We start from the raw sequence: 72,089 nt of genomic DNA on the forward strand, positions 1-72,089 counted from the left end.
AGGGTTGCATTTTAAACTTTTCAAAATCTAGGGTTTGAAATTTAAGTTGTCTAAATTAAAACTTTTAATCACAAATATAAATTTCAAAACTTTAGGGTAGGTTTTAAACATTTAAAAAACATAGAGGATCAAATAACAAATAATTCCAATTAACAATTAATATTCTAATTATCTTTATTTGATTTATCTTGATTTCTTTGAAGATAATTACCAAAATAATTAATTATTATCATATAAGGAAATTAAATATTTTATTAGATGATAAATATCTTTAATTAGATCAAGATAACAGTTATATTTATCAAAAAATCGGATTTACATTGATCTAATATGATTAAGGTAAGTTTCCATAAGATAATTATGAAAAAATCCCGAATCTGGCCATTCCTGACGCCTGGACTCGCCGAGTCACAAGGGAACTCGACGAGTCAGGCCTACTCGACGAGTCCACCTTGGAACTCGACGAGTCAGTGACTCAAAACCCAAAAAATCGAATTTTGCAAGTTTGTTTCAGTTAATCAAGCAACAATTTAAAGAAAACCAAGCTAGGCTCTGATACCACTGATGGGTTTTAGCCATAAGAACTTTCCTATGTGCGCATGCAAAACCCTAATGCTTGGATCTAGGCTTTCTAATAAACATGCTTTTGAATCCAAGACTTCTAATGGCTAATTAGGTTAAACAACAATATTAAAACAGATCTAGAATCATACCTTTGAATCCCTTGTTGATCTTGTTTGTCTTGGAGCTTCTAGAGTCACAAATGTCACTCCTCTAATGGCTTACAAACACCAATAGCAAGCAAGATGATTTAGGAGAGAGGAGAGGGGAGGAAATCGACCAGAGGTTCCTTGCTTAAGGTTGTGTGTCGAATTCCCTCACCCATAGGGGCTATTTATACTATTAGACTCCTTAAGGGTTTCACCCTAAACCCTAATTGGATAATCTTCTCTTAAGGCTATCCAAATCCATTCCATAGATAACCCTATGGACGATTTGAGCTATCCTAAAGCTCTTAGAATCCGTCCAAGGTATATCCTAATGGATTTACAGTCTAAAGTCTAACTATCAAACAATTGACAGTTTATACCCTCTTATTTAATTAATCTCTTTAAGTCACCAAATTAATACCAATCAATTTATGACTTATATTAATCAAATAGCCAAATATTATTTTATAATATTTACTCTCTCTTAACAAATCATCCTTCAAGTTGCTATGGTGAAGGCAACCCAAAAGGACCATGCACAACCAAATATAGTTATAGCCTTAGACACTATTCCAACAAATATACCATCGAACTTGTTGTTTGTGTTCACCATAACCCTTTGACCGGCTATCACAGGTCAAAAGCCGGTCAAAAGGGCTATGGTAAACACCAACAACAAGTTCGATGGTATATTGAATACAAAAAAAAGAAAATTGACCAAATGAGTACAAACGCAAAAGTTAATTATCCTCAAGAGTCATTTTCCCGTTTAAAAATTCATAAGTTTCATCCATCTATATGGTTTTATGAATATTAGAGTTTTGGTCTCCTTCATATAAAAATACTAACTTATTTTTATTTTTTCTTTTAAAAATTTATTATTTTATTTTATTTTTCTTTATTTTAATAACATTTATATAAATTTATTTTTATTTTTCAAATTATATATATATATATATATATATATATATATATATATATATATATATATATTCAAATAAAAATATTTTTAAATTGTAAACAATTAAGAATAAATTTGAACAACTAATTTCTTACAGTGATACTTTCTCATCTTTTCACTCTCTCTCTCTCTCTCTCTTTATATATATATATATATATATATATATATATATATATATATATATATATATATATATATATATATATATATCATTTAGAAGGTAAACCTAGACCACCATCATGCTTAACAGACCATTGTTGGAATCACCGTAACACCACTAAAACCACCGTAATGTCGTCAGAATTACTCGACGGTTGCCCCTCTATTTCCTTGGGATTTGGTTGTTCCCTACCTCCATCCACCTCCGGCCATATGTGACCATATCCTCTACCTCTCGTTTCCCGAACCATCAACAAATCTCGTTTCACCCCGCCACAAGATCTGGTTCACTAGATTTGAAGTAGAATGCATGAAACATCTTAAAAATACAGTCTAAATTTTTCATTTTTAACCATTACTAAAAACCATATGTATCATTCATCATATAAAAATCATAAGTTGTGTATCTCAAAAATATCATAACATCTATCAATATAGCAAAATCATATGTCAAATTATTAGAGTAAGTCATCCCATGATGAATGTTGTGGTGTGTTGTAACATCCCATTATTTTCTTGTAAAAAGTCAAAAAAAGTCAAACTTGGTCAAACTAAAGTCAACACAAATTTTATTCTATCTTTAATAAGGTAAGAGTAATGTATTTATGGGTTTAATTATAATATTCAAAGTATTGTTATGTTAAGAAGCGTATGGCTTGAAATCCGAGAAGTCTCGTATGCATTTTCTTCTTTTCCTTCGGACCGTACACCAACCTTGGAGCGGGAACACTTTGGTCTGCAAAAGGTTCACGACCGTAAACTCCTTGGACCGTGAACCCTCGCAGTCGTGATTAACTTTGGACCGCAATCTCACAAACCGCCATAGGGCTGCAAACAAGGTTCACGGTCGTAAACCTCTCAGACCGTGAACCCTCGCATATATATTCATTTCAGCCGATTTTTCCTTACTTTTTACACATTCAAACACAATTCCAAACTATTTTCTCTCAAGTATCATCAGTCAAGAACACGAAGAACAACCTCTCTCCTCAAGAACATGTTATAATCATCCCTTCTCATCATATTCAAGCAATAATTACTAGTTCTTCACAAGATCTAATAGGTATCATTTCTTGATCTTGTTAACACTTCAAGAACATCTTTCAATCTTCTTATATTAGATTGAAACCCGTTAATTTCATCTATTTTTCACGAATAACACGAAGAAAAAGCACCTGAAAACCTTTGAATCTTCTTAGATGAGAAAGTTATACTTACATGAACACCATATCAACTTCTTTTTTAGCTCAAGAACTTCTGGCCGTAAACACCTTCAGGGCCGTTATACTTACCTGAAAACCTTTGAATTTTCTTTCTTACAGTGATACTTTCTCATCAAAGTTATACTTACCTGAAAACCTTTGGAGTGTTAGAAGCTCAAGAACTTCTGGCCGTAAACACCTTCAGGGCCGTGAACCCTTCATATGCTTAGGCCATGAACACCATATCAACTTCTTTTTTAGCTTCTAACACTCCAATTTGTAAGTTATACTTACAAATTACCCCGATTTTCAATCATTCCTATGATTATATTTGCTAATTAGTTGCATATATACTATACAAATTGCTATATAGGGCTTGTTTTGCTACAAGATTTCACTCGTGTGTCTAGACATCCTATATCAATTCATCATTTAAATTACCCTCCAAAGGTAAGTTCATACCCTCATAATTTCATAGTTTTTAACTTTCAAAATTGGTTTAAGAGCCTAAGTGGTTGTCTTTTGAATCTATTTGACCAGACTATCATTGTTCACGAACAACTTAGTGTTCATCTACATTTCTGAGTCTACCAGATAATTTTTTTTTTCATATATACCACTATCGTCCTCTTAAATTTTAAAACTTAACAATGACCAATAAGAATCACTTCTTAAATTTTAAAAGTTGTTCATATGTATTTATGGGTTAGCCTACACAAGCCCTATTACTAGTGATTAATGAATATGATCACTAGAAGATAAGAAAGGAACTTTTTTTTTTTAAATTTCTTGGTCAGGAAGAACTCATCAATGCTCCCGTTTGAACAGTGACAAGAGATGTAGCGGCTCAACTTCTTGGTCAGGAAGAACTCATCAATGCTCCACTTATAGTTCTTGATATTGAGAAGATGCATGTATATGATCTTTCCTTCTCAGATATTACTTTGCCATCCTTCGTCATATGTTCCAACACATAAAGTTATGCGAAAAATGCCAAGAAGATATGGGATACCCTCAAAGATTTATTCGAAGGATTTGAAAATATCAAGGAGAAGAGATTAACATTTGTTGCCAATGACTATGAAACCTTCACAACTCTTCCAGGAGAGTTTGTTCTTGTTGCATCCAACAAATTTTCCTTTTTCATGCACAATCATACTACTCATGGAGTTTCTAGAACTCCCATAGAGCATAACCTTAAGTTCATTAATAGTCTGGACAAAGGTTGGGATAACGTCAAATCATGTTTACAAAGAAATGTTATTGAAAAGGTTCTCTTTTTCAACTTTTTTATGAACTTCAAGGTCATGAATCAAATGTTGAACTAACTCTGAGAGAAATCTTAGGTGGTCCACTTGGACTTATCAATTCGAGAAGTTATGTCCTACCAAACTCTTTTCCTATGGAACCACATCCGTAGGAGTCCTATGTTATGACTCCAGATGAATCCTTCAATCATGATGTTTTTGATGAACAAGCATTTCACCATGAGTTTGCCATGCTAACCATGAAGTACAACCAATGCGCCCACCCATGATTGAATAACCAAAATCCAAAACCGTATCAGAGCAACAACCAAAAACCGACGTACCAAGCTCCTCACCAATCTAACCACCAATAATATCCTAAACCATCCAACACTTATCAAAACCCTACTCCTTATCAACCAAAACTTCTGACAAACCAATCTTTGGATTCCCAAACCCACCTAACTCTCCAACAGCCAAACTAGAAATCACCTGCCATAAATATGGTCTTGGAAATCACTTTGCTAAGTATTGTTAATCCGACAGACCTATGAAACTAAAGATAAAAGACTCATCTTACTATGTAAGAAGGACTACAAAACTATATGAAAGTGAGAACGGTTTTGTGGTCACTATGTCAAGGCATATTGAAGGATACATGTCTTTTGGGGATGAGAAAAAAGTGGTGGTGAAAGGAATACGTGCCTTATACCAAGGGCGAGTATTGAGTGTGACTTCAAATACTGCTCATTTGGATTGGATGATGATGATGATGATAGTGATGCTAGAAACCTTATCGAGTGTAAATACCGCTCCATGGCTTCCAATGACCCATATGGTCGCCACATTATCCAACAGGTACGTCACATAATCTCTTTACATAATTTCTATTTAAAATTTTGTAAGCCATACTTAACTAAAATTGACTCGGATTTAGAATAAGCCCTTAAAGCCTATCAATCCGTAGTAGATGGCTGGCATGAGATCTACAATGATTAACCCGACTTAGATTACATCACAAAGACATGAAGTGTAAGATTGATTCCTTAGAGAGAGATGTAACGACCAAAAATTTGAGCCAATTTAAAACATTTTATTTCATTCAAAAACCATTAATTTCATACATCTTAATTTCAAAATAGTTTAAACATCAGAGTATCCCCCAGAATCATATCACATGAATCATAAAACATGAGAAGCGGTACGATCACGCCTTCGCCTTGCCACAATCTCCTGAAGTACCTGAAACAATACACTGAACTGTAAGCCCGAAAGCTTAGTGAGGTTCTGTTTGATAGTTGCTGACTGAGAAAGACCTGAGTGAGAAATGTCTGTCTGAGTAAGAAATCCTGACTGGGTAAAAAACCATATTGTTTGATTGTATATCTGACTGAATATGCTAACTGATAAAAAATGACCATTTTACCCTTCTACTATATACAATGATAGATGAAGTTGCTGAAGAATTATAAAAAGATACAATATGTGAATTATACACAAATTCTTTTAAAAATCTAAATATAAAATATAAAAGGCATCATTGTTTTTATAAAGTTATATGGTATGTAATTTCAAATAGAAAAATGGAATTTTAAGTACAACAAAAGGAATAAAAATTTACATGGTATGTAGAAATACAATTGGTTTTCGTTGAGCATTTAATCAAACACATGGTATGCATTTCAACAAACAATACATTGAGATGATTAAAGATAAAAGATAAAAGAAATTAATGTATAATAAATCAACTAATGTGAACCTTTACGTGCATATTGAAATAAAGTCAAACAATAGTTTTTGATTGAAATTTATGAGGAATAATCAAAGCACATAGGACCTCTTATCACTTCGTCATTTACCATGTCCTATAAAAAGCACATGAATTGATTTCATAATCACATAATCCAATTCGGCATGTCAATTTTGACTTTTTATTTGACTTTTGGATTTCAAGATCAGAACTTCAAGGCTTTCAATCAGGCGATGCAATAGCAAAATAAACATTCAAGAGCAAACAAACAACAAAAATTGGAACTTAACCATTCAGATTTTGAAAAATCAAGAGCATAAATCGGACCATTCAACAGCAAATTTAAACAGCAAAAATGGGAACATTCAAGCGTACTTGATGAGACGAGGAAGGAGCTTCGATTGGTGGGTGGAAGAGGAAGAATGGAGTTGACGATGCTTGCTGGTTGGGGAGAAGAATGGAGCCGCTGAAATAGGATTCATCAGGAGGCGCTAGAAGAGATACGTTAGGGAAGGGTATTATTGGAACCTTTCTCAGTCAGCTTGTTTTTCACTTCTTTCCCATTCAGATATTCCTTTGCGAGACAGATGCACAAAACGTGATTATCAAACACTTATAGTTGACCGAGTCAGCCAAAAAGGTCTGACTCGACTCGGTCAGACGACGGTCAGACGATTCTCAAACACGACCTGAGTTACCCCCAACATGCTAACCACATACAACCATAATCATAACATATTGTTTCACAATACAGAACAACCATGCCTCTCAAGTCTGCAGCGTGACTGGTCTACCCTCAACATGCCTTCAGTTCACCTGGTCCACTCTCTGAGTCTATAGTATGACTGGACCACCCGCACCGGGCCTTCAGTCTATCTGGATCTATCTGAGCCTTCGATATGACTGGACCACCATACGGGCCTATAATCTATCCGGGCCGATCGTAAGGTATGTTGGCCTTCAACACAAAGTAGGACCGCCTCAACCCAACATCAAGCAAATAACCATGTGTACATATAACAGGAAATCACATAACAATCCATAGGCAAACAAATCGATCTAATAGATCATAAAGCATAGCATCATCCTTACCAGGATATCGACCGAACCGGTCACTAACATAGCATCATCCTATATACCAGGATACTGACCTAAACCAGGTTACTGACATAATACTATCCCAATTACCAGGATGCCGACCTAACAGATCAATAAGCACATCAACAATACAAGTACAAATATCAGATATAACTATCTCACAGATCATCGATCATAGCAATCTCTCATGACCAAGGCATCGACCTAACCAGGTCACTAACATACCAATCCTAACGGATCACATGAGCATAACAACATACTGTCTATTCTTAATCCAATCTAACAGAACATAACCACATGTAGCATACTGTAACCAAGATAACAACTAAAAGGGTCGGCCTTGGTGCCTTAGACCCTATTAATATAGTGAGGATAACTCACCTGCAACTACTGACTGAAAAGATAAGACCAAGCTGCTCCGATCACCAACATGATCGCCGCCACTGGACACTACCAAAGAACCAATTCCATAAATACCAATATTACCAAAGTACCCTTGGAAGTCAAACTGGTCAACTCTTGGTCAAAGTCAAAGTCCTTAGCCAAAGTCAACCTTCTTGGGTGACTCAACTCTCCGAGTCACCCCAGTGACTCGTCGAGTTCCCATACCCAGAAAACTCTCATAACGCAACCTAACTCGCTGATTCGCCCCAAGACTCGCCGAGTCCAACGACCTCTGAGTCCCATCTTTTTTGGCTCACTGAGTCGCCAACCGACTCACTTAATCCAAGGCTTTAACCAAAAGAGTTTGGGGTTCTACGACCTAACTCGCCGAGTCCAAAAACAGACTCGCCGAGTTGTTCTTCCAACTCGCCGAGTCCAAGCTCATCATCATACTCCTCGCCGAGTCACCCATGCGACTCGCCAAGTTACTACGCGACTCAAAGTCTGATCCTTAGCCTGATTCGCCGAGTCATCTCCCAGACTCGCCGAGTCCATTCGAGTGTTCCCATAATCTCGAGTCACAGAGCTACTCCTTTGCTCCAAACAATAGATCTGGGTTTCCAGAGTCCAGTAGCAACATAAAGTTGCTACCTTTACGTGCTTCTTGTCCCATAATACCAAAAACCAAGCTAAAATGGAACTTAACTCATGGGGAATGGCTTTTGCATAGCAACCAAAAGGGCTTTCTGCATTTTTGATCCAAGTAGAGCTCAGATCTGGAGTTTCAACTCCAGATCTAACTTATGCACCAAGATCTTAACATATCATCTCCAAACAAACCCTAAACTTCCATGAAAAGTGGATCTAGAAAGGAGAAAGCCAAGGATAACGATTCATTACCTCCAAAACAACCTCCTACTGGAAAGTAAACTGAATCTCCACAAATCTCCTTGACCCAAGCTTCTTGATCTTCAAGATCTCTTCACAAAACACTTAACAATGCTCCAATTTGCTTCCAATGGCTTTCACTCACGATTATAGTGCTTTCGGATCTCACAGGGGGCTAAGGGAGTTGAGGGGAGGAAATTAAGTCCTTTAAATAGGGTGCAACCTCGAATATTAGGGTTTTTCCTCGTCCAACACTGACTCGTCGAGTCTAGCTACCGACTCGGCGAGTCAGACCACATAACCACGTGTCCGGCACCCGCTTTGACTCGACGAGTCCAGAGACCTACTCGACGAGACCCTTCTTTATTTTCACCTAGCACCCTTCAACTTCTTGCTTTCAAACCTGGGATGTTACAAGAGAAATTGTAATATCTAAGGATGAATGTATCATTTCTAATTACAAATGTAAAATTTCAATTAAAGAACAAATTATGTTAGTAGCCATCATATTAGATTAAATGTTGTTATTGACAATTTGCACAACACTATAGATACGATTGAGTTGAATGGCCATTTAATTCATAACTTTTGATATCCTTGGTCTATAATTTCTGGTCTTGGATCTAAGATCCATAATTCTAATAAGGATCTTTAGAATCTTTCTCATATGAGTGATATTCCACTTCACACATACCCCGAGTCTACGATTTCTTTTATTTCGACTATTGTAAAAGGAACTGAGACCATTAAGTCCCTAGGCCCTGTGTGGAATGTTGGGTTTTAAGGATCCTTAGACAACATTAATGGATAGAGGAAGCAACAATTCTTAATCCTCATAATTCCCAAAAATTGGATCTATGAACAACCTATCTATTGCAACTTAATTATGCAAGAATACATACCTTTTATAGTCATCGAAACCTTCATAGATCCTTGATTGATTGATGAGTGCTAAGAGTCCAACATAGAACTCCTCTTTTGTAGTCACACCCAAGGCATTAAGAACAACAACATTTGACAGTAACCGATGCATCGAACACATTGAACGAGGACACCAAAAACCAGAGCTTATAGAGTCATGGTAATACATATGGATGACATATGGGTCATGGGTGTCATGCTAACACCCATGGATGACATATGGGTCATGGATCATGTGGTATGGTAATACCCATGTATGACGACATATGGGTCATGGTTCATCTGGTAGTTGCTTTTAGTGTCATGGTAACACCCATGGATGATATATGGGTCATGGATCATGCATTAGTTGCTTATAGTGTCATGGTAATACCCACAAATGACATATGGGTCATGAGTGTCATGGTAACACCCATGGATAACATATTGGTCATGTGTGTCATGCTAACACCCATGGATGACATATGTATCATTGGTCATGTTTTTAAAAAGGCACAAATTTAATGGACCGATTTTGTTTTCAAAGAAATTTCAGTTTTTTAGTTAATAGTATTGACAAAAATACCCTTACCATATACATATGAAGCTTTGTATGTATAAGGGAAATTAGGTCAATTCACATTCTAAACACTTAGGCACCATAATTTGGAGTCAGAGTCGTCCCGTCGTTTCAGTTTTTCGGTGATAGATCAACTAAAATCCATTCCCAAGCATCAAAATTCTGACATGGTGATCAATAAACCCTAAAATCATTGTGCTTGCATTATCTGTATTACACTCGAAGCACTTCAACATCATGGCAACGAGTTCTTCATCAGCAAGAATGCGAACAGGACAACAAGGAACAACGATTATTGCTCTTCCATCGCAAATGATCGAAAAAATAGTAACTATGGTTGGGGGAAAATCACCAATCGATACTTTTAAGTGCCAGTTAGTGTAAGTTTCGTGAACAATACTTCTATTATATGTCACACCTCTGTCCAAGGCAGAACATGTCGGGAGTGCGACTAAGTTCATGTATTACAGATAAACTGAATATATAACACAAGTACAACGATGAACAAAACAACATTTGTATTCCATCATTAAGTTTGACTACAATGTTATTACAGATAATAATAGTACAGTAGTTGCCTTAAACAAGTAAGCAGATAACAAAAACTAGATTGCTAGGTCGTCTGTAATCCATGGCTAGTCTTTTTTCTGAATGCTTGTCTAATGATCTCCTGAGAATACATTTAATATAATCCAAAAGTATCGCCTTTGTTGTAAGTAAAAATGTGTTTTAAAATATTTGTTAAAGATAGAAATATCAACTGTTGTTTCTAGATAATGACATTTAGCTAAAGTTTATAGTGACAAAGTTGTGTGCGTAATGGATAAACAGACATACTAATATATGGATAAAGTTATCCGCCAAGGTTGTACTTAACAACCGCATGATACGGATAAACGGATGAATAGCAAGTATATTTCATACGTGTAAACGTAAAAGTGTATGATACTTGTTTAAATAGTTGATAAAACTTAGGGTAGTGTACACAAGCACATATAAGGCCCTAAGATATAAGTTCTATAATTTATATAAATATATAAACTTATATATTTTTTTGTGTATGTATGAGGTATATTGAAACTACCAAGTTGATAACCATCTATACAGTCATAACACATTTGTAGTCGAAATGTATATGTTAGATCAAACTACAATCCATTCCCATGCAAGCATCAAACTTCTGACATGGTGATCAATAAACCCTAAAATCGTTGTTCTTGCATTATATGTATTACACTCGAAGCAGTTGAACATCATGGCAACTAGTTCTTCATCAGCAATAATGCAAACAAGACAACAAGGAACAACGATTACTGCCCTGTCATCGCAAATGATCGAAAAAATAGTAACTATGGTTGGGGGAAAATCACCAATTGATGCTTTTAAGTGCCAGTTAGTGTAAGTTTCGTGTACAATACTTCTATTATATGTCACACCCTTGGACAAGGCGGAACATGCCGGAAGTGCAACTAAGTTTAACGATCACAGATAAACTGAATATATAACACAAGCACAACGATTAAAAAAAGGGAATTTGTATTCCATCGTTAAGTTTGAATACAATTTTATTACAGATAATAATAGTACAGTAGTTACCTTAAATAGGTAAGAAAATAAAAAAAAAAAACTAGATAGCTAGGTCGTCTATAATCCATGACCAGTCTTCTGTCTGAACGTTTGTCTAATGATCTCTTGAGAATACATGAAAGTGTGAGGGTCAACACAAAGGTTGGTGAGTGTCTCAGGTTTTCTAAAATAGTGATACTTTTAATATAATCCAAAAAGTATTGCCTTTGTTGTAAGTAAAACTGTGTTTGGAAATATTTGATAAAGATAGAAATATAAATTGTTGTTTCTAGATAATGAAATATGGTTAAAGTTTATAGTGACAAAGTTGTGCAGATAACGGATAAACAGACATACATATATATATATATATATATATATATATATATATATATATATATATATATATATAAAGTTATTTGCCTAGGTTGTACTTAACAAACACAGATACGGATAAACGGATGAATAACAAGTATATTTGATAAGCGTAAACGCAAAAATGTATGATACTTGTTTAAACAGTTGATAAAACTTAGGGTAGTGTACACCAGCACATATAAGAGCCTAAGATACAACTTCTATAACCTGTATAAATATATAAACTTATATATTTTTGTGTATGTATGAGGTATATTGAAATTACCAAGTTGATAACAGTCTATGCATTCATAGCACATTTGTAGTCGAAATGTATATGTTATTTTTATTAGTTGTATAATTTTAACAACATAACATATGTAAATATTGATGTTTAAAATGATTTTGTTTACTTATAACGTATAAGTATTTAAAAAAAAAAAACCAGTGACCTCCTTGACGTTCTTCAGGCATCGTACGATTACAAAATTTGTCACCCCAGGCGTGCCCGCCTAACTGTAGCTAACAGTTCAGGTGTGGGATTGTCGTTCCCGAATAGATCTATCCACAAATTTCACGCTCTCCCTCCAGGAGACTCTGATTATACTACCGGAGAGGATTTATTGGTACCCGAGGGGCATAACGAAGATAAGTCTCACAAGCTTGTATTAACTAGTTTACGTGTTGTTCGGTCGTTCTCGAGTTCGAAATCGTTTGTAACGGTGCAAAGTATGAATAATTATACACAAAATAATTATTAAGTAAAATACTCAAATTTCGTATTCGTAGTAATGGATAAACTAAATCTGTCATAGTTTATATGTTTGACTTTGCATGGAGTTTGAATATGTAAGACTGGTAATGAAAATCCCAAACTATACCTATTATAGTTTGAATGGTTTGTTACGTTCGTGTAAGGTTTTGAAACTATGAAATTATGATTTGAAAATATTCCTTATGCTCAACATAATATAAAAGGGATAATTGTATCTAAACGTTCGATAGAAAACTGTTGTAATTGCATCAGTTTTTATGAAAACCTTTATGTTTAGCTTGTATTCCCCTCCCCTGAAAACATGAAAAATTCGGAAAAGTGTAGGGGTATGAACTCACAGTTGGTTGGATGCAGAGGACTGAACGGGACGATTCTTGGGTTGCTGAATGTTGCACTTAACGGAAATCCTAGTATTAAATGAATACATATGCATATTTAAATTAGCGATTTCGTTAGACAAGTGTTAGATAAACACTTGGTTTTGGTTAAGGAATGTCATCGGGAATTGGTTGGATCAAGGAAAAGACTTTTTCCCATGAATGAGTTGTTTACGGCCGTAAAGGGAGTTTACGACCGTGAACTGGGTTTGCGGTCCATGGGTTTACGGCCCATGGATTTGCGGTCTAAGAGTTTATGGCCCAAGGGTTTACGGTCGTAAACACTGGACGAGATGTGTGATTTTAAGTGTTTCAAGGTCCTTTCGAGCCTCTTGGAATTATTCTAAGTCTTGTACAAAGCTCAAAGTAGGGTTTAAAGGCCAATATTCAACCTAAAATGGAGTTTACGACCTTTGATGGGTGTACGGCCGTAAACTCATTCTGAGTTCATGATTTGGGTCGATTCTAGGTCAAAAATCAGTGGTTTCCAATAAACATCAAGGATGGAGGATAGTTACTTACTAAAAGAGGCTTGGAATGAGGTTTTTAGCCTCCACACACTAGTGTGTGTTCTTGGTGTGAGAGAATATCTAGCAAAGATGAGATTTCATGGAATGAAAACATGGATTCATCACTTAGAAGGGATTAAAACACAAGGAAGGGGATGAATCACTTACCTTCTTGATGGTTCTGGATCAAAACCCGGAATTGTAGAGAGAGATTAGAGAGAGAAAGCTTCTTAGAGGGTGAAAATGGCTGAAATGGAGGCCACTCAACCCTTATATAGGGTGAGTTTACGGCCAGGGGTGGGGGGTCCGCCAGGCACCAACCGCAAACAGAGTTTACGGTCGTACACGAGTTTACGGTCGTAAACTCGCCTTCGCCGTGAACTCGTGGATTTTCGAGGGAATCGAGGGTTTTTCGCGTGATTTTTCCTTTTCCGACACGTATGAAATTATGACAATAACCCTAATTGATTTACTTAACCCAAGAAGCTGACGGAAAATTTAATAAAAATTAAATTTTATTAATAGAAGTGGGTTACAGTAACGGAATAAATTTCGGGATGTCAAACCAAATTCCCCGTACCATGAGTAGAAGAGTGATAAATAATATTTTTGTGTGATTTATATTGCATAAAGATGATGATGTTGTTTGTATGAACAAAGTGTGTCAATATCACTCACCTTAATGTACGATTGGCGATTGGTTTTCAAGAATGGATGCAAGAAAATAGAGATGTATTGTCGTGAACGCGATATTCCGTGATAATTTAGTTTCATAATGAAATAATATCATAAATTAATATGTGGAAATGATTGGGTATTTTAGACTAAGTATAATGACTTATCAATTTTCCAAGTTTTATTATTTTAAAATTTATTTAAATAATTATTTAGATAAATTTTATCTAAAAACTTATTTTAATAAATTCCAAAATTTGTAAATAAATCCAAAATTAATTTATTTTCAAATATAATAAATATTTTGAAAAAAATTTAATAATCCGATGTTTTATTTAGTGTAAAATAGATAATTAACGACATGATTTTTCAAACCAAAATTTTCATTTTTAATATTAATAAAACACATGTCTCAACATTAATTCTCAAAAATCAACACAAGTTTTCAAAATAATTGTTCAAATCCAGTATCCACAAAGATAATTCCAAATCCTGAGTGTGTGTACGATCACGCTGGTGCCATCCTGCGATCCTCCGGGGTACTTGAAACACATAACACGGTAAGCACGAGTGCTTAGCGAGTTCCCCAAAATACCACATACAACAATTTACCACTCGAGGCTATACTATGTACGACCCTCTAATCAATGTGTCTCAGCGGGATCCTCCAGTCGTGTAGCTCGTTGGACACTCTGGTCCAGTTTAGCTCGTTGGACCCTCCGGTCCGGTCTGGTTGAGGACCCTCTGGTCTCGTAAATCGTTGGACCCTCCGGTACCATCAGAATAACACATAGCATACATAATCACAAAACACATAATCTCAAGCAAACACGTATGACCTTCCGGTCCACACATAGATACCACCCTAGGTAATGTATAGTGAGAAGACTCACCTCGGTAAACTTGAATGATCTTGAACTCAAACCACTAATCTAGCCTCCGCCTAATCATATATAGAAATTATCTCTAATTAATAATGGCTCTCAAAGGCTAGACTAATCCCTTCCTATGCTTTCTTAGAAGGGTAAAAGACCATTTTACCCCTACAATTGTCCAAAAGTCCACTTGTTGACTTAACCCTAAAAGTCAACGAAAGTCAACCTTAAGGAGTACGCATTGCGTACCAGATCCCTACGCTAGGCGTATTAGACCACTATGCTGATAACAAGCTGATTGCACCCTACGCCTCGCGTACTGGGGTTTACGCTCAACGTACGTCCTAGTTTCACTATTATCTCATTTATGTTCTTAATTAGTTAAAACCTCGACTCAAAATACAGATCTGGACCCCTACAGCCTCCTAATCCATAAAGTCGAGGACTTTATGCCTTTGCATGGCTGTAAAGATCACCATCAACCAAAACACACCACTTTCTTCACTCAAGAGCACATATCTCATGTATGGCTCACTCCTAAAATCCAAGGTCGAATTTTTATGGATCTATAAGGATAGATCAAGGTCTATGGAGCTCCCTTTGCTCATAAAGTCTGCACCTTTGGGACATAAACCCTAGAAATGGCCCATAATCCACAAATCAAAAAGGCTGAGAAAGCTTTAAGCTTTTTACCTCCAACTGATGCTCTAACCTCTACAAAGATCAGATCCAAGGATTATACTCCACTCTAGCTTGTTTTATGTCACCTTCTTCTCTTCAAAGGCACACAAGAACACTATCAAGCTCAAACACACACACACACAAAAGATCTAGAACGAGGGTTTGGCACACTTAGGGTTTTGCTTTCTGGAAATGGTGGCTAAAAGTGAGGCCAAACCATTCCTTATATAAGGCTCACCCCCACAATTAGGGTTTCCATCTGGACCTAGTACGCCCAACTGACACTATGGTACGCGCATCGTACTGGGTAGACTCCACGTCAAGAACACGCTCATGAGTACACGCAACGTACTCTCCCTTACACCTAGTGTACTCAAAAGCCAAACCCTTCCTTTAAGGACTAATTGTGATAACTTGGGGAAATAAAAAGGATCAAAGGAATATACCTGAATTTCGGGATGTTACAATTCTCCCCCACTAGAATCTGAGTTCTCCCTTGAAGTGTTGCTCCACAAATAACTTGGGGTACTGCTCCCGTATCTCCGGCTCTGGTTCCCAAGTCAAATCAGACCCCCTTCCGGTGCTGCCACTGGACCTAAACCAGAGGCACTTCCTTGTTCCTCAGAAACTTCACCTCCGATCTAGGATCGCGATCGGTCTCTAGATGTAATTCAGGCTCGCATCCATCTGAATGTCCTCTAATGGTACTACCGCCATCTCATCAACCACACACTTCCGCAACTGGGACACGTGGAAGATGCTACGGATCTGGCTCAACTCCTCAGGTAGCTCCAGCTGGTGTGCAACCGTGTCAACCCTGGAAATCACCCTGAAAGGTCCAATATATTGAGGCCCCAACTTGCCCTGTTTCCTAAACCAGATCACTCCTTTCCATGGGGAAACTTTCAGAAGCACAAAGTCTCCAACCTGGAACTCAAGCTCGGATCGTTGCCTATCCGTGTAGCTCTTCTGACGACTCTGAGCCGTTTGCAACCTCTGTCTGACCTGCTAAATCTGCTCGGTCGTCTTCGACACAATCTCAGTGCTACCCATAACTCTCTTCCCTACCTCTCCCTAGGAGATGGGAGTGCAACACCTCCTCCCATAAAGAAGATCAAAAGGAGGCATACCGATGCTTGAGTGGTGGCTGTTGTTATAGGAAAACTCAGCCAAAGGTAGGTATGAGTCCCAACTCCCACCGAAATCCATAACGCATGCCTGAAGCATGACCTCGAGTGTCTGGATCGTCCGTTCACTCTGTTCGTCTGTCTGCGAGTGGTAGGCGGTACTAAAATGCAATCGCGCTCCCAACTCCTCATGGAACATCTTCCAGAATCTGGAAGTAAAAAGCACATCCGGATCCGAAACTATGGATGTCGGCACTCCATGCCGGGCTACCACCTCTCGCACATAAATCTCTTCCAGCCTCTCAGCAGAAGAGCTCTCAGTGATAGCAAGGAAGTGAGAAATCTTTGTTAATCGATCTACAATCACCCAGATCGTGTCAACCCTACGCACCGTCCTCGAAAATTTGGTGATAAAGTCCATCATGATTTGCTCCTAATTCCACTGGGGAATCTACAAAGGCTGCAATGGACCATGAGGATGCTGGTGCTCTGGCTTGACCCGGTGGCAGGTTAGACACCTCTCTACTACCCACACTACATCATTCTTCATACAGGGCCGCCAATAGTCTCTCTTTAGATCCAAATACATCTTAGTGGCCCTGGGATGGACTGAAAATCTCGATCTATGCGCCTCCTCCATCAAAGTACTATGAGCTTCGCCCATATAAGGCACCCAAATCTAACCTCAAAAGGTCATAAGCCCCCAACTATCCACCACAAACTCGGATACCTGGCCGATCACCCGCTCCTTTTTGCGGTTCTCTGGTCTCACGGCCTCTGCCTGGGCCTTTCGTATGATATCCAACACTGGAGTCATCACTCTCATCCTCATGCATATATCCCGAATCGGGGCACTCTTCGACTTGCGGGTCAGGGCATCAACTACCACGTTAGCCTTGCTCGGGTGATACAAAATCTCATAATTGTAATCTTTTACCACGTCCAACCATTTCCTCTGCCGCATATTTAGGTTAGGCTGATCCATCAGATACCTAAAGCTCTTGTGGTCCGTGTAGATGGTTCACTGAACCCCATACAAGTAATAGCGCCAGATCTTGAGAGGGAGCACCACTATCCCCAACTTTAAATCGTGGGTAGGATACCTCATCTCATTAGGCTTCAGCTACCTCGATGCATATGCTATCACATGCCCCCTCTGGATAAGCAATACACCTAACCCTGATATATATATGCATCACAATAGACCACAAAGTCCTCCATTCCCTCAGGAATAGCTAACACTGGAGCTTCGCACAACCTCTGGTGAAGAGTCTCAAATGAGGTCTGCTGATTGGGACCCCAAACAAAATTAACACCCTTCCGGGTTAACTTGGTGAGAGGAACAAAAATCTTGGAAAAATCTCTGATAAAACTCCGATGGTAGCCAGCTAACCCCAGAAAACTCCTGATCTTAGTGGGGGATCTCACACCTCCCAACTCATAACCGCCTCAATCTTGTCCGGTTCGATCAAAATCCTATTCTGATTAACGAGGTGTCCCAAAAATTGGACCTCTCGTAACCAGAAATCACACTTGGAGAATTTGGCATAAAGCCTCTCCGATCTCAATACTTCAAGAACCTCTCTCAAATGCTCCTCATGCTGCTCTCTAGACTTGAATACACCAAAATATCGTCAATGAACACGATCACTGAACATAGGTCTGCATACTCGGTTCATGAGATCCATGAATGCTGCCAGTGCATTGGTGAGCCCGAAAGGCATCACCACGAACTCGTAATCCTCATAATGAGTTCTAAATGCTCACTTCTGAATATCCTCCTCACGAACCCTCATCTGATGATACCCAGACCTCAAATCAATCTTGGAAAACCAAGATGCACCCTGCAACTGATCGAATAGGTCGTCGATCCTTGGGAGTGGATAACGGTTATTGACCGTTAGCTTGTTCAACTCCCGGTAATCAATACACATCCGATGCCTACCATCCTTTTTCTTGACAAAAAGGATTGGTGCTCCCCACGGCGAGCTACTCAGCCGAATAAATCCCTTTCCCAACAACTCTTGAAGCTGTGAGAATAACTCCTGCGTTTCTGGAGGCGCAAGGCGATAGGGTGTCTTGGCGATAGGTGCCGCCCCTGGAAGCAAATCAATGTGAAACTCTACCTGCCTCTCGGGAGGCACACCCGGTAACCCCTCGGGGAAAACATACGAAAACTCGCTAACCACCGGAATGTCAGTGACAATACTCGATCCCTCCATAACATCCTCCGACACATACGCTAGAAAACCCATGCAACCCTGCTGCATGCTCTGCCTCGCCCGTGCAGCCGAACAAAATGCTGACCCATATCGGGTACCCTCGCCGAATACCATAAGTACTCCCCCACTAGGGTTTCAGATGGTCACCAGTTGATGCTCATAGTCGATCATGGCTTCGAATCGGCTCAACCAGTCCATGCCCACGATGACACAGAGATCCCCCATCGCGATAGGCACCAAATCTATCGGAAACTCGACTCCAAAAATCTAAAGCACACATCCCCGAATCACATCAGTCGCAAAGACAACATGCTCAGCAGCTATGGAGACTGTCAGAGTTCAAATCAAGGCCTCACGTCGGCTACTGATGTGACGACTAAATGCTAGCGATATGAAAGATCGACTTGCACCCGAGTCAAACAACACTAAAGCAGGTACAAAACTCACAATAAAGGTACCTAAGCATACCACATATAAGCATTATATATATATATATATATATATATATATATATATATATAAGAATAAGTAAAAGATCACATACCAGCCACAACATCAGGTGTTGCGCGGACCTCCTCCGCTGTCAACTGGAAGGATCTGTCGCGAGCCTTCGGTGCCTCAGCCTTCACTGGCCGCCCCTATGAAGCTCGAGTAGTAGAAGTCGTAAATCCTTGCACTGATCCCTGAAGTAACTGCGGGCACTCGGCCTTCGATGGCTAGTCTGGTTGCAATTAAAGCAAACTGAAAATCCCTTGGGGAAATCCCTCGTGATATGCCCTTCCTTCCTGCATTTGTAACACACCCCTGATCTGTAAGATCCATCATGGATCTTGCTGCACTTCCCACAAGTGGGACCCTTCTGACCTCCCGATCTCGCATCAATGGGTTTTGCCCGCTTGGCTGCCGATTGAGATTGTGTCGACCGCCTGTCCCTCCTCTGAGACTCTGCCTCCTCCCTGGTCTGAGTCTCCAGCTCAATCTCCCTCTTCCGAGCATTTTCCTGGAGCTCAGAAAATGTTCGGTATGTTGAGTTCTCCACGAACTCATGAATGTCTCTCCTCAAAATACTCATATATTGGCTCATACGTGCCTACTCTGTAGACACGTGCTCAGGGAAAAACAACATCCTCTCATGAAACATTCGGGTGATCGTAGTCACAGACTCAGTCCCCTGCTTGAGGGATAAGAACTCCTGGGCCATCAGTTCCCTCTCCACTGGGGGATCGTACTCAACTCGAAACATGGTGGTGAACCTCTCCCAAGTCACCACGGTAAGCTCTGTAGTAGAAAAGTCAGCTGTCACAAACTTCCACCAATCCTTCGCTCCCAAGCGAAGCTGGTTCAGCGTGAACTGTACTCTCAGATGCTTCGGACAAGAACACGTGTAGAAGCATCCCTCAATATCATAAATCTATCTCATCGCTGCTATCGGATCCTGAGTCCCATCAAAATCTAGTGGCTTCATGTTGCTGAACTCCCGGTATAGCAACGAGTCACCCCCTTGTGGCCTAGCAGCAGCAACGGTTGCGGTGGCCGCAGCAACAACAACATCGGTAAGAGCAGCGTACCGCTCATCAAATGTCTCAATCAACGAGGTCTTAATAGACTCAAACATCTCTGTTATCTCAGCTCAAATGGCTGCAGCCACCTCATCGTGAATCATTCTACGAATCTCATCATCGCTAACACTAATGCTCCCTGGAGTGTGGTGCGTACCCACCATGATGCCTATAAAACACAACACAAAAGAAATTAGAAACTCGCTCGAGTATCCTCGCACTCGACCACTCAACCCTAGTTGTTCCTTAGCACCCTAAGGATTCTTACTTGGGCTGCTTACTGACCCGGTGTTTCCAGTAGTACGGGCCCTATACTACCCTCCACACCACATCAACATTCACCCCAAGTCCTCCTCCTAGGATCCCAGATCGCAAGTACTCTATATCTTGCTGAATGCAGGCTACCCTTCAGTAGACCTCTCATAAGCTCCTCTCTGCTACCTACTCACACTCGAAGTACTTCACAATAGCAGTAATTCCTAGGCTAAGGCATCACAAATCAGGCCACTCTAGTCCTAAATATGAATACTATCCTACTCTAGCTTGCATAACACATCTCATAATATCTCATTGCACATAATGTAAGGGTATTTTGGGAAATCACCGTTCAGGCACTAGCTGATTGTACACACTGCTCTTTTCAGCGCTTTTGAATCTTTTACTCTTTTTAGAAAAATCATTTATTTTGAAAACTTTTCTCAAATCCTCAGTTTGAGTTCAGATATGCCCGAAGGTGTATCCGAATCCCTCAAACCAAGGCTCTGATACCAACTTGTAACGACATTATTTTTCAAACCAAAATTTTCATTATTAATAGTAATAAAACACATGTCTCAACATTAATTCTCAAAAATCAATACAAGTTTTCAAAATATTTGTTCAAATCCAGGATCCACAAACATAACTCCAAATCCCGAGTGTGTATACAATCACACCGGTGCCTTTCCACGATCCTCCGGGGCTACCTGAAACACATAACACATAACACGGTAAGCACGAATGCTTAGTGAGTTCCCCAAAATACCACATACAACAATTTGCCACTCGAGGCTATACTCTGTACGATCCTTTGGTCAATGTGTCTCGGCAGGACCCTCTAGTCCCATAGCTTGTTGGACCCTCTGGTCCGGTCTAGCTCGTAGGACCCTCCGATCCAATCTGATTGAGGACCTTCTGGCCTCGTAAATCATTGGACCCTCCGGTCCCGTCAGAATAGCACATAGCATATATAATCACAAAACACATAATCTCAAGCAAACACGTATGACCTTCCGATCCACACATAGATACCACCCTAGGTAATGTATAGTGAGAAGACTCACCTCGGTAAATTTGAATGGCCTCGAACTCAAAACACTTATCTAGCCTCCGAATAATCATATATAAATATCATCTCTAATTAATAATGGCTCTCAAAGGCTAGACTAATCCCTTCCTATGCTTTCTCAGAAGGGTAAAAGACCATTTTACCCCCTCCAATGGTCCATAAGTCCACTTGTTGACTTAACCCTAAAAGTCAACCTTACGGAGTACGTGGCGCGTACCAGATCCTTACGCTAGGCGTACTTGACCACTACTATGATAACGGGCTGATTGCACCCTACGCCACACGTACTGGGATAACGGGCTGATTGCACCCTACACCCTGTGTACTCAACCTAATACACTGATAACGGGGTGATTGCACCCTACCCCCCACGTACTCGGCCTAGTACGCCCAGCATACTGGGTAGACTCCACGTCAAGAACACGCTCATGAGTACGTGCAACGTACTCTCCCTTATGCCCAGCGTACTCAAAAGCCAAACCCTTCCTTCAAGGACTATTTATGACAACTTGGGGAAAGAAAAGGGATCAAAGGAATATACCTGAATTCCGGGATGTTACAATAAATAAAATATATAAATTTTTTTTATAAATAAATTTATATTAAAATCTGGTTAACTTGGAAGTTTTTTTCCAAATTTGGGGGGGGGGGGGGGGGGGGAGGGGGGGGGTTGCATATTGAACATTTTAATTGAAGTTTCATTGGTTTAGGACTAGATTTGAAGACAATTTTTGAGAGGGAGGGACTAATGATGGACAAATTCAAAGTTGAGGGGTCATATCTATCTAAATTACATTATAGTTTGATCAAAAACATGAATCAGGAGGAGGTTATCCTCCTGATCCCGTTTCCAGTTGACGACGAAGACAAAAAAAGAAACAAAAAAATCTTTTCGATGGTCCCTGTGATTCTCGGCGATACACAACGATTCAAGAGAGGCAGAATGGACTTACAAGGGATGCAGTAGCAATTTAGGGGAGGTGGTGGCCAGCGCTGCAACAGAGGAGTGACGGAGGTGGCAGGAGGCCACACCGGTGGTCTTCTGCCATCTGTTTCTTGCTCGTAATGGTGGGTTTCAATGAATGGGAAGTGGAGAGACTCTTGGGGACTGAATTCAGGAGCAAACACAGGTTGGAGTTGGGGTTTCCTGGTGGTGGCAGTGGGTTATGAAATGGTGGCAGTGGGGTAGTCGTAGGTGGTTGCTGCCCTATTTTCTCCTTTCTTTTTGCATAAAACTCGATGGGTGAGAGGCTGAGAAGGTGTAAGGGAGGTGTTTGATGGTTTTGGTGGTGGTTTTTGGTGGTTTAGGGTGATATAAGCAGGAAAATTTTCAAAAAATTTTCCACTGCGGCCGGAAAAATTAGGGGTTGTCGGTGCCACCGTGGACCACGCCTAAGTCCGCCCCTGGATATAAGGTGATGGTAGTGGGTGTTCTTGGTGGTAAACTAGGAAAGAGATGGAGGGTGGTTTTAGAGAGAGATAGTGATCTTTAGAGATAGAGAAGAGAAGCTGAAGGTGGACGTGTGATTTTAGAGGTGATATGAGCTTCCTTTTATAGCCAAGAATGCACACATACAAGCTTTGAAGTGCCATGCTTCTGTTAGATATGAAAGCCAAAGGAAATAGAATGTGTTTGTTTAATACTCAGTTATCACGACAGAAAAAAGAGAGATAAGAAAAATGACTTTTCTAACTATGCATTGGAAGAAAACACAGAAAAAGAAAACTGTGATTACTTTATTCATTAACTCTAAAGGTTTTAAATAGCCTGCCTACAACGTGCAACACAAAAGTAGGAATAAAAAACTCCTATTTTTACTACATCTAAAGATCAACTCTCTAACGTATACCTTCTTGCAAATCAGTCAAAGGAGCATACCAATTCTAAACTAATAAAATCAATAACTAAAGACATAAAACTTCAACTAAATATTCTTTATTCCAATACCCAAGTGCATGTCACATGAATATGGTAAATGAGCAAATTAATTCCAACAATCACCCACTTAATTGGCTATTTACCAATTCTATTCACAATAATGCCGGTTCGTTTTCGATCAAATTAGCTTCTTCTTTCTCCCACATAGGACATTCATTATTGAAGTGACCAAGTTCACCACACTTGTAACATTTCACGTGGCTTTTATCCCGGTAACACTCATTGCCATCTCAACCATTCACGGACCCACGACCTCTTCCCCGGCCACATCCAAAGCCATTCCGACTTGAGCCTCCGTTACCACAATGCTTACATACGTGCGTTTTTTCTTCACTAGCCAAAAGTAAACCGCCTTGAATGCCTTCAGTTTTCTCCGTCCCTTTTAAACGCTCCTCGTAAGCCTTTAGTCTTCCAACAGCTTCATCAAAAAGCATTGACTCCAAATCAAAACATTGCTCGATTGAAGCCACAATTTGGAGAAATGACTTAGGCATTGAATCAAGAAATCTTTTCACCAAATCAACTTCTTCAAGCTCGTAACCTAGAGATCTTGCTTTTGAGGCTAGACCGGTCAATTTTGACACAAACTCATCCACTGTTTCGCCATCATTCATACGCAAGCTTTCAAGCTCCCTCTTCAATGCTGCAAGCAAGCAACTCTCACCCGATTCACACCCAAATAGCGAGTCTTCAATCCATCCTACACCTGTTTTGGATCGGTGTAATCAGCCATTTGCAAGACCATGTCTTCTGATATAGCTTAAAACAAGAAAGCAAGAGCTTGTTTCTTCTTCTTTGGATCCGAATCTCCATGCAATTGTCTCGGTTCCACTGTTTCCCATATACCATGAGCATCCATAATTGATTTGATTCTGACTGCCCACACAGGATAATTCGTCGAGGTCGAGACCGGAACTTGGTATGACATCGAACTTCCTTCTCTAGGTACCAAGGCCATTTTTTTACTGTGAGTTGTAACAGCACCAACCTTTTCCGATCAAATACGTCTTAAGACTCCTCTTCCACCGGTCAAGAAAACCAAACGACTGTTTCTTCTGTTTTCTTTACCCGCAAACAAGCCACACCAAAAACCCCACCCGTTCTGATTTTTTCTGCTTGTCTTTCTGCTTCTGGTTAGGCTTCTAGAACAGATTTGATCAAGGAAGGATGTTGCACCTTCTTTTTTTCTTTTTTTTTTTTTTGCAATCAAGAACCACTCAAACCCTCAACCGAGCCTGGGGCTCTGATACCAAATGTTAGATATGAAAGCCAAAGGAAATAGAATGTGTTTGTTTAATACTCAGGTATCACGACAGAAAGAAGAGGGAGATAAGAAAAAAGACTGTTCTAACTATGCATTGGAAGAAAACTGAGAAAAAGAAAACTGTGATTACTTTATTCATTAACTCTAAAGGCTTTAAATAGCCTACTGACTACAACATGCAACAATAAAAGACTCCTATTTTTACTACACCTAAAGACCCACTCTCTAACGTATACCTCCTTGCAAATCGGTCAAAGGAGTATACCAATTCTAAACTAATAAAATCAATAACTAAAGACATAAAACTTAAACTAAATATTCTTTATTCCAATACCCAAGTGCATGTCACGTGAATATGGTAAATGAGCCAATTAATTCCAACAGCTTCCAACTTATTTTTGTACCTTTTGGAGAAGCTTGTACATAAAAAAGAAGAGGGGATGAAGAAAACATGGGGAAGAAGCACAAGGCAAAGAAAATCTGATTATTTTTTAGCTTCTAGAACCATATGTGGATTCCACATGGGGTTATACCGCCATTAAATACCCAAAAACACACAAAACCGGGTGCGTCGGAATCCGAAAGTCAAGATTTTTTTTTGAAAATACCGTTAGATAGAGTTTAATTCAAGGATTTCGGAACATCAAAAAGATTAATTTTTGGCGTTATGTAACCCCGGGAAATTACGTTTGAGGTTTCGCGTCTAAACGGCTCGCGGTGTCCGTTTGCATGACTTTTGTAAATAATTTTGTTAAAAATATTTCGAGTGTGAAATTAAATAACATACTATAGTTTGATTCCAAAAAAGTTCTCAAAAATTCCACCGGCAATGCGTAGGTGTCTCATCGAATTAATTCGGTTTTACGTGATTAAAGAAAAATAATGTTTTACTATTTGTTTTCTTAAAACCGTCGTATCTTTTGAATACAAACTTCGTTTTGGACGTTCTTTATATTTTTTAAAATAGGGGAATATGTAATATAATATTTTAACGTTTGTTTTGCTCAAAACTGCTTAATGCAAAATTTCAGTTTTTCAAACGCATTAATTAGCATTGCGGTTTAAGCGGTTTGATTGGGTTTACAGTTTAAACATTTGGAAGTAAGGTATCATCTGACATCATATAATAATTGAAATAAATTTATTTATTTTATTTTAGATGCACTAAAACTCAATAAGTCATATTATCACGAGATTCACAGTAAAACGGATGGTTATAATTTTTGCCCTAAAGTCTTGGATGTCACATTATATTTGTATATGTAGTTTATTTTGTGTTTAATAGATGAATTTTGTTAATTTGTAAATTATACTTGCAAAATCTTTAGTGATTTTGCAACATCAAAAGCAATATATAAAACCATGGACACATATCAATTAAGGTTTTGTTCATTTAGTGTTGATATGGATGAAGTCATGTGTAGATGTAGAAACTTGAACAACCCACTTATACTCATCAAAAATGGAATTATACTCTTTTTTATGCATTCTATTAATTACACATGCAATTTGTTTTCTGTATTTGTATTTGTTTATATTAAAATTGTATGATTACTTAATGTATTTTTTCAGGCGAAGTATTTTTTCTTAGGAGAAGATGAAGCAGGGAAACAGTTGCTTCAAGATGCAGCCGATAAGGGGAAGTTGGATGCAATATTCATTTTGGGAATGCTGCTGATAGCCTGTGACAACCCGATATTTCGAGACTATATAATGTAAAACCAATCAAATTTAGGTCAAAATATAACTTTCCTAAAATCTTATTTCGGTTAAATAAAGTAGTAGGAATCGTATCAAGGTTTTCGTACATATAAAGAACCCTAAAATCCGAGTTATAACGAAGAAGTTATGACCAACCGAAGATTCTCGGCAAAACCGGCAACACCGATTAAACGAAAATCGCGAAGTTTCAATACAATAGTTTTTAGCCTTAATTATCTAAATTAAAGTTATAGATAACCTCAAACCGTGAGCGTACATAAAAAGAACGTCCAAATCTGACTTCGTATGAGAAAGTTATGATTTTTCCAAGATTCGGGTATAGCAGTAGACAGCTAAAAACTCGAAATAGAGCTCAAGATACTTTTGACCAAAACAACCTAAATGAGAATCTAAGGTCTCAACATTAGTAGCGCAACGATGAAAAGTCTGACGAAAACGGACATCGGATGAAGAAGTTATGGATTTCTAACGGAATTATCGCGTCCCGGCCCGTTAAAAATAAATAATTAAAAATAAAGTCAGAATTTGCCAATGAAGTCTAAACGAGAGTTGTAGATCATGTTTTTAGCTACGCGTGCATATAAAGAACGTCAAAAACGGAGCTCGTACGCGAAAGTTATGGATTTTACAAGTTCGAGGTCTGAAATCCGAGGCTGTCAGGCTTGCCACGACGTGGCACAAGCTTGCCGCGACCCGGCAAGTGACTGAGGGCGTCCAATCAATGGAAGAGGATAAGCTTGACTCCCCACGACGTGGCCATCACTTTCCACGACGTGGCACACCCCAGAAACACCCCTATAAGTAGATTTCAAGGGTTCCGAGCTCCATTGCTCAATTCCTTTTCTTTCTCGCGCCGAAACTCTGCGTTTAAGCCCCCGAGACCCTCCCGAAGCCCCGGTTTTCACCTTCAAGTCCCGAAGGAAGGTTTTGTGTTCCTGAGATTCCCGAGATTCCCAAGAATCTCGAGATATTCCGCGTTTTCAACTCTTCCTGTCGAAGTTCTGCTCGATTCTTCTCTCGACTACTTCAAATCAACCACTTCAATCAAGTGAGTTCATACCCCTTTCAAACACACTTTAAATACATTTTAAATGCTTTTATACTCTTTTAGGGGGGGAATACGAGTAAACATACGGTTATTATCGTGTATTTTATAAAGTTTCACTTCACTTGTTTTATCGAATAAATCACTTGGAACTCATTACTATTATGGAAAACTCTTGTCATACTTTGTGTGCATTAGACATTATACAAAGTATATAATGATTTCAAAGTAACTTTCATTGTTAAGTCGTTTTATACATTCTAAAAACTTATGATTTTGCTTTGTCAAACATTGTGAAAAAGGATAAGCTTTGCATAGAAAACTATCACTTTAATACGGGCTTAGTTGAGAATCCATGAGACGTGTATATCTTCAAATGTTACTTTTCTTTATTAGAAAGTAATGCTGCAAGTCCTGTCTATAACCAGAGTCTCCCGTTCGGAGAACGTGTCAAATGTGTATAGATCTATACGGGAAGTCATGATACCGCGCCCTGACTGTTAGCTACAGTCCGTCTTTTGGGGTGACAGTTGTCATAACGCTGCGACGCCTGAAGAACGTTGTTACAGGCATATTATGTTTAGTATGGTTATAAAACTCATCGGATATACAATTATTATGGTATTATGCTTTTATGAACGAGTAGCTATTAAAACTATTCTTCCTCTAACAAATGCGATCTTCGTATAGTTTTATTATATAAAACTATGACACAACTTTTGAGAACGTCGGTTTCTTGCGATTTTCGGTCTTAGAGACTGCCATTTATGTTAGGAAAACAAGGGTTTCTCCTGCATACAAACCAAACAACTAATAGGAAAATAAGGGATTTTCCTGGTGCATTTATTTACAACTTATAGTACGAACATTCATATGCATTTCATACTTTTATAAGAAAATAAGGGTTTTTCTTGGAAAACACAACAACTCGTATCTCAACCATTAGGGAAAATATGGGATTTTCTGGATCTAATACATTCACTTTCAACACAACAAATCACAACTCTTTACATTTGAAATGCTGCGTTTTCTGGAAAACATACACCCATTTTGGAATGGCATCTAATTTTTCTAAACTACTTATGAACTCACCAACTTAATTGTTGACACTTTTTCTTTGAAATAACTTGTATTCTCAGGGAACCGCTAAGCAGGTTTGGGAATCAACTTTTGGGATTAACGCGCTGGCGTTAATTACTTCTTTTGAATGATGTTTATGTATTTATCTTTTGAACATGTAATGAATACAACTATGTAAACATCTTGGAAACTTTAATATATATGGTGGTGTGTACTTTCCTTTCTATGAACTGTTATGATACTGAATATGACGTCATTCGCCCCCGAACGTTTCCGCCGTTCTGGTTTGGGGGTGTGACATAGCCGAAGGTAGTGAAAGGAAGCAAGAAGCTCTGATCATGTTGAATAATGCTTACATTAGTCTATGAAGAAGTTGGAATCTGAGACAAACCTGTTACAAGGTTCGAAGCTACTTGGTTAGGGAAGGGAGATCAAAGCAGATACAATTCCATGGCTTGCATAAAAGTTATGAAAACCATCCTTCTGTGAACAAATATGGAAAATCTTTTATGCATGAATATAGTTGGTTGTTAAACATTCTGACTAACTGTGGGGATTCAAATATAATTAAATTGGGGCATTCCAGTCTGATGATTGATTGTGCCAAGGCATTCCAGTCCAGTGATTGATTAGGCTAGGATATTCTAGTCCGATGATTGATTGAACTCGTTACATGTTGGCATTCTAGTCCAATGAATTATTAGGCCGAGGCATGTTTTATTTATCTTAATACGTGTGGTGCTTTGGGGGAACTCACTAAACTTTGGCTTACAGTTTTAGGTACTTCGGAGGACAGGTGCAAGGTGAAGGCGTGATCATGCACATCATCCTGTATTTTTATATGATTTATGATTTTGGGATACTCTGATATATGATTGTGACTTTTGGAAACTTTGTTTGTGTAGAACTTATGGATTTGAAATGGTTTTGAAAAAAAAAATTAACTTGATTTTGGGATGTTAAATATTAAAGAGCTTTTCCAGTGCAAATAATTTGTATCAATTCAAATACTATGTTTCTTTTTGCATGTTTTGAACCTACTTCCTAAATGTGTAATTATATTCGAATCTTCACAGTCGGTCACACTCTAGGCAGTAAGTGAGTGATTTAAGATTGTTATGAGTATTGGTTGATTGGACAAGTTGTTTAGACATTGCAATAGAGATTGTGTTGAGACTTATGAGTACTTGAAAATAGAGATTTTAAGTATTGGAACAACTCGCACTTAGAGATTACTTCATTGATCTAGTCACGAGTAATTTGAAAATGACAATATATTTTATTCTTCAAACCGAGATACACATTGGGTTATGTTTGTGAAATTTGTTGTGCATTGGTATGCTCTAATGACATACGTAATTGGTAGTCATAAAAGGTATGTCCATGTGTGATTAGAAGAGTAGGCAAAAACTATGTAGTCAAATTTTATTTGTTCCTTCTCGTAACTGGGAAGCGATATGTATGGTCCCCTCGATGATTTCATTATGACATCTAAAGTGCTTGGTCGAGTCCTAACTAAATTAATGTGTTCGATTTAGAACTTTGACGTGTAGTCAGAAATCGTTAATTGGGAAATAGAATGTTGAACATTGAGATTGACCTTATCCATGTCTCATGTTTATATAAATATCTAGAATAAATGAATAATTGACATGGTTGCAGAAATCAGGATTAATCGACGATTAATCATGGATTAATTGTTTTGCGTTCTCCAACCGTCGATGATTAGGGTATTAATTGGAAATTTAGGATTAATCAGGTTTGGAGGGATTAATCGGTCAACAAAAGTCAACAAAATTCAAAAATTTCGACAAAAGTCAAAAAATGTCAAAATAAATTTTAAAAAGATTAAAAAAATCAACTCTTTTTTTTTTTACTCCAAAAGTTTCAACTTTTCAAAATTTCAAATATTATACCAAACTGTTCATATTTTCATATTTTCAAAATTTCAAATTACAAATTTTCTTATTTTCTAATTTTGAAGTACTTATTTTTCTTAAGATATATTAATATTTGATTAATTTTAATATTTTATTAATAATCTATGGTTCCCGATTAATCTCCGTCAAGACCGATTAATCCCTTAACACCAATCGACCATCGAGTGATTTTTACAACCTTGATAATTGGTCACTTGTCTTAAGGAATAAAATTTTGATCTAATCAAAGTTTGACATATTCATTGGATGACTACTCTGTTGATTGCTAGTGAAATATTAAGACCGCGAGAAGTTAACAACTTGTCTAAGTGGGAGAATGTTACAAATGATGTCCAAGGTCATTAACAATTTTGATATTCTTTCTAATAATATCAGGATCTTTTTGGGTTGGCCTCAAGATCTAAATAACATTAAGGAAATGAAGAAAATAAGTTATTAATTTATTAAAGAATTAATAAATTAATTAGAAATTTTTTTGGTAATCAATTAATATTTTTAATTAATTAAAGGAATTGAATATAATAAATCCAAGAGGTTAGCTGGAATATTCCAGAAGCTCCTGGAGAGCTAGATGGACGGTTTTGACTACATTTCTGATAGAGATAAGGCAACTTTCAGATAAGATAAAGATAAAGCCTAAGAGTTTGTATCCTATAGGGTTTCATTAGTTGCTTGTAAATAGACTACTAGGGGTCAAATTCTAGTACCGATTCCCTCATATTTTTTTCCATACACACACACACACTCTGTCTCTGTCTCTATCTCTCTCTCTCTCTCTATATATATATATATATATATATATATATATATATATATATATATATATATATATATCTCCCATATATACAAAATTCATAATTCCTCACCTAGGGTTAGTAAATTTCGCATAAACCTATTCTAGGGTTCTTCTTTTTCGCTTTTGGAGTTTGTAGGTTTGACTTCATTAGAGGGGTTCTTATTTGGATTCTTCATCCTTTGCAACAACCGGCAATCACAATATCTCAAGCAAGAACTAAGAGTTTAGTATGTTCTTCCTTATTGTTTTTCAAAGTATGTTGCTATAACTAGTAAAACCTAGATCTATGGTGCATGCCCACTTAGGTTAATCTTTATATTATTCTATTAACTTCTTGATGTGTATTAATGCTAATAAAACCCAACACCTTATTCTTTCATGTCCTAAGAAAGGCTACAAAAAGTAGTATCATTGGAACATACCTTAGCTTATCTGAAAATGGAGAGGTCCCTACCTTATAGATTCTGAAGTCGATAAAGGGGCATATTGGATGTCTACTTTGGATGGCTAAATATTACCAATATATTGGAATCCATATAGTTTAAAAATTACTCCATGTAGGTTCAAGATCTTAACATAAAATACATGGGCACTTATTTTCTCTCCAATTTCAATTATCTTTATCTTCGATATTGATATTGACTTAATCAGAGGGTGTTAGCCAAGCTAACACCGACCATCTTCCAAAGATCTCATATAGTGTAGAAATTGAAGATCTTAACTAAGAATTATGGATTGATAATTCCCTAATGATCTAAGGTACCAAGATACATTCTAAGGTTTAAAGACTAACACCTTTATGAGAGATTAGGTTTAAACATCGTGATTAAATTTTTAGTATTGTCCTTGGAGAAGGCGATCATCTTACGGTTTAGTAAATGGTAACCCTCTTATTGCTATCTATCTGTTAGACCATAACTTAACATCAGTTGCCACGTCACCCCAACAGTCCACTTGGTGTACCACGTCAATAGGTAACGTGTTGAAAATGTAAAATATTAAAGTGATTGTAGCAGTTGATTCTTTGTCTTTTTTTGTTAATGAAATTTAATTTATGACTATTTGTAATAAAGAGATGATTTTCTATTGCTTTCCCATTATAGTAAATGTCCCCATTTGTTGATTTTGATGTCTTTATATTACTATTTGTAATAAAGAGATGATTTTCTATATCACATACATAAAATAGTTAAATAATTCATGAATACATGCTAAATTTTAAAAGAATATAAAATTTCATTGATAAGTAGAGGGTTTACCTCTATTTATATTTGTGCGTCGCATCCATTCACCCCATCCTTGCGGTCTTCACCAACATTACAAATAAAATCAAATCATTTATTTCAAGTAGACTTATGATTATAGAAAAATAAAAAAAATTAAAGTAAATCAAATTGAAAGCAAGATTCTAATTTTGAAACAATGAAACTACATTGATATTTCTTTTTGATAGCAACGTACTTTCATTTTTATTTCTATTTTTAGTTTTATTTTATTTGAACTTTCTTATTTTATTTCAACTTTTTTATTTAAGGTGTACCGAAAAAAAAAAAAAGAAATTACATGACTACTATAGTTCTTTCATATAACAAAAATGTTTAATTATTAAAAGAGCAAGAAAAGAACATTAGTTTTTTGTATAAGTGAGAGGCAAAAGTAATAAATCTAGCATTCCCTGTTAACCAAGATCCTCATATTTGGCTGATGCTTAAAAATAATTTTGGACACCTTGGAACCAATCGATTAAATGTCAATAGCACGTTGCAAAATCTCTCCATCACTCACCACTAATTATTTAAAAAAAATATGAAAAAAGATTAGTTATTTTCACATATATACTTCGTTGAATGGACATTGCAGGAAAGATAAACCATGAAACTGGCAGCCTGGAGAAGCCTGGAGAAACATGAAGATTCCCATACACTCTCCAACTTCACAAACACAAACAAAAATCAAGGTTAAATCAGAAAGATTAAAAAAAAAAAAAAAAAAACTCCAAATAAATGAACATCAAGATTCCAACTCATGACGCTGTTAATAATAAAACATTGTAAGAAAAAAACTCCAACAAATTAAGATACAAATATAAAATATGTAGAAGTCACTTAATCCATAATATCTCAACCCCATCGCTTCTAAAAAGTCGGGATATTTGAGAAATTGCAGTAATTTGGATATAGTCAAGCAACAAGGGTTTGTAGTCATAAAAAATAGAAAGATGATCTCAATATTGGAAACTCGAGTGCACATGTTGTTTTATTAACATAGAAACACAAACTAAAAAAAAAAATGGGCACAAGTAATATTAATCAAAACTTGTTAACCTACTGATGAGGAATATCAAAACCAACTAAGTATACTGCTATTTCATAGATATGGAAATATGCATGAATTAGGAACATACTTGTCGATTCCTTTCTAGTCCATATCCGGATTGATTTCCTTGGAGAAGATGATAAAGGAAGCTTCACCCATATCAAAACGGGTTTTCTCTTTTAATTTCCCTCCACGTACTCGATTTTTTGCTGATATTAGTGAAAAACATTATTCCAGTACTATAAAAAAGAAGTGTGAGAAGAAACAATTTTGAGGAGGGAAAAGCAACACATGATACCTGCCATTTGTTTGCCAAACTACTTTTTTATGTTGTCTTGCATAACTTCTAGTTATTGATGGTCTTCCAAACCTTATCCTACATGAAGAAAAAAAATTAATAAAATCGATTACATTACTAAAAAATGATCTAGAAAGCACTAGATCTAACAAGGAAAATGAGATATAAATATCTAGGTTTGTTGCAAGGGTAAGCATCAAAAGAAAATTTGTAAAATTATAAGAATCCACGAAGAATCAAATCGAATTGAAATAACGAACTGAAGATTACCATGTTCCTTAACTAGGCATGACAACAGTTGACACTCCCAAATGATGCCCTGGAGAGTTTTAATTCAAAATGGTAATCAAGATTGAAGAATAAAAAAGAAAGTGATAGAAGGCAATAAAGGCATCTACTTACCTTAAAAGTAAAGAAGAGTTAGGATTCATCCTCGGACGAAATCTAAACAACTCCAAATTCAGTATAAAGAATCTTTTATAATGAAACAAATATATTTATTGGAAATCCTAAACACATAGAATATTTTTTATTAAAATAAATTATTCAATATCACTAAACACAATTTTAAAATATTATAATTTTTTAGATAGAAACTTCAAACTTAACAAGAAAATTTTGAACAATGCCCAAACGACAACCCAACACCTTTGATTCTCCGCCTCTTCCCAAACAACACCTCTTGTAATTCTCCGCCTCTCCTGAGAGCGGAGATGTTGATTTCGATGCCTTTATATTCCCCATTGTTTAACAACCTCTCATCTTACTAATTTCAATGGCGTCTAATTCATCTTCGGCTTCTCTTCTAAATCATACCAGCTGCTATGACGTTTTTCTAAGCTTTAGAGGTCAAGATACGCGTAATTCTTTTACAGATCATCTGTATACAGCTTTAGTGCGAGCAGGACTTTGCACTTTTAGGGACAATGATGAAATCGACAGAGGTCAACAACTTATGCCAGAAATTGAGAGAGCTATCAAAGAATCCAAAGCTTCCATAGTTGTCTTGTCTGCGAAATATGCAACTTCCAGATGCTGCCTTGACGAGCTGTTGTTGATCCTTGAGCAAAGGCGGAGCTTTAATCATTTTGTTTTACCCGTTTTTTACCATGTTGATCCCTCAGATGTCAGGAACCAAAGACAAAGTTTTGCAATAAATGTAGAAGGAGTAGAAGGTTCAAAATGGACGGAGTATAATGTCAATCGATGGAAAGAAGCCCTTACAGAGGTTGCTGATTTGACTGGCGTGGTTGTTTCTGGGTATGCTTATAGTTTAATCCTTTGGAAACTCTTTTTGATTAATGCAACTGATAGTGTAAATATGATAATGAATCGTAATTCAGGTATGCTTCTTGAAAAGATAATTCACGGAATTTAGTTTTGTTCATATTGCTTTAAAATTTATGCAAAGAGCATAACCAGATGATTAGAGGCTTACCTGTGTGTGTATTCCATGGTGTTTTCTGTAGTATTCTGTGGTCTTTTCGATAAGGGTTTAGTTCACCTTTGCACATACTTCATTTGCTTTGAACTGTGTTTATAGTGACGATTGCAATTTGACTTGATTGGACAAATACTTATGTAATTCTCTTTCTTATGTATGAATGGTTTACTACAAATCTACAATATTATGCATATATTCACGTATGAATATATGATGTGAAATTGTGAGTGAGAAATGAAACTAAAACTAAACACCCATAACGTAGGGTTTGGCTTTTTCCTACACGTATTTTTGCCAATCAATGGAATGACTTTCTGAACAATCTGTCCTTTTCGGCATGTTGTCCAACCTGAGTCATTCAATTTGGGTGTATCTAGTTGGCCTTCGCATTATTGAAAACTTACTTCAATCAGTTTGCATATACACTTACTATGTACACCTCAGTTCTTCATATTTAATGGGTTAATATGCATGGTTGCAGGAAGTATGTTACATTTGTTAGAGCATTTAAAATGCATGCATTATTACTGACACTGACAGACTGAAGCAGTTAAAGTGTTAAGAAGATTAAATTCCATGCTCTGAATGTGCTTCTTTCCTTTATCTATTGTTGCAGGTCTGAAACAGACTTTATCGCAGAAATTGTTGGCACAATCGAGTCTAAACTAGATTTGAAACTAGTTAATACTCCAGCTCATCTAACTGGAATGGACTCTCTTTTGAAGACTGATTCAAAGTCAGTGAAATAAAGTGAAATAACTGCTCTTGTGTCTGCCTTCATAACAGTTGAAGTCTTTTATATTTCCTGCTTTTACTTGAGTCTTTTCATGTTTCCTGCATTTACTTTTTCAGTTGTAAGTTTTGCTATATATTCAGCCTTTTGTTCTATGTTTATCACTGAATAATACACGAGAGTTTTTCTGCATTTTGCATTTTTCATTTGTTTTGAACCAACATTGTGGTATCAGAGTTTAGGTTGCATTCCTAAGTCTCACTGGTTTGTTTAGATGGCACAGAACCTCAACTCTATGAGCATGTCTCACCCTCAAATTCCAATCTTTAAGGGAGACTCCTATGAGTTTTGGAGTACCAAAATGAAGACTCTATTCAAGTCACAAGATTTGTGGGATCTTGTTGAAAATGGGTATGCAGAAGCAAATGAGACACATCAGAAAGAAAATCAAAAGAAAAATGCAAAAGCCTTGTTTTTCATCCAACAAGCTGTTGATGAAACAATCTTTCCCAGAATTGCTGCAGTTGTCACATCACGAGATGCGTGGAACATTCTCAAAACTGAATATCAGGGATCGACAAAGGTGATCACAGTTAAGCTTCAGTCCCTAAGAAGGCAATTCGAGACCTTGAACATGAAAGCAAGTGAAACCGTTCACGAGTTCCTGGGAAAAGCATCTTCGATTGTGATTCAAATGTGTGCTTATGGAGATAAAATCTCTGATGAATTTGTTGCAAAGTTATTGAGGAGTCTACCTTCTAAATTCGACCATGTTGTGGTGACTATTGAAGAGTTAAAGGATCTTTCAACATTCTTCTTTGATGAACTGATGGGCTCACTACAAGCACATGAAGCAAGAATCAACAGATCTCATACTCACGACGGAGAACATGCATTTCATATCCAAGGAGAACAAGGTAGATATTCCTTTGGTCGAGGAAGAGGTAGAGCATCATCTCGTAATCGTGGACGAGGGAGATCACAAGGGTCACTTGTTCAATGTGATAATTGTAAGAAGTTTGGTCATAAAGAAGAAGATTGTTGGACAAAGCAAAAGCAAGCAAAGTACACTGAAGAGGAATCTGAAAAGAAGGAGGATTACTTGTTTATGACCCACATTTATCTGGTTGATGTCACAAAGGAGATATGGTATATAGATAGTGCATGCTCTAATCATATAACCGGTGTGTGTGACAAGTTCAAAAGCCTGAACAAGACCGAAAAATCACATGTTCATCTCCGCAATGATCAACCAGTAGAGATAGAAGGAATAGGAGTTGTGACGGTTTGCATCAAAGGAAAGGATAAGCTCATCAATGATGTTCATTTTGCACCTGGTCTGGCCCACAATCTGATAAGTGTAGGCCCATTAATTGAAAATGGATTGAAGGTAGAATTTGAAACTGATGCTTGTGTGGTAAAGAAGCAAAAAGGTGAAGTTCTTTTATACTAAAAAATGACTAGAAACAAAATGTTTCCAGTAGATTTTTCATGAAAAGAAGGATATATGATGATAAGTAGCAAGGATGATAAGTCAAGATTATGGCACTATCAATATGGTCATTTGTATGTAAAAGGTCTACAACTGTTAACAAGCAAACAGATGGTGAACGAGCTGTAAACCATAAAAAATTCCATCCATGTGTGTGAAGGGTGTGTCTTAGGTAAGCAAACATGAAGATCCTTTCCGAAGGGGCAAGCAAGACGAGCAACAGAATGACTTGAGATAGTATGTTCGTATATTTGTCGACCAATGAGGACAGAATCACACTCATGGAGTAAGTACTTCTTGCTTTTTATTGATGATTTCACTTGTATGTGCTGGGTCTACTTCTTCAAAGCAAAATCAAAAGCTTTCGAGCACTTCAAAAAGTTCAAAACCCTTGTTGAAAAACAAGGAAATGTTGTAATCAAGATTTTAAGAACTGATAGAGGCGGTGAATTCATGTCAAAGGAATTCACTACATTATGTGAAGAAGAAGGACTAAGAAGAGAATTGAAAACTCCCTACACACCTGAGCAAAATGGAATCACAAAGAGGAAGAATAGGACTATTGTGGAGATGGCTCGATCAATGCTAAAAACAAGAAAGTTATCTGACTCCTTTTAGGCAGAATCCATAGCCACAGTTGTGTGTCTCCTCAATCTATCACCCACCAAAGCAGTATGGAATAAAACACCTTTCGAAGCTTGATATGAGTTCAAGCCCACTGTTGATCATTTGCATGTTTTTGGCTGTTTATGCTATGCGTTGGTCACCACAAATAAGCACAAGTTAAAAGAAGGCACACAAAAGAATAAGAAATGAACTTTATTTTTTATTTCAAATGGAAAATGAAATTTGGAGTTCTATAATATAAGGTCTTTATGTTCTAGTTCGAACATTGATAAGAGATGTAGCTGCACAACTGATTGGTCAGGAAGAACTCATAAATGCTCCACTTATTGTTCTTGGTATTGAGAAGACGCATGTTTACGATCTTTCCTTCTCATATATTACTTTTCCATCCCGACTCATATGTTCCACCACATAAAGTTATGTGAAAAGTGCCAATAAAATATGGGATACCCCTAAAGATTTATTTGAAGGGTTTGAAAATGTCACGGAGAAGATATTAACATTTGTTGCCAATGACTATGAAACCTTCACAACTATTCCAAGACAATTTTTTCTTGCTGTATCCAACAAATTTCGTATTTTTGTGAACGATCATACTACCCATGGAGTTTCTAGAACTCCCATAGAACATAACCATAAGTTCATTAACAGTCTGGGTAAAGGTTGGGATAACGTCAAATCATGTTTACAAAGAAATTGTATTGAAAAGGTTCTATTTTTTTTTTAATTTTTTATGAACTTCAAGTTCATGAATAAAATGTTGTATTAACTTTGAGGGAAATCTCAGGTGGTCCACTTGAACTTGTCAATTCGACAAGTTATATCGTACCAAACTCTTTTCCGATGGAACCGCATCTGTAAGAGTCCTATGTTCTGACTCTAGATGAATCCTTCAATCATTAGTTTCCGACGAACAAGCATTTCACCATGAGTTTGCCATGCTAACCATGAAGTACAACCAACATGCCCACCCATGATTGAATAACCAAAATCCAAACTGTATCAGAGCAACAACCAAAAACGAACATACCAAGCTCCTCACTAATCTAACCATCAATAATATCCTAAACCATCCAACACTTATCACAACCCTACTCCTTATCCACCAAAACCTCCGACAAATCAATCTTTGGATTCCCAAACCCACCCGACACTCCCAACAGCCAAACTAGAAATCATTTGCCATAAATATGGTCTTGGAAATCACTTTGCTAAGGAATTTTAATCTGACAGACCTATGACACTGAAGATAAAAGACTCATCTTACTATGTAAGAAGGACAAGGAACTACATGAAAGTGAGAACGGTTTTGTGGCCAATATATCAAGGGATGTTGAAGGATACATGTCATTTTGGGATGAGAAAAAAGTGGTATTGAAAAGAATACATTCCTTATACCAAGGGCAAGTGTTGAGTGTGACTTCAGATACTAGTCTTCTGGATTGGATGATGATGATGCTGCTGATGCTAGAAACCTTGTTGAGCGTAACTACCGCTACATGGCTTCTGATGACCCTTATGGTCGCAACATTATCCAATTGGTACGTCACATAATCTCTTTACATAATTTGTATTTAAAATTTTGTAAGCCATACTTAACTAAAATTTTCTAAGATTTAGAATGAGCCCTTAAAGCCTATCCATCCACAGTAGATGGCCGACATGAGATTCACAATGATTAACCCAACTTAGATTACATCACAAAGAAATAACGCTTAAGATTGATTCCTCAGAGAGAGAGAATTGTAATATCTAAGGATGAATGTATCATTTCTAATTACAAATGTAAAATTTCAATTGAAGAATAAAGTATTTTAGTAGCCATCATATTAAATTAAATGTTGCTATTGACAATTTGCACAACACTATGGATACGATTGAGTTAAATGGTCATTTGATTCATAACTGTCAATATCCTTGGTCTATAATTGTTGGGCTTGGATCTAAGATCCATAATCCCGATAAAGATCTTTAGAGTCGTACTCATATGAGTGATATTCCACTTCACACATACCATGAGTCTACGATTTCTTTTATTTCGACTATTGTAAAAGAAACCGAGACCATTAAGTCCTTAGGCCCTGTGTGCACTGTTGGGTTTTGAGGATCCTTAGACAACATTAAGGGATAGCGGAAGCAAGAATTCTTAATCCTCATTAGTCCCAAAATCTGGATCTATGAACAACCTATCTATTGCAACTTAATTGTGCAAGAATACATACCTTTTGTAGTCGTCGAAACCTTCATAGATCCTTGATTGATTGATGAGTGCTAAGAGTTGAACATAGAACTCCTCTTTTGTAGTCACACCCAAGGCATTCAGAACAACAACATTTGATAACAACTGATCCATCGAACACATTAAACGAGGACACCAAAAACCGGAGTTGCTAGAAACAACGATGTCGCTTTGTGGTAGCGTGTAGCCACCACACCGTGGTGTCAGGATTTTTGTGGTTACGGGAGAAGGAGGCGGCCTAATTTTGCTTAGGGTTTTGTGAAAACTCATAATCAAATTTCTGCCAGTGACCCCTCTATGTATAGGGGTGGATATAAACCCTTAAAAAATAATTATCTAGTCACCTAATAATTATCCATATAATCGGTAATTACCTGACTACTTAATTCTCTTGTTTAATCCTCTAGAAGATTCTAGAACTTCTAGATCTCATTTAATTAATTAAAGAGTGTTAATTAATTAACAAATCAAGTCTTTATAATTTTCTCATGTCTTTTATTGATTTTTTTTCCTTGCGTGTAACCCAAACGGACCCTATTATTAATACTAATATTACCAATTATTGTGCTTGTGGGTACCATTCTCCAATACCCCCATTTTCACAAATTACCAACATTATATTGTCTAATATTCACTAGTAGTGAGTAGAGAGTATATAATTAAATGTATTTTCCATACACACAACATAGAGTTGTGATATAGCCCTTAGACAAGTGAAAAATATTCCTTTATTATTCAAGATATATATATATATATATATATATATATATATATATATATATATATTGTAACAACGTGAATTTTCAAAACAATTTTTTTTCATTTCTCAAACAATATAAACCATCATATAATATTCTTAAGTCTCATGTTTGGCAAATGTCATCATAATAAAATACATCCCAAGATCATAAAATAAATCTTTCGTCAGTGTGTACAGATCATGCCGGCGCCTTCCCACGGTCCTCGCTCATACCTGAAACACATAACACAACAACTGTAAGCATAAATGCTTAGTGAGTTCCCCAAAATACCACCTACACATGTACGCCCTTCCAGGCCATGACCTTCCGGTCCATGTGTCTCAGGGGACTTCCGTCCCAACCCGGTAAACCTTCCGGTCCTACCCGCATCGACCTTCCGGTCCACATCACAATGCCTTCCGGCCCATAAGATAATGCCTTCCGGCCCATATCAAGCATATAATACATAACACATACCAAACGGGTAACTATTCACACACAATGCATATATCATATAGCATATCCGACCTTCCGATCACACATAGGTACCCTTCCAGGTACAGTATAGTGAGAAGACTCACCTCTGATATCTTGGTAAATCACTGACTCGGTAGAAATACGATCTACCCTCCGCCTAAACACATAAAACAAATACTCCCATAAATATAACTACACTCCTACCTTTTCTCAGAAGGGTAAAAGACCATTTTACCCCTCTTTTGGCTCAAAAGGCCTTACTGCTAACCAAACCCTAAAAGTCAACCAAAGTCAACGGTAAAACTTTAACTCGACTCGGCGAGTGCACTTGGGCAACTCGGTGAGTCCACCTGTGTCCACTTAACTCCTTACTCCCATTTGACACGTCGAGTCCCTCCCTTTACTCGATGAGTCCCCGGGCAAGAATCATGGGGATACCCTGACTCAACTCGCCGAGTCCCAAGAACAACTCGTCGAGTACATGCCATGCACAGGTTCTATTGACCTCCTGAGGTCAGATCCGTTCCTTAAATCCATAGATCTTACCTTCCCAAGCAATATAATCACGTAAAGCTCGAATCTTGATGCTTATAAATATACATAATGGCATCAAATGGTGATTTAGACCCAAAAATGGCAACCTAAGTCCAATAACCCCACAAGGACTCATAAAGCTTAATGGATTGAAGTCTCTGGACCTCTTTGAGTCCAGATCCAAAGCATAGACTCGATAAGGGACCAATTGCTCCACATAAACATCCTCACAAGAGGTTAGAAAACCCTAATCTCTAAGTTCAATACCAAAACTGAAGAAGGTCCGAATGAATACCTCAAGTTGAAGTCTTTGAACTTTGAAACCACTTGAAACACACCTCCTTCAGCCTCCTCTTGCTCTTGATCACCTTCTTTTTGCCAAACTAAGGATAGAAAGATCAATTATGGCTTCTCTTTCCTTCTCTCAAACGATATAGATCACTAAGGGTGGTCTCAAGGGACTGGTAGCCGCAATGGAAGGCTAAGAGTGCCCTTAAATAGGCTCCAACCCCGGAGGATTAGGGTTTTATTAAACAACGTAGACTCGCCGAGTCCACCCATGGACTCGCCGAGTCCAATGCCCCAGATGATCAACCACGACCCTACTCGGTAAGTCTACGCATCAACCCGCCGAGTTCCTTCACATAATCAAAAAATAAATATTTAAATAATATACCTGGGATTCCGGATGTTACAATTCTCCCCCACTAGAATCAGACTTCATCCTTGAAGTCTCATTCTACAAACAACTTAGGATGCTGCTCACACATCTCGCACTCCGACTCCCAATTCAGCTCTGACCCCTTCCTGTGCTGCCACTGCACTTGCACCAAAGGCACTTCCTTGTTCCTCAGAACCTTGATCTTCCGATCCTTAATTGCCACCATTCTCTCCACATAGTTCAGGCCTGCATCCACCTGAATATCCTCTAATGGTACCACTGCCGACTCGTCAGCTATACACTTCCTCAACTGCGACACATGAAAAGTGTCGTGAATCTGACCCAACTCCGCAGGTAGATCCAAATGGTAAGCTACCCTGCCTACCCTCGCGATTACCCTGAAAGGTCCAATATATTGAGGCCCCAATTTGCCCCTCTGCCTGACCTACTGTATCTGCTCAGTCGTCTGAAGCATGATCTCAGTACTACCCATTACACGTTGCCCCACTTCTCCCCAGCAAATGGGTATCCGACACCTCCTCCCATACAACAGCTCAAAGGGTGGCATACCAATGCTCGAATGATGGCTGTTGTTGTACGAAAACTATGCCAAGGGTAGATATATGTCCCAACTCCCGCCAAAATCCAAAACACATGCCCGAAGCATATCCTCAAGTGTCTGAATCGTCCGCTCACACTACCCGTCCTTCTGTGGGTGGTATGTGTTGGATAAGGTGTCTAAGTCCATAACTATTTCCGGTAAATACTTGACCCGACCCGGCATGGTCCATTTGGGTTGCATGGCACCATGAAATTGGATAAACTAAATGAGAGAAATAACACATATGGTTTATTAATATATTATAAGTTCTAATATATTAATAATATTATTTAAATAGTTTGATCAAGAATTAATTAAGTGATCAAAAGACAACTAATTAAATGTATGGATTGATTATGTAAATCATCCATAACTTATATAGTGGGCTAAGAGGCTCCATGAATATTCAAGATGGGTTATACCCATTGGATGGTCCATGGAGGCTCCATGGGAGTTACAAACCCATGGGTCATGGAAAGGAAGAGTCATGACACATTAGGGTGTAACCCTAGATGTGTCGACACTATATAAAGCTCATGTGTCTTCCCCAAAACCGGTTAGACAAAAAACTAGAGGGCTAGAGCCGATTTTGAGTGTTATACATTATCTCCAAAGTTTACTCCATAGCATTTGGTGTTGTGTGAAGCATTTGAGGCATCACACTTGGGGTGCTAGGCTCACAAGGTTTCAAGGAACACCCACAACAACAAGGTATGTAATTCTATCTATTATTTAAGTTAAAATTGTTCCCCATGTATGCTAGATAGGATCATAGCCTTGGAAATCAACTTTGCATGATAATTAGACAAACATAGATCCAAGGTTATTAGGGTTGCATGTACACTTAGGAAGTGTTAGAATGCTCAAAACCCATCAGTGGTATCAAAGCCTAAGCTTGCTTGTTTGATATTTATGCAAACTACTTGAAAAATCGAGTTTTCTGCTTTCTGCCCATATGAACTCGACGAGTCCATGACCAAATGCAAGCTACTCGCCGAGTCAGTTCATGCACTTGACGAGTAAAAGCTGCAGTTTCAGAATTTCAATTTTAGTTGCTGGAAATGGACTAGAAACATTACCCTAAATTGTTTTGGTTTGTATAAACATGTTTTAGATGGTGTAATGTTTATGCTAATCCATTTACAACAAAAAGTTATCAAATTACAAGTTTTTAAGTGTAATTTTTGATTCATGGAAGTATTCATATTCATGTTCTTGATCTTATGATGTTTAGATGATCAGAGGAATTATTTGTAACCTATGTTGTAGATTAATTCATGATCTTTATGTGTTTTAATGGAGTCCATAACTTGTCCTCAAGTTATGGAAAACCAAAAGTCACTTTGCTTTAAAACCATTAAAAGAACTCATGGGTTATAAAATGAAGAGTCTTCATTTTTAAATACCCTAATAAACTCATAAGTTACGAGAAACGAAAAGTTTTGAAAGTTTACACAACTTTCCCTCAAGTTTTGGAACAAGTAAAGTCTTGATTAATACTTTAGTTCCAACCCTTAGAATTTAAAAAAATTAAAATTCAACCCTTATACTTATAGTATTATGATTTAATAATTATATATATATATATATAAGAACAAAGTCGTCTTATCGCTAGTACGCCTCATTCACGAAGCCGGTCTATAAGATGGGTATAAGGTTGTTGCCTATAAAATGGCAACTTAATGGGTGTCTACTCTCACCAACCGCTTGCTTGACTGGTGGAGGGTCGTTAGCCGAACGGGTAAGACAAGGACTTATAAATTATCATTAAAAGTATAATGATTATTATAAAGTAACTAAATGTTTTATAAATTCCCAATCTTAGTTACTTTAGGAAAAAAGTGAATAAGGTGCTAATCCATGAAATTACACTTTGCACCTTGTTTAAGTCGTTGGTGGAGCGTGTTTGGTTTACCGGCACACTAACTTGGACTTAACAAGGAAGGAAAAGGGTGACTTAATGTTTTTCATGAGGTCGGAAGGAGCGCGTGCGGTTCACCGGCACAACGATTAAGTGAAAAACATTAAGGGTACCAAGTAATTTGCATGGTTACTTCACACCTTGTTTTGTGATCCTGGGTATCCCAGTCACAAAACATGAAGGGCACACTCAAGATTGAAACATGCCATTGAAAAGTTCAATGAATCTCAAAGAATCTAGGAATTTCTAAAAGCCAAATAAAACCTAATAATTTATATTTCGTTTTCAGGGTGGAAATTGGTGAATCGTCATTCACCTACCTTTCAAATATGTTATAACTTGGATTACGGCATCCCTCTTCTAGGTTATAATATATTGTGATTGGATCCTATCCTTAATACTACATTTGGGTGTTTTATTAAGGACTATCCCTATATCTAAACTAAACTTACTTTCTTCCTTTCAGATGTATTTCAACAATATTACTCTTGGCTCAAACCCTACTGTCTCCTTCTCTCTCATGAACCTTTGTAGGAGAGTCATCTTTGACGGATCCAACTTTACTGACTGGATCAGAAACATTAGGATGATCACTCGTTACAAGAACAAGGAATATGTTCTTGATAAGGAGCTCAAGGTGCCTGAGCCAACCGCTACTCCTGAGGAGTTTACTGAATATGAGGCACATGAAAGAGATGCTACCAAAGTGGCATGCATCATGATGGCCACCATGACAGTAGAGCTCCAAAAGTCCTATGAGGACTATATCCTTTTGATATGCACCAAGATTTGATGGACCGCTACCATCAGAGTGCTCGTCAAGATCGATATGAAATCATCTCCTCTATGATCACAACCTGTATGAAAGATGGTGAACCCATCACGAACCATATGCAGAAAATGCAAAGGTATGTGGATAGATTGATGAAGTTGAATGTGAACTTCCCTAAGGAGTTAGCAATAGATATTATTTTGCACTCCTTACCTTCGTGTTATGATCAATTTCGCATGACATACCACATGAATAAGGAGGAAGTTACACTTAGCAAACTTCAGGGACTCCTAAAGACCGCATAATCAGGTCTTAAAGGAAATTCGGTTGTGACCACTCCTGCTACTACTCCAAACTCAGCACCTGTCCTAGAAATCGGGAAAGCTAGATAGAAGAAGAGAAAGAACCCTTAGAAGGGTACCAAGGGTAAGAACCTTGATGGATCCTCTTCTAGCGGAATCAAGAAAGGTTTCGTTATACCTTCTTCTGATCCCAAAGAGGTTGAATGCTTCTACTGCCACGAAAAGGGACACTGGAAGCGTAACTGCCCAAAGTACTAGCAAGACGTGAAGAATGGGAAGGTTAAACCCAACCATGCAGGTACTTACACTATCTCATCTAATAATTCACTCTATTCTAACTCTTGGGTCCTTGATACCGGTTGCGGTATTCATATTTGTTCTGAATTGCAGGGACTAAGAAGAAGTGAGAATGTGGAGCATGGAAAGATAAATTTGATCATGGCGAATAGGAAAGTTTCACCTGTCACCAAGATTGGAGTTTATACTTTATTACTTAGTAGTGGATGTACTTTAGATTTGAATAAATGTTGTTATTCGCCAGAAATGGCAAGAAATGTTATTTCCTTTCATGCTTTGTATAAACAAGGTTTTACCTTTTCTTTTGATAATGAAACTGGTGGAATAAATTATTTCTTTAATAATGTGTTTTATTTTAAAGCAATACCTTGTGATGGTGTGTATGAAGTTGTGTCTGTTGTAGAATACTTAGGAAATAATGTATTGTGTATTGATTCTACTAATAATAATAATTTGGATAAAGCATGATTATGGCATTGTCATCTTGGACATGTAAGCAAGAAACACATAGGCCAACTCCAAAAGGGTGGAGTCTTGGAGTCATTTGACCTAAAGTCAAATGATAGTTGCGAATCATGCTTACTTGGGAAAATAACAAACTCACCCTTCACTGGTTCTTGTGAGAGGGGTGAAGGTTTGTTGGACCTTATACACACGGATGTGTGTGGACCCTTCAAATATGCCACAAGGGATACTAATCGTTATTATGTGACTTTTACAGATGATTATAGTAGATATGGATATGTCTACTTAATTAAGCATAAGTCAGAGACTTTTGAAAGGTTTAAAGAGTTTAAACAAGAAGTCGAGAATCAATTGGGCAGGAACATTAAGATGCTTCAATCCGATCGTGGTGGTGAGTATCTTAGTATTGAGTTCCTCGACTATCTAAGGGAATGTGGGATTGTCTCAAAATTGACACCTCCCAGGACACCACAGTTGAATGGTGTAGCTGAGAGGTGTAATCGAACCTTGTTAGACATGGTTCGTTCCATGATGAGTCGAGCTATGCTACCAATCTCATTTTGAGGGTATGCCTTAGAGACTGCCACCCATATCCTTAATCTGATCCCTACAAAGACGGTTGCCAAAACACCTCACGAGATGTGGACTAGAAAAATTCCTAATCTAGCCCACATCAAGGTTTGGGGTTGCGAGGTTTTCGTGAGACGCGAGACTCATGAAAAGCTTGAACCTCGAAGCGAGAAGTGTATTTTCATCGGTTACCCACTAAAATCCTTTGGTTACCTCTTCTACAGACCTAGTGAGAATGTAGTCTTTGTAGCAAGGAGCACTGTCTTTCGAGAGAGAGAGTTCATAAGCCAAGGAGACAGTGGGAGGCTAATTGACCTTGAAGAACTTCAAGAGTCAAGTGGTGAAGGAACCTCAAACCCCTAGCAGTCAACTAGAGGAGAAATCTCCTGTTGACCCAACTATACCTCCAGTTGTACCTCTGAGGCGTTCTTCAAGGGTTAGGAATGTACCTGAGCATTACTATGGTTTCCATATTACTGCGGAAGGTGAGACACTTATTGTAATGCCTGTGCTTCTGGGCTTGCTATTTTTAGCAATGTAATGGTCTAGGTTAACCTTTGTAACCCGTTTTGAAATAATAGAAGTGTATTATTTGAGTATTATGTGTTATTTGCTTAATTGCTTAATTATGTGGTTTGATTAATTAAGAATAAAAATAAGAGTCAAAATTTAAGTGTAAAATAAACTCGATATCTTTAGATAATGTTGTAGTAGTTGAAACAAGGTTTCCGAAGATATAAAGAATGTCGAAATCTGAGTTATAACGAAGAAGTTATGACCTGTTGAAGATTCGCGACAGAACTGGCACGACCCAGCGCGACCCAGCACGATGTAAATAGTGAATTTAAGGTAGATAGATATCTATCCTTAGTGATCTAAATGAGAATTGAAGATCTCATCGATAGTAGTGCAACGACGGAAAGACGGACGGAATCGGAGTTCAGATGAAGGAGTTATGAATTTCGAACGGAATTTTCCTGTCCCGGCCTACTAAAAATAATATATAAGTAATATACTTATAATATATTAAAAATAAAGTCAAAATTAGCCAATGGAGTCTAAACGAGAGTTGTAGATCATGATCTCACCTTCGCGGCGATATAAAGAACGTCGAAAACGGAGTTCGTATGCGAAAGTTATGAATTTCTGAAGTTCGGGGCGCCAAACCCCAAAACTGTCAGAGACCACGACGTGGCAAGTGTCCTGACACCTCCGGGAGGCCCCCAGATGCAACTTGGGATGACGCATGCAGTGACAACCAAGCCCACAACGTGGGAAAAGGTTGCCACGACGTGGCAAGGGCCAAATTTGCCCTATAAATAGATTTGAAGGGCCAACCGTTTAGGGTTGCTATTTTCTCTCTTCTCTCTCCCATTTTACCTCGATTTGCATGCTAGAAGTACCTCGAAGCCCCGGTAATATTCCCGAGTCCCAAAGCAAGTCCCGAGATCCCGAAGATCCCGAGAAGTGCGGTTTTCGAGCCGAAGCTCTGCCCGCGAGAAGTTCGATTTTTGTAGAGATCTTCCAGATCTGCTGCGGATTACTACTTTTGCAAGTCGTAGTGCTGTCTGATCATCTTCTGATCAAGTGAGTGTATACTACCTTTCATAAACGCAATAATAATACAAGTATGGTTTGAGTGTATTAAGTATATTGTTGTTTATACGTGTGAGTGCGTTGTTATTTTCTCCTAACGTATAATTATGAAGTATTTTATACGAGATACGTGTTATGTGTATATTTTGTTGTTATGTGTGTGAATGTATATTCACTTTCTTCTATCATATAGATCTGATTATTTCTATATGAAATACGTGTTATGTGTGTGTGCCTCATCTGTTATATGGAAAATGTATTAATCAAGCATGCTATACAGGTTTTGAAAATATGTATAAAAATGTATGTTTTTATCTACTAATATGTTGGGTAGAACATGGGTAGATAGTTGGTGTGTAATAAACAGATGAGAGGCCTCGTTTTTGTTTTGATCCAGTCATCTAGCAGAATTTAGATGACGACCACGGACTTTTCTAGACAGTCCAGTGGAACGCTAGCAGGCTCATAACCTGTAGGTGTTAATGAACTTGGGTGTTCATTCGCTGTATTCCATCCCCCTCATGGTTGCCTTATTCGACTTATATTGCTGAGGAACCCCCGCAGCATGTGTTGTCACCCCGATGAAAATATTCTTAGATCAGGTCCCTTGTGTTAGTTATTTTAGGGACATAAAGTGAGAATAACGGGAATGGGTAACTGGGTTATTGTTGGTTGATAATAATTAATTTAATTACTTATTGTGGGTTGAAAACCCTATATGCTCACCAGGCTCCCAAGCCTGACCCACTCAGTTTTATTTGTATTACAGGAAGTGGCATAAGGGCGTAAGATGGATGAACCATCAAGTTGTTTTGTTTACAAGTCTGTATATGTATATATTTGTTGAATGACTTGTAATGTTATCGTTTATGCTTATTGGTCTATATCGGAACATGACACCCCGAATTTTTATTATATAATGAAAAATACATTTCTTTTATGAAATGCTTTGGTAAACATTGTTTTATCATGTTTTGTTTTTGGGAACAAATTCCACAACTCTTTCAAATCAAAAGGATTTACTCTGAATTTATTTTAAAAGCATAAATGAAAATCGGTCTTTTCTGGCCGAGATTTTGGGGATGTCACACTTATTAGTGATGAAACACTAGTAGGTTTGGATGAACCTAAAAGCTATGCGGAAGCCATGGTAGGCCCTGAGTCTGCTAAATGGAAAGAGGCAATGGATAGTGAGATACAATCCATGTATGACAATCAAGTTTGGAACTTGGTTGACAATGTGCTAGGTCGTAAGACTATAGGGTGCAAATGGATCTTCACGAAGAAGATCGACATGGATGGTAATGTACACACTTATAAGGCACGACTGGTTGCAAAGGGCTTCTCTTAAACTCCTGGAGTGGATTATGATGAGTCCGTTTATCCAGTAGCCAAGATTAAGTCTATTAGGGTATTGTTAGCCATAGTTGCATTTCATGATTATGAAATATGGCAAATGGATGTCAAAACCGCTTTCCTTAATGGAAAGTTGGCTAAGGATGTTTACATGAATCAACCGGAGGGTTTTGTCAGCACAAAGTACCCTAATATAGTGTGTAAGCTTGAGAAATCCATCTATGGATTAAAGCAAGCACCTCGCAGATGGAATCTTTGCTTTGATGAGAAGGTCAAAGAGTTTGGCTTCTCTAGGAGTGAAAATGAATCATGTGTATATGTCAAGGCTAGTGGGAGTATAGTTAGCTTTTTGGTACTGTATGTGGATGACATACTACTCATAGAAAATGACATCCCAACTCTGCAGGAAGTTAAGTCATGGCTTGGGAAGAGTTTTGCTATGAAGAACCTAGGAGAAATTGCTTATATTCTAGGGATAAGGATCTTGAGAAACCGGAGTAAAATACTAATTGGACTTAGTCAAAGTACCTACTTGGACAAGGTGTTGAAGATATTCAGTATGCAAGATTCCAAGAAAGGAGAGTTACCGATCTAGAGTAACACTAGACTGAGTAAGACTCAGAGCCCGAGTACTGAGGATGAGATAGCAGAAATCAGTCGGATACCCTATGCTTCAGTAGTAGGCTCGATCATGTATGCTATGACTTGTACTCTCCCTGATGTATCCTTTGCTTTAAGCATGGTTAGCAGGTATTAGGGGAATCCTGGTAAGGCTCACTGGACAGCGGTAAAGAACATTCTCAAGTACCTGCGGAGGACTAAGGACAGGGTCCTTACCCTTGGTGGGAGTGATGACTTGAGAGTTGTAGGGTATAGTGATGCTAGCTTCCAGATTGATAGGGATAATTTCCGCTCTCAGTCAGGCTGGGTCTTTACCTTAAATGGAGGAGCAATCTCTTGGAAAAGTTCCAAGCAGGAGATAGTGGCTTATTCAACTTGCGAATCAGAGTATATAGCGGCAAGCGAGGCGGCAAAAGAGGCTATGTGGCTAAAGAACTTCATTGGAGACCTTGGAGTTGTACTAGCTATATCGTAGCCTATAAATATTTTCTGTGATAGTGAAAGTGCAGTTGCCTTAGCAAAGGAACCAAGGGATCATGGGAGATCCAGACACATCGACAGAAAATATCATTTCATCAAACATCGTATAGAAGAAGGACTTCTCGTGGCAAAGAGAGTATCATTGGATGAGAACCCGACAGATCCCCTCACGAAGGGACTGGGTAGGGTTAAGCATCTGCAGCATGCTAGGAGCATAGGGCTGAAGGATGATATTAGTTTTAGTAGTTAGATAATTTTGAAATTTGTTAAATGTAATTGACATTTGATGATGAATAAAAGTTGTGTTTATTTACGAGTAAAGTGTTGCTATCACTTGTCAATCGTTTACTATTATTTCTTTTGCATGTTTTGACTTCCAGAATATTTATGTTGTTTTACATATTATTCAAATTATCCACAGTCGGTCATATGTTGGAAGTAGATATCAAATAAGACTGTCATGAGTTGGTTGTAGAGGTCTAAGATGTTGGACATAGCCTCAACATTCATGACTGCTCATAAGTTCTGAGTAATGGATTCAACCCACGCTCGTTGGCGTCACTTCATGGAATTTATCTCGAGTGATCGCGAGACGGTAATATCATATAAGTCTTCAAACCTAGAGATATGACTTGTTAACTATGAGTTAGTTACGCATTGAACGTGCGAAACCGCATTGGTAACTCGATGTTATAAAACGTGCGTTTGTGTGTAATTTAACAAGTAGTAGAACAAGAATATGAGTCGAAGTTTATCTGTTCCCTCTTGGATTAGAGGCTGATATTTGGGCCCCTCGATGATTTTGTTTTGACCTATGTATCGGGCCCGGTCAGAACTAAGTTGATGTGTTCAATTAAGTTCTTTGTCAGACAAATCAGAAATCGGGAAACAAACTACTGGACAATAAGCAAGACCATGTTCCATGTGTTTGTCCGGCTGATATCTAGAATAGAGGATTATATGATCTCTTATTTGAAATGGCGTACCATCATCTTCTCAGTTCCGAGAGACCTTGAAAGAGCTACGATTGCCGATCGGTTCCTGAAGTATTGCATTTAGTTATTAGACTTATCCAAGTGGGAGACTGTTGGATAAGGTGTCTAAGTCCATAACTATTTTTGGTAAATACTTGACCCGACCCAGCATGGTCCATTTGGGTTGCATGGCACCATGCAATTGGATAAACTAAATGAGAGAAATAACACATATGGTTTATTAATATATTATAAGTTCTAATATATTAATAATATTATTTAATTAGTTTGATCAAGAATTAATTAAGTGATCAAAAGACAACTAATTAAATGTATGGATTGATTATGTAAATCATCCATAACTTATATAGTGGGCTAAGAGGCTCCATGAATATTCAAGATGGGTTATACCCATTGGATGGTCCATGGAGGCTCCATGGGAGTTACAAACCCATGGGTCATGGAAAGGAAGAGTCATGACACATTAGGGTGTAAACCTAGATGTGTCAACACTATATAAAGCTCATGTGTTTTCCCCAAAACCGGTTAGACAAAAAACTAGAGGGCTAGAGCCGATTTTGAGTGTTATACATTATCTCCAAAGTTTACTCCATAGCATTTGGTGTTGTGTGAAGCATTTGAGGCATCACACTTGGGGTGCTAGGCTCACAAGGTTTCAAGGAACACCCACAACAACAAGGTATGTAATTCTATCTATTATTTAAGTTAAAATTGTTCCCCATGTATGCTAGATAGGATCATAGCCTTGGAAATCAACTTTGCATGATAATTAGACAAACATAGATCCAAGGTTATTATGGTTGCGTGTACACTTAGGAAGTGTTAGAATACTCAAAACCCATCAGTATGCGGTACTGAAATGCAGCCGCGTGCCCAAATCCTCATGAAACTTCTTCCAAAATTGGGAAGTAAATCGCACGTCTCGGTCTGAAACAATTGATATCCGAACCCCATGCCACGATACCACCTCCCTCACATACAACTCTGCCAGCCTCTCAGCAGAAGAGCTCTCACTGAAAGCAAGAAAATGAGCACTCTTCGTCATCCTATCCATAATCACCCAAATTGCATCGACTCCCCTTGCAGTCCTTGTCAATTTAGTGATAAAATCCATGGTAATCTGTTCTCACTTCCACTCAGGGATCTCCAGCGGCTGCAGCTTACCATGTGGACGCTGGTGCTCGGCCTTAACCTGGCGACAAGTTAGGCACCTCTTCCATCAAAATGGTACGTGTCCCGCCCATAAACGGTACCCAAATCCGACCTTGAAATGTCATAAGTCCCCGGCTATCGGTAACGAACTCCGATACCTACCTGACAACTCTCTCCCTCTTTCGGTTTTCTGGTCTCACAACCTCAGTCTAGGCCCCTCGGATGGTGTCCAATACCGGAGTCATCACTGTCAACCTCATACAAACGTCTCAAATCGGGGCGCTCTCTGTCTTACGGCTCAAAGCATCGGCTACGACATTAGCCTTGCTCGGGTGGTACAGGATCTCACAATCATAATCCTTCACTATATCCAACCATCTCCTTTGGCGCATATTCAGGTTGGGCTGATCCATCCAGTACTTCAGACTCTTGTGGTCCGTGTATATGGTACACCGAACCCCATACAGATAGTGACGCCAGATCTTGAGGGCAAAGACCACATCCCCCAGCTCCAAATCGTATGTGGGATATCTCGACTCATGAGGCTTCAGCTACCTCGATGCATATGCTATCACGTGTCCCTTTTGCATAAGCACAGCCCCTAACCCAGATGTTGATGCATCACAGTATACCACAAAATCTTCCATCCCTTCCGGGAGTGCACGCACTGGGGCTTCGCACAACTTCTGGCAAAGTGTCTCAAATGAGGACTGCTATTCCGGACCCCATGAAAATACAACACCCTTGCAGGTCATCTTAGTAAGTGGCATGACGATCTTGGAGAAATCCCTAATAAACCTCCAATAATAGCCGGTCAATCCCAGAAAGCTCCTGATCTCAGTGGGTGATCTTGGCACCTCCCATCTCATCACCGCCTCGATCTTGGCCGGATCGACCAATATCCCTTTCTGGTTAACAAGATGCCCTAGAAACTAGAGATCTCGTAACAAGAAATCACACTTGGAGAATTTGGCATACAACCTCTTCGATCTCAGAACTCCAATAATCTCCCTCAAATGCTCCTCGTGCTGCTCTCTAGACGTAGAATATACCAAAATATCATCAATGAATACGATCATCGACCAATCCAGCATCAGCATGCACACCCTGTTCATGAGATCCATGAACACGGATGGGGTATTGGTGAGCCCAAAAGGCATCACCACAAACTCGTAATGTCTATAACGAGTTTTGAATGAAGTCTTCTGGATATCTTCATCTCGAACCCTCATCTGATGATAACCCGACCTCAAGTCTATCTTGGAGAACCAAGATGCCCCCTGCAACTGATCGAACAGATCATCGATCCTAGGTAACGGATACTGGTTCTTGACCGTAAACTTGTTCAACTCCCGGTAATTAATACACATCCGGTGTGAACCATCCTTCTTCTTGAAAAAAAGGATCGGTGCTCCCCAAGGTGAACTACTTGGTCGAATAAACCCCTTCCCCAACAGCTCATGAAGCTGTGATGATAACTCCTGCATCTCTGGCGGCGCGACGCGATAAGGCGCCTTGGTGATAGGTGCTGCTCCCGGAACCAAATCGATACGGAACTCCACTTGTCTTTCCGAAGGCACGCCCGACAGTTCCTCGGGGAAAACATTGTGACAACCCGATATTTCGAGACAATGAGATATAACATAAGTCAAATATAGGTAAAAATTAAACATTCCTAAAACCTTATATGGGTTAAATAAAGTAGTAGGAATCGTGTCAAGGTTTTCATACATATAAATAACCCTAAAATCCGAGTTATAATGAAGAAGTTATGACCAACCGAAGATTCTCGGCAAAACCGGCAATACTGATAAACGTAAAACACGAAGTTTCAATACAATAGTTTTTGGCCTTAGGTATCTAAATGAAAGTTTTAGATATCATCAAACCGTAAACGTACATAAAAAGAACATCCAAATCCCGACTTCGTATATTGAAATTTAGATTTTTCCAATTTCGGCTTAGCATCAGACAACTAAAAACTCGAATCGGAGATCGATCGACTTTTGCCGGAATGACCTAAACGAGAATCGAAGGTCTCAACAATGGTAATTCAGCGGTAAAAGGTCTGGCAAAAACCGATGTCAGATAAAGAAGTTATGAATTTTTAAAGAAATTCCTTAATCACGTCATTTTAATAAATAAATAATAAAAATGATTTCGGAATTTTCCGACGAAATATAAACGAAAGTTGTAGATCGTAGTCTCACCTTCGCAGGGATATAAAGAACGTCGAAAACGGAGTTCGTATGAAGGAGATATGAATTTTAGAAGTTTATTTAAAATAAATATAAATTTAAATAAAAACTCTTGGTAATATCCAAAGAGGAGTCAGCGGATAGGACCGGAGTACGCCCTGCATACCCTCGTACGCCCCGCGTACTCAAATCAAGGGCCTCGGTTCGTCCACATCGTCCCTAGTCCTCTACGCCCTCCCATCCGAAGTACGTAAGCGATGACGCCCCAGTACGCGCTGCGTACCCTCGTACGCCTAGCGTACCGAGGCGGTTCAGCACCCCTATAAAAAGGATGTGAGGCTTTCCGGAAATTTTGCTCATTCTCTCTTTATTTTCTTGCGTTTTGCCTCGTTTTCCGTGCCCGTTCAGATCCGAAGCCCTGGTCATTTTGCTCAAGTTCCGAGGGTCGATTTTACTCCCGAGATTCCCGAGAATCCCGAGAAAATCCGTTTCCCGAGACGAAACTCTGCCCGGTTTCCCATCTCGCTATCTTCAAACTTCCAAGTATGTTCATACCCCTAATCAATGTTTTAAATGATTTTAAATGCTTTAATGGAGGGGGGGGGGAATACAAGTAGAAACAAACATGTTATTAAATCATTGATATGTATTTTATAACTGTGTTTGTCATTTAACAGATTTCAAATGCAACAAAATGTGATGCATGAAATGGTTTTACATCTTAAAAGCGCATTATTACCAAATGTTTTATCTTTGAAAGGTTTATTAAAAATGACATCAAGTCATTGTTAATTATAGTTCAAAACCCATAAAATATCTTACAAAAACCATTTTTCATTCTTGAACTAAACTATGCATATACACTTATATTCTTATATATGTATTGATGTTATAGTTTGCATCTTTCATTTAGTTTCCCACACCCTTGAGTAGTAAGAGTGTGTAAACTTACATGATCAACTAGTTAAATTACAGTAAATTATCATAGGGATAATTTGAAGATAACAAAACATTATTCCTATTACAAGGAATCACACAAGAGTCAGTTCATTCATGAGTCTATACCAATACGTTACCTGATACATGAGTACATTTACATTTGATTACATGATACATGAGTACGTTTACATATACTTACATGATACATGAACACGCTTACATGAACGCATTACATAAGTACCTTTAAGTAGATACACTTAACTGTGTACATTAACATGAATACTTGTATCATGAATTGCAAGGATGACTTATTAGTACCTTCTGTGTAAATCTTCTTGCATATCCCCAGTACCTCGGATATCTAGACAGGACCCTATCCCCAGTACCTCGGGATACCTAGATGGGCCTCTATCCCCGCAGTACCTTGGGATATACGTAGGGGACTAACCATTCCGGAACTCATCTGTTAGCAACAGTGGGTAATGAACATCTGCGGATGCGTACGGTTATTACTTATACTAGGAGTACCTTTACAGGGACTAACCCTTCCTCCCCCTGCTGCTGCTACAGAGGACAATTGGACAATCTTCGGATGTTCATTAGGTTATATAGGTAGTGTTAACCCTAGTACCTCGGGATAACAGTTACATATGCTGTGTTAGTCCTAGTACCCAGTGACAACACTTACAGTAGTACATTTTCCTGTTTACTTTATTTTGTGATACTTTCACATAAACGATGAGTTAGACTAAGTACTTTAGTACTAAACAATTAAAGGAAAACTATCATTTTACAAACAAAACATTCGGGTCTTGGTAGAAGACTACATCTCAAACTGATAGGAAATAAGGGATTTTCTAGGGTTTTTCATACTTACATCAACATTTTCAATTAACGATCCACAAGGCCTTCATAACAGCTTTTCACAAACAAGGCAATGACACTGATATACTTATGAATTCACCAGCTTTAAAGCTGATACTCCCTTTTAAAATAACTTGTATTCTCAGGTCATGAGTAGACAAGTATGGAGGCCAGGTTTTGAGAAGACGGAGCAGACAAATCTCGTCTTTTATTTTGATTGTATATTTTTGGTGTCTTACTACAATGAAGGAACACACATGTATTAAAACTTTACTTATAATGTAATGGATGATGTTGTTTCTTGTTTATTATATTACATTTGTTGTGATACATTACATGACGTCCTCCGCCCCAAAACGTTTCCGCCGTTCTCGGTTATGGGGTGTGACAGATTGGTATCAGAGCATTGTTTATAGTGAATTGAGTATATCAACCCATAAAAGATATACTAACTATAAATACAATGGGATTAAAAATACTCTAATTTAGAGTTTATTCTTTTAATAATAAAATATTTAGGTAAGTATACGTGCATGCATTCATACTAAAATCAGTGTCACTAGGACAGTACAAAAGAATTACGATTGTTGGGCAACACAAGTGGACTTAGAGACATATGGTCAAAACTAGGAAGATATAGCCTGATCACCTATATTATCTGAGGGTTGACTAGCATGTGCCTAAGTTTAATTGGGTGCTTGCAACAATGCTATAATCTTACCAACCCTACCACAATGAGAGCAATAGAACATAACATTAAAATTAAAATACTATAGGAGTATTTGGTGTTACTATAAGTACTTTATACTTGAGAACTAAAACGGGATCTTCATCACTAAGTTGATAGTTGCTAAGTGGATACACTAAGGCTATATGTAATTAGGATGTTATAGACTTAGAATCTGTGAAAATTTTACTTCACCCCTATTATGTATGAATACGGAGTTAAGGTCACTTATTCGAAGGTCTATCCTATTTAGATTACACATAGCTGGTATGCACTTCACAAATAGCGATGTAACTAATGAAGGCTTTCTAAATAATTATCTAGATTGTTCGTCTAATAATTATTCTCTTACCCTTAAATTCTCGCATAGAAAACATAGCTGGACTCCATCCCCACGGCAACTAGTATCTTCCGAACGAAGTCATAGTTGGTTGGTTTGGAGAAGAACCAAAGAATGATCATCCACTCCCTTTTGAATGATCACCATGCTGAAGACCTTTCGGATTTTGATAACTCCAAACCCGAGGATGAGAACCTACCCCTAGTAGCTCCCAATTCAAACCCTAACCCTCGTCCAGCTCTTCATGACCCGACGCATCCTTAGGGTAGAATGCTTGGAAACATGGAGTGAAGAGCAAGATCAACCTATGCCGTTTAATGGATACCGAAACTTCTACCACTCAAGTGAAGGAATCTCAGCAGATAGAGTTCTACAGATCATAATCCGTAGAGTTTCCCGAAACGAAATTCAGAGCAGGACGACTTTTCAACGTATCAAAGAGGTTAACGCCAATGCAAGAATGCATACCATTCGGACCAATCACCTTGATCACTAGTGAAAGATCTGAGAGAAACCATGAGAACCTTCTACAAGCTCTAGCTGAAAACCCGAGCGAAAGTCATAGAGCTCCAAGTACACAAGAGGGTTTACGAGAGTTACCTACTTGATATGAAACACCAACTAACCAAACTAAGGGTTCACCATAGGGATGACCGTCGCCAGTAGGAGATACCTTATTTCCTTCTTTGTTTTAAAGAACTGTGTTCCTATCTATGTTCTGTGTAGTACTTTTTATGTGACTACCTTGTACTATAAGTACTTTTAGTTAAGTCTTTATGCTGTCAAATACTTTTCTACTCCGAATATGATGTATGACCTACAACAAGGTCAATTTCCCCAAACCTATTAAATCTTAAACATCAATGATATCGAAAGTCGACTAACTTCCGTGTTACTCTTTGTTCAAATACCTTCATTTTACTACCGTTGGAGTCTATCTGAAACCCCATCTAGTCAAGTTATTAGACTATGGTAATTTAACTCCAAAATCATTTTCAAATCTCTTTTAAAGGTTGGATCATTTTATCCACCAACCTATAATACCTCGGCTTGAACGATAAACGTTTAAAGACCATTCTACAAACATACTTCTACTCTGAACTAGGACTGCATCATAGGGATGTAGGTCAAACTATCACAAACATACTTCTACTCTGAACTAGGACTGCATCATAGGGATGTAGGTCAAACTGTCATAAACATACTTCTACTCTGAACTAGGACTGCATCATAGGGATGTAGGTCAAACTGTCATAAACATACTTCTACTCTGAACTAGGACTGCATCATAGGGATGTAGGTCAAACTATCATGAACATACTTTTAATCTGTACTAGGACTGCATCATAGAGATAATCATGTCGCCAAAGAAAAATGATCAACCCATCAACCAAACACCAACTCTTCAGATTGATGCAGCTACCTTTCAAGCTGCCGTCTCGGCTGCCGTGTCAGCTGTTCTGACCCACCTTAACGCTAACGCGAATGTTAGCGGCATTGTTAACAATAACTCCAATCCAAGTAACAATCAAATACCTCAACGGGCAACAAACTACCACGAAACCCCGAATCCCAAGCCCAATAATAACAAACGAAAGTTCTGGGCTAAAGCTAAAGGAAAATCACCCCAAGGGGCGACCAAAAGACAACAACAAGTGGCAACCTTCGCAGCCATGACATCTGTACATCCTACTACCATCCCTTATGGTATCCCAATTGTCCCTACACCAGCTAGGCAGTATGCCGGAAACCTACCGAAATGCCAGAAGTGCGGCTTCCATCATCGAGGTAGTTGTCGTCCGTTACACTGCTTTAAATGCAACAAGAACGGACATACTATCAATTGATGCCAGACTCGGACCCAACACATTACTTCAAACACCAATGTCGAAATCTCTCGAATATGCCATCTATGTGGCGTAATGGGACACTTCAAGAGGGACTGTCCAACAGAGAAGGACGACAGCGAATCCGGAGGAGTTTGACCTCAGAATGGAAAGAACCAACGAAAGAACCTACTATAGTATACGTTCACTTCCAATCGTCAGTATTATAAAAATTCAACAAACTGCCCCGAAGTACCACTCGTGTAGTACATCAAGTTCAATCCAAAGACCCACAGTTTCAAGCCTATTTATATATGGCTCATATACCCAAGACTATGATTGATGAACCTGGTATGGGTTCTACTATGAACTCTAGGACGGAGACTTCACAAGACTACGAGTGATCGTGCTACCATGCAAATAAACTTAGAAGCCCAACGCATGCCCTTTCTGTCGATTGGGACAAGAAAGACCGATAGAACAAAAGTACCTATCCTTTTTCCTTAATTCATGAGTAACCATACTTTATTTTAGATCTTCATGACATCTAATCGACCACAAGGTTCTGACTTCATAATCAGTATGAATTGGTTTGTTCTTATACAAGAGGAACGGTCACTGCCTATACCTCAAGACAGCTTAAGACACAGGACGTTAACTATACAACACATGATCTTGAGTCAGGAGCAGTGATAATCGCTCTGAAGATCTGGAGACACTACTTGTAGGGTGCAAGGTGTACTAACTTCACAGTCCACAAAACATCCAACATACATTCGACCAAGAAGAGTTATCACACCGGTAAGGCAAACGAAAGAAACAAAGTCGTTCCCTGATTGTGAAAGGTTCACTGGAAGGCCATGCGAGGATTTGAATTCACTTAGGAACACAAAGATCAAATTAAACTTCTATCCGTAGCGTAGTATCAATTCTACTTAAACTCTAATTTCGGGACGAAATTCCCTCTAACGGGGGGACGACGTGACAACCCGATATTTCGAGACAATGAGATATAACATCAGTCAAATATAGGTAAAAATTAAACTTTCCTAAAACCTTATATGTGTTAAATAAAGTAGTAGGAATCGTGTCAAGGTTTTCATACATATAAAGAACCCTAAAATCCGAGTTATAACGAAGAAGTTATGACCAACCAAAGATTCTCGGCAAAACCGACAATACTGATAAACGTAAAATGCGAAGTTTCAATACAATAGTTTTTGGCCTTAGGTATCTAAATGAAAGTTTTAGATATCATTAAACCGTAAACGTACATAAAAAGAACGTCCAAATCCCGACTTCATATATTGAAATTTACATTTTTCCAATTTCGGCTTAGCATCAGACAACTAAAAACTCGAATCGGAGATCGAGCGATTTTTGCCGGAATGACCTAAACGAGAATCGAAGGTCTCAACAATGGTAATTCAGCGGTAAAAAGTCTGGCAAAAATCGACGTCAGATAAAGAAGTTATAAATTTTTAAAGAAATTCCTTAATCACATCATTTTAATAAATAAATAATAAAAATGATTTCGGAATTTTCCGACGAAATCTAAACGAAAGTTGTAGATCGTAGTCTTACCTTCGTAGGGATATAAAGAACGTCGAAAACGGAGTTCGTATGAAGGAGATATGAATTTTAGAAGTTTATTTAAAATAAATATAAATTTAAATAAAAACTCTTGGTAATATCCAAAGAGGAGTCAGCGGATAGGACCGGAGTACGCCCTGCATACCCTCGTACGCCCCGCGTACTCAAATCAAGGGCCTCGGTTCGTCCACGTCATCCCTAGTCCTCTACGCCCTCCCATCCGAAGTACGTAAGCGATGACGCCCCAGTACGCGCTGCGTACCCTCGTACGCCCAGCGTACCGAGGCGGTTCAGCACCCCTATAAAAGGGATGCGAGGCTTTATAGAAATTTTGCTCATTCTCTCTCTATTTTCTTGCATTTTGCCTCGTTTTCCGTGCCCGTTCAGACCCGAAGCCCTGGTCATTTTGCTCAAGTTCCGAGGGTCGATTTTACTCCCGAGATTCCCGAGAATCCCGAGAAAAATCTGTTTCCCGAGACGAAACTCTGCCCGGTTTCCCATCTCGCTATCTTCAAACTTCCAAGTGAGTTCATACCCCTAATCAATGTTTTAAATGATTTTAAATGCTTTAATTGGGGGGGGGGGGGGAATACAAGTAGAAACAAACATGTTATTAAATCATTGATATGTATTTTATAACTGTGTTTGTCATTTAACAGATTTCAAATGCTACAAAATGTGATGCATGAAATGGTTTTACATCTTAAAAGCGCATTGTTACCAAATGTTTTATCTTTGAAATGTTCATTAAAAATGACATCAAGTCATTGATAATTATTGTTCAAAACCTATAAAATATCTTACAAAAACCATTTTTCATTCTTGAACTAAACTATGCATATACACTTATATTCTTATATATGTATTGATGTTATAGTTTGCATCTTTCATTTAGTTTCCCACACCCTTGAGTAGTAAGAGTGTGTAAAATTACATGATCAACTAGTTAGATTACAGTAAATTATCATAGGGATAATTTGAAGATAACAAAACATTATTCCTATTACAAGGAATCATACAAGAGTCAGTTCATTCATGAGTCTATACCAGTACATTACCTGATACATGAGTACATTTACATATGATTACATGATACATGAGTACGTTTACATATACTTACATGATACATGAACACGCTTACATGAACGCATTACATGAGTACCTTTAAGTAGATACACTTAACTGTGTACATTAACATGAATACTTGTATCACGAATTGCAAGGATGACTTATTAGTACCTTCTGTGTAAATCTTCTTGCATATCCCCAGTACCTCGGATATCTAGAAAGGACCCTATCCCCAGTACCTTGGGATACCTAGATGGGCCTCTATCCCCCCAGTACCTCGGGATATATGTACGGGACTAACCATTCCGGAACTCATCTGTTAGCAACAGTGGGTAATGAACATCTACAGATGCCTACGGTTATTACTTATACTAGGAGTACCTTTACAGGGACTAACCCTTCCTCCCCCCTGCTGCTGCTACAGAGGACAATTGGACAATCTTCGGATGTTCATTAGGTTATATAGGTAGTGTTAACCCTAGTACCTCGGGATAACAGTTACATATGTTGTGTTAGTCCTAGTACCCAGTGACAACACTTACAGTAGTACATTTTCCTGTTTACTTTATTTTGTGATACTTTCACATAAACGATGAGTTAGACTAAGTACTTTAGTACTAAAAAATTAAAGGAAAACTATCATTTTACAAACAAAACATCCGGGTCTTGGTAGAAGACTACATCTCAAATTGATAGGAAATAAGGGATTTTCTAGGGTTTTTCATACTTACATCAACATTTTCAATTAACGATCCACAAGGCCTTCATAACAGCTTTTCACAAACAAGGCAATGACACTGATATACTTATGAATTCACCAGCTTTAAAGCTGATACTCGCTTTCAAAATAACTTGTATTCTCAGGTCATGAGTAGACAAGTATGGAGGCCAGGTTTTGAGAAGACGGAGTAGACAAATCTCGTCTTTTATTTTGATTGTATATTTTTGGTGTCTTACTACAATGAAGGAACACACATGTATTAAAACTTTACTTATAATGTAATGGATGATGTTGTTTCTTGTTTATTATATTACATTTGTTGTGATACATTACATGACGTCCTCCGCCCCAGAACGTTTCCGCCGTTCTCGGTTATGGGGTGTGACAAACATCCGGAAACTCGCACACTATTGGGACCTCGTCAATCGAACTTGGCCTCCCTACGGCCATTCGTGTATCCATCACATAAGCTATGAATCAACTACAGCCTTGCTCCAAACTCTGCCTCGCCCTGGCAGCCGAACAAAACGCTGACCCACACCGGGTCCCTTCGCCATACACAGTAAGCACTCCCCCACTAAGGTCTCGTATGGTCACCAGTTGTCTCTCGAAGTTAATAACCGCTCCAACCTTACTCAACCAGTCCATGCCCATGATGACACAGACATCTCCCATCGTGATAGGAACTAGATCAATTGGGAACTTGACGCCAAAAATCTCGAGCACACATCCTCGAATCACTTCGGTAGCATACACCACTTTCTCATCAGCTATGGAAACCCTCAGGGTCAACTCATCATCTCCCGAGTAATACTGATGTGTTGACTAAAAGCCAAAGATACAAAAGACCGACTCGCACCCGAGTCAAATAATACCAAGGCAGGTACAGAATTCACAAGAAAAGTACCTACGCATATCATAATATAAGCACAATATCTCAACATGAAAGTAAATACACGAAAGAATACATACCAGCCACGACATCGGGCGCTGCGCGGACCTCCTCCGCAGTCAACTGAAAAGCTCTTCCTCGAGCCTTCGGAGCCTCGGTCTTCGTCGGTCGAATCTCGGTAACCCTAGCAGCAGGCGAAGATCCCTGTGTTGATCCTTGGTGTAGCTGAGGACACTTGGCCTTCCGATGGCCGGTCTGGTTGAAATGGAAGTAACCATAAATCCCTTGGGGCAATCCTGGGCGATATGCCCCTCCTTGCTACATTTGTATCAAGCGCCCGATCGACATGCCCCCTCATGTCCCTTGCCGCACTTCCCTCAAGTGTGGCCCTTCTGACCTCCCGTCCTCGAATCGGCAGACTTAATCCGCTTGGCTGCCGACTGAGACTGAGCTGGCCGCCGATCCATCCTCTGAGACTCGGCCTCCTCCCTGGCCTAAGTCTACAACTCAATCTCCTTATTCCGGGCATTTTCCTGGAGCTTAGCAAATGTCCGGTACGTCGAGTTCGACACGAACTCCCGAATGTCCCTCCTCAGAATACCCAAATACCGGCTCATCCGTGCCTGCTCAGGGCAAAACATCGCCCTCTCATGAAACTTCTGGGTGACCACAGTAATAGAATCATTACCCTGCTTGAGGGTCCAGAACTCCTGAATCAGCCGTTCCCTCTCCACCGAGGGAACATACTCGCCTCTGAACATGGTGGTGAACCTCTCCCAGGTCACTACTGAAATCTCTGCAAGAGTGAAGTTCGTTGTCATGAACTTCCATCAATCCTTCGCTCCTAGGCGAAGTTGGTTCAAAGCGAACCGTACCCTCAAATGCTCCGGACATGAACACGTATAGAAGCATCCCTCAATGTCAGTAATCCATCTCATTGCAGTGATTGGATCATGCGTTCCATCAAACTTGGGTGGCTTCGTGTTGCTGAACTCCCGGAACAACAACGAGTCACCTCCCTGAGGTCTGGCAGCAGCCACAACTGCTGTAGCTGCAGCAGCTGCGGCCTCAGTCACCGTGGCGTACCGCTCCTCAAAAGTCTCCAACAGTGTGGTCTTAATAGACCCAAACATCTCCGGAATCTCGGCCCTGATTGCCGCATCCACCTCATCGTGGATCGTCTAATGAAGCTCCTCATCACTCACACCGCTCGTCCCAGGTCTGTGGCGTGTCCCAACCATGATGCCTCTGAAATACAACATAAAAATATCAGAGACTCGATCGAGCATACTCGTACTCGATAACGCAACCCTACTCGGCCTCCAATACCCAAAGGATTCTTACTTGGGCTGCCCACTGATCTGGTGTCTTCAGTAGTACGGGCCCTATACTATTGGTTACACCACATCAACATTCACCCCAAGTCCTCCTCATTGGATCCCGAAATGCAAGTACTCTATTCTCGCTATGCATTGGCTACCTACTCGCTCTCAAGGCATCGCATAGCAGTAGGATTCTCCTAGACTAAGGCATCACAAATCAGGTTACTCTAGTCCCAATATGAATACCTAGTCTACTCTAGCATGCATAACATATCATAGCATATCTCATAACACATATTGTAAGGGTATCTTGGGGATTTTACCGTTCGAGCGCCGGCTAACTGTACACACTGCTCCTTCTTGGATTATCTTAAAACCACTTGTAAAATTTAATGCTTTTATTATTGGAAATTTTTTCTCAAATCCTTGGTTTGAGTTCAGTTACGCCCGAAGGTGCACCCGAATCCCTCAAACCAAGGCTCTGATACCAACTTGTAACAACGTGAATTTTCAAAAGAATTTTTTTCATTTCTCAAACAATATAAACCATCATATAATATTCTTAAGTCTCATGTTTAGCAAATGTCATCATAATAAAATACATCCTAAGATCATAAAATAAATCTTCCGTCAGTGTGTACAGATCATGTCGGCGCCTTCCCACGGTCCTCGCTCCTACCTGAAACACATAACACAACAACTGTAAGCATAAATGCTTAGTGAGTTCCCCAAAATACCACCTACACACGTACACCCTTCCAGGCCATGACTTTCCGGTCCATGTGTCTCAGGGGACTTCCGTCCAAACCCGGTAAACCTTCCGGTCCTACCCGCGTCGACCTTCCGGTCCACATCACAATGCCTTCCGGCCCATAATATAATGCCTTCCGGCCCATAACATAATGCCTTCCGACCCATATCAAGCATAGCATACATAGCACATACCAAACGGGTAACTATTGACACACAATGCATATATCATATAGCATATCCGACCTTCCGATCACACATAGGTACCCTTCCAGGTACAGTATAGTGAGAAAACTCACCTCTGATATCTCGGTAAATCACTGACTCGGTAGAAATACGATCAAGCCTCCGCCTAAACACATAAAACAAATACTCCCATAAATATAACTATACTCCCACCTTTCCTAAGAAGGGTAAAAGACCATTTTACCCATTTTCTGGCTCAAAAGGCCTTACTGCTAACCAAACACTAAAAGTCAACCAAAGTCAACGATCAAACTTTGACCCGACTCGGCGAGTGCACTTGGGCAACTCGGCGAGTCCACCTGTGTCCACTTAACTCCTTATTCCATTTAACACGTCGAGTCCCTCCCTTTACTCGACGAGTCCCCAGGCAAGAATCACGGGGCTACCCTGACTCAACTCGCCGAGTCCCAAGAACAACTCGGCGAGTACATGCCATGCACAGGTTGACATCCTGAGGTCAGATCTGTTCCTCAAATCCATAGATCTTACCTTCCCAAGCAATATAATCACGTAAAGCTCGAATCTTGATGCTCATAAATATACATAATGGCATCAAATGGTGATTTCGACCCAAAAATGGCAACCTAAGTCCAATCACCCCACAAGGACTCATAAAGCTTAATGGATTGAAGTCTCTGGACCTCTTTGAGTTCAGATCCAAAGCATAGACTCGATAAGGGACCAATTGCTCCACATAAACATCCTCACAAGAGGTTAGAAAACCCTAATCTCTAAGTTCAATACCAAAACTGAAGAAGGTCCGAATGAATACCTCAAGTTGAAGTCTTTGAACTTTGAAACCACTTGAAACACACCTCCTTCAGCCTCCTCTTGCTCTTCATCACCTTCTTTTTGCCAAACTAAGGATAGAAAGATCAATTATGGCTTCTCCTTCCTCTCAAACGATATAGATCACTAAGGGTGGTCTCAAGGGACTGGTAGCCGCAATGGAAGGCTAAGAGTGCCCTTAAATAGGCTCCAACCCCAGAGGATTAGGGTTTTATTAAACAACGTGGACTCGTCGAGTCCAATGTGAACCCGGATGATCAACCACGACCCTACTCGGCGAGTCTACGCATCAACTCGCCGAGTTCCTTCACATGCGTAGACTCGCCGAGTTCCTTCACATAATCCAAAAATTAATATTTAAATAATATACCTGGGATTCCGGATGTTATATACACACACACACACACACACACTAGTAGGGAACCCGCGCGATGCGACGGCGCCAATTAGTTTTCATGTGGCGATTAGTGTTCTCGTTTGAGGTAGTTCATTTCAGTCTTTTGGCGGATTGTTTTGTGTAAGATACTTCCTTTTTGAGAATAATTTCTAGCTAGGTATATAAAAGCGGAGGCAGAATAATTCCATATCCGGTGTCATCTATTGTTCTGGTTGTTACTTACGACGATTAGTTTCTAGGGAGTTACTTACAGTTTTCATACGGCGATTTGTTTATTTTAGGTTTGTGATAGTTCCTTTTAGCCTTTTGACAAATTATTTTTTGCCAGATAGTTCTTTACGATAGATAGGTTCTACGGAGTTACTTATGATAGATATTTTCTATGGAATTACTCAAACGTGCAACATGGTTGATGGTAAATAATTTTTTTTTTAGATGTCATCTATTGCTCAAGCTGTTAGTATAATAATTTACCACTAAGTTTTATCTAGTAAGGAATTCGCACAATGTATCAACAAGAAATATTTTCATTTGAGTGTTAATTTATAAACAATGTGTAGTTTGTGTTATGTAGTTTTCAAATAGTTTATTCATTCTTTAAATTCTAAAACTTTTAATTATTTTATTTTAACTTTTTATACAAATAAATAACATCTATCCGAAAAGTAATACATTGAAATTAGGGATAAGCATATGGACCGGGGAACCGGCCGGAACAGGTACTGGAACCGAAACCCGATGGAACCGGTCGAGCCGGGACCAGGGACGTTATTTTTGTGGAATTTTTGAACCGGAAATCGGTAGGAGCCGGAACCGATACAACCGGAACCGGTAGAACCGGCAAAAACCGAAACCGTATGATACTATTTTTCGAGGACCGATTCCAACATTTGAAAACACGACAAGAACCGATAGAACCGTCGGGCCGATTCAGTTCTTGATTTTGGCCGAAGCCGATTCCCGGATCGGGTCCGGCTCGGACCGGTTCCGGCCGGTTCGGTTCTTTTGCTCATCCTTAACTGAAATTATTTAATTAGTATGAGGTAGAAAAAAGTATGCCTACGTTTATATCTCAAAAAAAAAAAAAAAAAAAAAAAAAAAAAGTAAACTACAAAAAAATTAAGTTTTTATATGATAAATAATATACATTTTAGTATACATTAATACACTAACATATGTATTCACAAAAAGATCAAAGTTGTAAAAAATGCAAAAAAAGCTATGGTACTTGCTTTGTATTTTTTATCATAAAATACTATTATATATACTATTAATCCTTAAAGGATGGTGAACAGGAAAGTTTCGGACTTTAGAGATTGGCCACATGACTTCTTGGATTCAAAATTTAAGCACCTGCCATAATAATTTTTAAATTTTACACTTATCTTCCACGGCCTTGCCTCACCTTTACGTTTCCACCGCCATGGCTCACCAATCAGATGCAAGAAACCCCTTCTCCGACCTTCTTCAACGTTCCTTTTAATTTATTTATCCGTCTTTGTTTTCTTCATTTCGACCTCCCGCTTCCCAGTCATACATCGACCGACTTGCTTCACCCGCTCAGCCATGCTTGGTTTCAAGTGAAGCTTATCAGCAGCTCCTGTATCTCTATTATCCTCTCCCTAATTCGTGAACCCTAATTGAAGTTGTCCATGTGTTTAAGCATTTCATGCCCTAAATCTTCCCAATGCCATCAGTGGGACATGAGGGGATGAACATTCTCCATCTTCAGAAAAAATCATCCTCAGATTCGTGAAAAAAGGCAGCGTAGGAGTAGTCTTCGTTTGCAGTTTTCTTAATTGTTCTTTCTTTCTTCTTTACTTCCCTTTTCCTGTTCTCCTCCTTCCAAACCAGCTTCCAGTTCCTTTCCTTTCACCGCTCTTGGACCCGCCCATGGCTTTCTCCACCACTCCGTTTTACGAACCCTTTTTGTAGATTACTTTCTGTTGGAGACGATGGTCTGGCGAGTTGACTCCTGCTTCGATCGTCTCGTGTTTCTCATTAGTTTTGTGTATAAAACCACAATTTCAGGTTATTTTTTTATCCTCTTTCATTCTTTCTATGTTCTATAGCTGGTGCTTCGACGCCCTGAATCCTTCTTCTCTCTCTCTTATCTCCAGAAAATCAAATCAATGACTTTACCTGCCGCAAGAACAAAGGGGAAGCAGAAAACACCGACTCCACCACACCGGTTGATTTCGAGTGCTGAGGTGAATGGCCCCGTAATACCCACATCTGCTCAAAAATCGAAATTATCATCTTTATATTTAACTTAAAACTTTTTACTTATTTAAGGGAGGACATCATAACAGAGAGCCTGAGCCCCATATAATTATCCCTTCAGCTGCTTTTGCTGGATCCATTATCAGCTTCATATTATGTCCAGGTAAAAAATTCAGAAGCTTTTAAACTCATTCTCTATCATCTTTCTTTCTATATTCTTTTGACACAATGTCTCCAATGTAGGATGCAAAATCAAGGTACTGATTCTCTGGTTCCAACCTCACGCAAATACAGTGGTCCACTTAATTGTGCGATTCAAACTATAAAACCCGAAGGGGTAAGAATGCTTGAGGAGGGCGTTTTCGTCTTTTTTACAAATGAGAGATTTTGGGAATACTGAAGTAATAATGTGTGATTGTTGTTTTTCAGGTCAATGGGCTTTTTAGAGGAGGTGTGACGACTTTGATGCGAGAAGCTATTGGAAATGTTATGTTTTTTTAGTACTTATGAGTATTTGAGGCATTCTATGCATTTAAGACTTAAAGATTCTTTGATTGATCACACAAATTTGATGGATGTAGGAATTGGGATCATTAGTGGTGGTCTTAGTGGTATCGTGGTATGTAACATCATCAAAATGCAATCATTAAAAAACATAAATTAAAAGATAAAAGGGCAAAAAAGTCATTTACACTCCATTTGTTACACAGGACAGGAAATTGTTGATCGCTATGATGCTGAGTGCGCACCAACGAGCTCAAGAAGTGATACAGTCCGCTGCAGACAAAAC

At 38.6% G+C, this 72,089-nt stretch overlaps 2 protein-coding genes and 1 pseudogene across 13 annotated transcripts in view; 2 read left to right on the top strand and 1 right to left on the bottom strand.

Moving 5' to 3' along the window:
* Nucleotides 1-24,098: 24,098 nt before the first annotated feature.
* LOC145007112 (uncharacterized) lies at nucleotides 24,099-24,727 on the bottom strand. The gene is made up of 2 exons (XM_078966100.1): nucleotides 24,715-24,727; nucleotides 24,099-24,574 (listed from the first exon to the last, which is right to left on the bottom strand). Exons 1-2 carry the CDS (start codon nucleotides 24,725-24,727, stop codon nucleotides 24,099-24,101), a joined length of 489 nt encoding a protein of 162 aa, XP_078822226.1.
* Nucleotides 24,728-35,104: 10,377 nt separating this feature from the next.
* Nucleotides 35,105-36,522, top strand: LOC145007113 (disease resistance protein RPV1 pseudogene; annotated as a pseudogene).
* Nucleotides 36,523-70,470: 33,948 nt separating this feature from the next.
* LOC145004604 (putative amino-acid acetyltransferase NAGS2, chloroplastic) overlaps nucleotides 70,471-72,089 on the top strand; it is a 5,602-nt gene continuing 3,983 nt past the window's right edge. For 5 of the 12 annotated variants that reach the window (XM_078963560.1, XM_078963558.1, XM_078963557.1 and 2 more), the window contains exons 1-6: nucleotides 70,471-71,107; nucleotides 71,197-71,286; nucleotides 71,372-71,462; nucleotides 71,543-71,636; nucleotides 71,729-71,918; nucleotides 72,010-72,089. The exon at nucleotides 72,010-72,089 is cut by the window's right edge and continues 19 nt beyond it. Coding sequence is in view for 5 of the 12 variants with exons in the window: in XM_078963558.1 (XP_078819684.1) it covers nucleotides 71,784-71,918; nucleotides 72,010-72,089 (215 nt within the window). In the remaining 7 variants the exon portion in view is untranslated. The remainder of the gene's footprint in view (nucleotides 71,108-71,196; nucleotides 71,287-71,371; nucleotides 71,463-71,542; nucleotides 71,637-71,728; nucleotides 71,919-72,009) is intronic. The other 7 variants (XR_013662414.1, XR_013662415.1, XR_013662417.1 and 4 more) reach the window with 3 other exon arrangements.

The sequence above is a fragment of the Lactuca saligna genome, chromosome 7 (assembly GCF_052625555.1).
Source record: "Lactuca saligna cultivar CGN05327 chromosome 7, ASM5262555v1, whole genome shotgun sequence".
In the NCBI taxonomy this organism is placed as follows: Eukaryota; Viridiplantae; Streptophyta; class Magnoliopsida; order Asterales; family Asteraceae; genus Lactuca; species Lactuca saligna.